Source organism: Choloepus didactylus, chromosome 3 (assembly GCF_015220235.1).
Source record: "Choloepus didactylus isolate mChoDid1 chromosome 3, mChoDid1.pri, whole genome shotgun sequence".
NCBI lineage: Eukaryota > Metazoa > Chordata > Mammalia > Pilosa > Megalonychidae > Choloepus > Choloepus didactylus.
In genome coordinates this window covers 80,830,421-80,893,175 of record NC_051309.1, presented here as the reverse complement: position 1 = coordinate 80,893,175, position 62,755 = coordinate 80,830,421, and the positions used below count along the sequence as shown (strand labels likewise).

At 38.7% G+C, this 62,755-nt stretch overlaps 1 protein-coding gene and 1 pseudogene across 3 annotated transcripts; both read left to right on the top strand.

Moving 5' to 3' along the window:
• The first annotated feature begins 4,452 nt into the window (after positions 1-4,452).
• Positions 4,453-39,994, top strand: NAAA (N-acylethanolamine acid amidase). Of its 3 annotated transcripts, XR_005215888.1 has the most exons (12): positions 4,453-4,723; positions 5,338-5,490; positions 11,222-11,348; positions 14,560-14,650; positions 22,544-22,620; positions 24,843-25,015; positions 25,170-25,232; positions 26,007-26,073; positions 26,231-26,369; positions 35,346-35,374; positions 38,616-38,693; positions 39,322-39,994. XR_005215888.1 is itself a non-coding variant. In XM_037830003.1 (11 exons), the coding sequence occupies exons 1-10, from the start codon at positions 4,500-4,502 to the stop codon at positions 38,689-38,691; spliced, it is 1,080 nt and encodes a 359-aa protein (XP_037685931.1). In that variant the 5' UTR covers positions 4,453-4,499; the 3' UTR covers positions 38,692-38,693; positions 39,322-39,994. The 3 variants fall into 3 exon arrangements, 1 of the variants encoding a protein (XP_037685931.1); XR_005215887.1 differs by having other exon boundaries at positions 26,007-26,369; XM_037830003.1 differs by lacking the exon at positions 26,231-26,369.
• Positions 30,334-32,106, top strand: LOC119529530 (annotated as a pseudogene).
• Positions 39,995-62,755: the final 22,761 nt, after the last annotated feature.

Below are 62,755 nucleotides of genomic sequence, written 5' to 3'. Positions count from 1 at the left end.
TTTGGCTCATACCTACTTCTGAGAGCCCAAAGACAATAGTGCAAAATATGACAAGAGCTGTATTTGGGGCTGTGTTCAGCTGCAGGTTACAGAATGTCTGTGTAAAATTACTCTAACCAATTTGGAGTTGGTCTCACATATGAAGCCTGGAGGTGGGCAGTTACTAGCCTGAGTTCTGATTCTCAGTGGTGGCATCAGTATCTTACACTCTTTTTCTGCTTTGTCATCAGTAGTATGTTGGAACAGACTCTCTTGATTCAAATGTTGGCTCTGACACAGCAGTAGGACCATGGGCAAGTTACTCAACATTTCTGTGCCTTGTTTCCTCATCTGTAAAAATGGAGATAAGTCCAATACTTTACGTTCATTGACATCTCCTCTGTCTTTAAGGCAGAAGAAAGGGGCAAAAATGATATTGCCACATGTATCTCTCTTACTTGGAAAGTAAACTTTCCCAGGATCCTTGCAACAACCTTTAGGTCTCATTAGCCAGAACCAGGTTACATGGCCATCCTACCAACAAAGGAAACAGAATTGTTGACCTGTCAGCCTAGGTGACCCATAGCCATACCAACAGAACTAGGCTCCTATTAGCAAGGAAAAGGGGGGAAATGAATTTTGGGTAGGCATCTAGCACTGTCTACTCCAGCTGTCTGGGGGGAAATATTCATTGCAATATAATTTATAATGACAAAAACAGATGCAAGGAATTTCTAAAATACAGGATTAGTTTTAAGCAATTTAAGATAGTTATTAAGCGGAATATGTAACCATTAATAATTTTGATAAGAAAAATTATTTTAAAAATAAGGTATCAAACACTAGTAATATGAAAATGTTATGCTATCATTTTTAAAAAGCCAAGTATAAAATGGTACATATGTTTCATTGATTTTAAGATGCAGTTTTCAAATCTTTAACATCTGAAATTAGAATGCATCTTAAGATTATTGCAGCCAGATGGCAGTCTTGATATAATTTGGCATTGCCTGCATTTTTATAAACTTGGTCTGAATATCTTCACTTGACATCTTACTAAGATCAAGCAAGGGCCAGCATCAAAATTTGCAAAATGGGAGTCGCTAGCTTGTAAGAAAATTCCAGAAAAAAATATTGGAACATTAAAAAATTTTTAATTTTTATTGACATGTACATAAAAGTGCAAGTGTCATAAGTCTGCTACAGCTTAATGAATTTTTACAAGGTGAATACATCCTTATAACCACCTAGGTCAAGAAACAGACCATTTCCAACACCTCAGAAGCTCCATTCCTTTGTGAATGGAAAACATTTAAGAAGTGCTGCATCAGGCAGAGAGTAATGGTGTGTGGAGAAGTATGAACATCCATGATGCCAAATCAAGAAGTGATTCAGAAGAGTAGCTTTGAATGCAGAGAAGTTTGAGCAATATTTTAACCAATTTATTTCACTTCTTTAAAATGTATGTACAAGAGTAGACAGATGATTTTTTTAAATCTTTGGCAAAAGACAATGCATATACATTTTAAAATTTAAGAGCATAGTTTCACAGTTGAAATGGCATTGTTTTTTTCTTTGAGATACATAAAATAATGGTGCTTATAAGTTAAAATTTTATAACGAAAATGTGTGGAAATGTGTTGGGATGGTGAGAATATAGGTGATCGGGTTTTCTTTTCCTCTAATGTGAAACATTTTGTAATGTTGCTATAAAACATTTATATTAAACATTCTTTAAAAATCTAAAATACCTACAGTTCTATTCTTAGCAACATCTAATTTTGATGTACCTGCTATTCTTAATATCTTAAGTTAATATCAGAACCAGGAGTGTTTTAAAGGATATTTGGCCAAGGGGGGAAGGAAAATTAAGGACAAAATGGGAACTGTGTTTCTGGGAAATGCTGCAAAAGGGGAAGTTTAAAAGATTTAATGGAAACTACACTAAGAATTACTAACACTCTGCTCCAAGTTCTGCCACCCACTGCCCAGTTCCAAAGCCACAACCACATTTTTAGATATTTGTAATGGTGGCACTCCACTCTTGTTAGCCAAATCTGTATTAGTTATCTGTTGCTTCACAACAAATTACCCCAAAACTTAGAGGCTTAATGCAATAAACATTATTTCACAAGTTTTGTGGGAGAAAGTCTGTTTCTCAACACATGGACTTCATAGTCTTCTTGAGTGTCTTCAGGACATGACAGTTGGCTTCCTCCAGAGCAACAATCCAAGACAGCATGGAAGAGGAGACCACAATGTAAAATGTATTCGTTACATGGAGTTTTAGTAAAAAAAAAAAAAAAAAAAAATGTATGGGAGTCACTGCTATACAGCATAGAAGCATACAGAGAAAGGAGAAGAAGTCTCAGAGTTTGGTAATTTCAGATCCCCTTTTAATCTTTATTTTAAATTGTCTTATGTCATACACACACTCTTTAAATAGTGGGGGAATGAATTATATAAAATTATTTAACTAAGTGTAATTGTGAACAATGCCTATTTTGCCATGCTGTAAATTCATTCACTCAATATATTTTATTGAATGGGCTGATTCCACAAAATAGAGGATTGTGGTTAAGAGCCTGAACTGAGCCTTGGCTGGTTCAAGTAAATCCCAGCTAGGCCACTTGTAGCTCCAGCCTTGGGGAAGTTACTCAACCTCACTATGTTTTAGTTTCCTCTTCTGTAAAATGAGGATGATGATGACGGTAGTACCTACTTCATAGTGTCAGTGAGAAATTTAACTATAGCAAGGATTCTTGACATTTAGAGAGGTCCAGACAGCAGTTGGCTATTGTTATTCATTGCATATGCTGCTCTGCTTTATTGCAGGGCTGGGAGGGTGGGGGAGGTGAGAATAATGTTCCTAAAGGTCTTTTCCTTTACAAGGGTTCACTTCCTTACTGCTAATCAAAATCATTACACAAGGAAAAAATTCTCTGCAAATAATGTTATTCTCTCATAGGTCTTTTGAAAATCCTGTATTTTTTAAAGTTCTTTTTGAGATGAAATTCACATAATATAGAATTACCATTTTAAAGTGTACAATTCAGTACACTTTAGTACATTCACGATGTTGGGCAACTACCCCCTATATCAAGTTCCAAAACATTTTCTTCATCCCAAAAGAAAATCCAGTACTCATAAAGAAGTCACTTCCCACACCCCCTTGCCCGCAGCCCGTGGCAACCACCATCTGCTTTACCTATTGTGGATATTTCATATAAGTGGAATCATACAGTGTGACATTTTGTGTCCGTCTCCTTCCACTTAGCACAGTTTTAAAGGTTAATCCATGTTGTAATGTATCTGTATTTGTTTTTAGTTTTTAACTTTACTAGCCATCTTGATGTGACTAAGGATCACTTTATTCCCCCATAAAATGCACTTGCACCTCTTTGAACTCAGCAAATCTGTTTGCTCTCTTGATGGTTCTCTCAATTCACCTTTGACTTAAGAAGGCAACTGCTGTTAGCCAAGTTTTGCAAATGAGTAAATTAAGACCTGAGTCTTGCCTTAGATTTTATGGAAAGACTGGGAAGAAATCAGAACAGAAGCTTGGAACTTCAGCTCAGTGACGTACTGGTCATAAATATGGGAAAAATCAGAGGTGGCATGTTCTATTTAACGGGGAAAAAAAAATCCCCGAAAAAATGAAATTTCCAAGTTTTTTCTCCATATTTTACAAAAGGACGACCATGACAACAAAGCCCCAACCTTACTAAATCAGGTGAATTTCCTAAAACTTACAAGTTTTCTGTTTCCCAGATACTGGGAAAGCAAATAGGAAGTGAGGAAACCTCAGGTTAGTGCTTACGAAGATGAGTTTTAGATTCAGACAGACTGGCTTGAAGCAAGCGAGATGCTCAGCTTTGTGACCTCCGTAAATCACTTAACTTCCCCAGGCCTCACTTTCCTCATCAGTGTAATGGGGATGAATTAATAGAACCTATCTTTGGGGCTGCTTTGATGGCAAAAGGAGATAGCCTCAGCAAAAATACTCGACACGTAAGTGTTAGCTAATTTCTTTTACTGAAACAAGTTGAAGTCTTTGGCCAGAACAAGGTCTCCTGCCCATTATAAAATCTAGGCAAACCTTTGAAGAATTAATAAATGAACGAATGACATGGAGAGAGAAGGATCCAGTTGGATTTTCTCCTGGTCTCTCTCCACCACAGGACTTTCCCGATAAATTTCGCTACTAAAAATAATTTCCGTAATCCCTCCCACCCCACCCCCCGCCCCACCAGGCCTCAGTTTACCCTCACTCGGCCCACGTGGGTATGATGTGAGGGGAACGAACGGCTGGAGACGTTCGCGCGGGACAGAGAAACGGGACTCGACCGGCAGGGATGGGGTTGAGTCTCGCCTCTCGGGGTCGGGGAGTGGCCCCGGCAAGGCGGGCCGCCCGCGGGCTCCACCTCCAGCTTTCCCCTCACCCCCCGGCTCCTCCTCCGCTTCCCCAGGCGCCGGCCACCGCTGCGGCGGATCTAGTTGTGGCCGTCAGAGCCCAAACCATGTGTGTCGCGGGCCGTGAGGGGTGCCCGGCGCTGCTGCTGCTGCTGCTTCTGCTCCTGGCTGGGCCCGCGGTGTCCGCCCCGAACCCCGCCTCGCCTCCTCGGGTACCGGCCCCGCCGCGCTTCAACGTGAGCCTGGACACGGCCCCGGAGCTGCGCTGGCTGCCTGTGTTGCAGCACTACGACCCGGACTTCTTGCGCGCGGCCATGGCGCAAGTCATCGGGTGAGCGCGGGACGGGGTCTGTCGGGACACCCGCGGCCGGGTTCGGGGTGCGGAAAAGCTCGGAAGCACGCTGCCAAATGACCTTTAAACCGTGACTCTCTCCCTTCCCTCTCCTATCTCCCGGCTCCCGGGTCTTGGGATTATGAACGCGCGGCGGGAACCGAAACTGGAATTTGCTGCTCTGGGCAGCGTCGAGGTTGGAGGTGATCCCGCGCGGCTGGTTTGGCTAAATTCGGTGTTGCCAGTGGCTCGCCGGTCCTTGAGCCATTCCGGCGAGTTGTGTCCCGGGCTGCTCAGCTATATCTGCTAGGGGATGCAGCACACCCCCTCCTTACACGCCTCCCGCCCGTCCCCAAAGTCCTCCCCTTTGGGGCGCTCTCGCCCTCCCTCCCACTCTCTTGAGTTTTCTTTTTCCCTCCTGGACACTACCCTGCGGATCAGGTGATGCGGGCCGTGGGCTGTCGCGAAGGGCTTAGCCGTCACCCCTGAGGCTACGAGCTTCAGGCACCCCACCCCACCCCACCCCATACACACCCTCTCGCACCCTTTCCACCCCTAAGCAGGTCTAACACCCTTATCGTTTATCATTTATGATTATGGTTTTTCGTTTCTAGGGAGAGGGTCCCCAAGTGGGTCCAGGCGCTGGTAGGGGAGCTGGAGCACTTCCTGCCTCAGCCCTACACATTCGAGATTCGTGGCATGTGTGAAGCCCTGAACCTCAGCACGGGCGACTGCCTTCTTATCAACCTGGCCTACGAGGCCACCGCGTGAGTGCCCCGTGCTGGTGCGGATTGACCTGGGACTTGCCGGGGAGCACTCCTACCACATATGAGTGGGACAGATGTTTTCAGGGTGATAAGAACAGGGTAGAAACTGGCTGCCCAGAAACCTCCATCGCTTCCTCTTTGCTTGTCTGGGTAAATCTGAACCACAGATGGAAGACTCGGAGAAAGAAAGCAGATTCTCTGACCTTAACACTGGACTTTCCTCTATCTGAAGCCCTCTTTCCTCTCTCCACCAATCCAAGTAGCATCCCACTTTTAAAATTACGCTCAAAATGTATTTTTCCTGGAAGTTTTTGGAACTAACCCCCTTCCCATCTTCTGGTCATCCCAGTGAACCTCCAGCTTTATAACTGCAGTGGTGGCAGCATTCATTTGTCCTCCCACCGTGATGATCCTTGTGTGTTTTTCATGGGTGCTGATCCTGACTGCTCTTTCTAAGCCTGTATTCCTGCAGGGATGGGACCACAGCCGTGTTTAACAGGGCCAACCAATGTTTAGGTAGGGATAGTGAGCTTGATAAAATGTGGCATCCAGAAGTGAAAGCCCTGTGGAATTGAGTGGTTGATCCATAGAGAGTACAGGGAGAGCCTTAAGTGTTTATTGGCTCAGTAACAGGTTTTAGAATTCAGAGGTGTTAAGACTTGGTTTCTGCCTTCAGGGCTAATTGTTTTGCCACCAGACCAGCCTTACGTAGTAACATCTTCTCTAGATACTTATACCTTCTGGCTGCCAAAGGATGATGGAAGAAACAAACAAACGAAAAAAAGGTTATTGGAGTAATGAAACTTTCTGGGCCCTGGCATCTTCCAGAACCCCTAGGCAAATAATGGTTACTGCCTTCCTCTTCAGGGAAATGCTTTAAGACACAGACTTGCTAAATTAAAGCGCTTTTCAGTTGAATTAAGTTAATTTTGCCATCCCCCTCTCTACTGCCAACTTTTTCCTATGCTGATGTGACTTTCTCAATGAAAAAATCACTAATCATTTACACTTTTTCATCTTCTTTTGGTTGGAGTCCTCATATCCAAGCAAATTAAATCAAAAGTTCTAGTAAAAAAAAAAAAATTCCAACTTTTGGGTATTTATTGAGCTGCCTAACAACAAAGAGCACATGAGACTTCACTAGCATTAACAAAGGAAATGTTCTCATACCTGCTGTAAGGCTGTTTGCATCAGAATAATAATAGCTACCCTATTCTTAGCCCACTGGGTGCCAGGCACTTTGTGAACATACAGCCCCATGAAGGAGATGGTATTGCCTGTTTTGTGATGTGGAAACTAGGCCTCAGAGGAGACAGCTGGCTGAATTGTCAGGGACTATGCTGAACTATATGTCTCCACTGTACTGCCTCTCCCAAAGCAGAGCCCATCTCCTCCTTTGTCCCCGATGTGTCTGTGCTACCTCAGACTAAAACATTTGGACCTGATATGGAAGTGTTATCTTGCCAGTTTTAAAAAAAGTCATCTTCAGAGATCCTACAAGCTTTGGTTTAGTCACATTCAATGTTTATCAGACCCTCCCTGACATGAAATCTTTGAAGTTAAGATCAGAAACTTTGGAAGGAATTAAAACCTAATCAAGCGGCCTTCTTTATTTATTTATTTATTTATTTATTTATTTATTGAGATTGTTCACATACCATACAACCATACAATCATTTGCACATAGCACCATCATACAGCTGTGCATCCATCACCACAATTAATTTTTTTTTTAATTTTTAGAACATTTTCATTACTCCAGAAAAGAAATAAAGACAAAAAAAAGGCAACTCAAATCCTCCCATACTCCTAACCAACCCCCCCTCCATTATTGATTCATAGTTTTGGTATAGTACATTTGTTACTGTTGATGAAAGAATGTTAAAATACTACTAACTGTAATATATAGTTTGCAAGAGGTATGTTTTTTTCCTATATGCCCCTCTATTATTAACTTCTAGTTATAGTGTCATGCATTTGTTCTAGTTCATGAGAGAGATTTCTAATATTTGTACAGTTAATCACAGACATTGTCTACCACAAGATTCACTGTTTCATACATTCCCATCTTTTAACCTCCAACTTCCCTTCTGGTGACATACGTGACTGAACTTCGCCTTTCTACCACCTTCATACACCATTCAGCACTTTTAGTTATTCTCACAACGTGCTACCATCACCTCTGTCCACGCCACGTTTAAGTTCACGCTAGTTGAACGTTCTGCTCATAATAAGCAACTGCTCCCCATTCTTTAGCCTCATTCTATATCCTGGTAACTTAGATTTCATGTTTATGAATTTACATATTATTATTAGTTCATATCAGTGAGACCCTGCAGTATTTGTACTTATGTGTCTGTCTTATTTCACTCAATATAGTGCACTCAAGGTTTCTTCATCAACCCATTTTTTTTTAAGATGGTTTTGTTCACACATGACACACCATACATTCCATCCTAAGTAAACAATCAATGGTTCCCTGTATAGTCATGTATTTATGTATTTACCACCCTCACCACTATTTATATAAGGACATCTCCATTTCTCCCACAAATAAGGAGGAAGAGTCAAAGAAGGTAGAGAGACAAAAGAAAAAGAAAAAGAAAGAGAGAGAAAAATAAACAAAACATCACAACTTGGAAGCAACAAAAGGAAAGATATCATTAAACTAAGTAGAATAAAGAGTCAGACAACATCACCAATGCCAAGAGTTCCCCCACCAATGTTTCTGTTAATTATAGTCTCTAGTTTGCATTAATTGTATTTTCCCCCATCCCACCCTATTTTTAACACCTTGCAATGTTGACATTCATTTGTTCTCCCTCATGTAGAAATATATTTGTACCTTTTATTACAATCATTGAGCACCCTAGGTTTCACTGAGTTATACAGTCCCAGCCTTTATCTTTCCTCTTTCCTTCTGGTGTCCTAACCTCCCTCTTTCAACCATACTAACAGTCATCTTTGTTCAGTGTACTTACATTGCTGTCCTACTATCTCCCAAAACCGTCTCCCAAACTTCTCACTCCTGTCTTTTCCTTTCTGTCTGCAGTGCTTCCCTTAGTGTTTCCTGAGGAGCAGGTATCTTGTTCACAAACTCTGTCGTTGTCTGTTTGTCAGAGAATATTTTAAGCTCTCCCTCATATTTGAAGGACAGTTTTGCCGGATATAGGATTCTTGGTTGGTGGTTTTTCTCTTTCAGTATCTTAAATGTATCACACTTTCCTTCTTGCCTCCATGGTTTCTACTGAGAAATCTTCACATAGTCTTACCGAGCTTCCTTTGTATGTGATGGATCGCTTTTCTCTTTCTGCTTTCAGGATTGTCTTTTTATCTTTGACATTTGATAATCTGATTATTAAGTGTCTTGGCATAGGCCTATTCAGATCTATTCTGTTTGGGGTACACTGTGCTTCTTGGATCTGTAATTTTATGTCTTTCATAAGGGATGGGAAATTTTCATTGATTATTTCCTCTATTATTGCTTCTGCCCCTTTTCTCTTCTCTTCTCCTTCTGGGAAACCCATGACATGTGCATTCCAGCGTTTCGTGTTGTCCTTCAATTCCCAGAGAAGTTGCTCACATTTTTCCATTCTTTTCTGTTTTTTTGTGTGTAGGCTTTCAGGTGTCTTGTTCTCTAGTTTCTGAGGGTTTTCTTCTGCTTCTTGAGATCTGCTATTGTATATCTCCATTGTGTCTTTCATCTCTTGTGTTGTGCCTTTCGTTTCCATAGATCTGCCAGTTGTTTTTCTGAACTTTTGATTTCTACCTTATATACACCCAGTGTTTTCATTATACGCTTCATCTCTTGCCATATCTTCCCTAAACTATTTGAATTGATTTAGTATTAGTTGTTTAAATTCCTGTATCTCAGTTGAAGTGTAAGTTTGTTCCTTCGACTGTAGGTTTGGCCGGTAGGTGTAAGTTGTAGTTTTCTGTTGTCTAGGCATCTGGTTTCCTTGGTTACCCCAATCAGGTTTTCCCAGACCAGAATGGACTCAGATCTTGGAAAGAGGCAATGATATCCGGTTTCCCTGAGGGTGTCTTAGAGGCCTCAAGTCATTGTGCTTTTCTGCCCAGCAGGTGGCGCCTCTCAGCCTGTAGCTCCAGACTGGTGTAAGGAATGTGGCCCATGGCTGTTTTTCCCCAGGCTCTGGGGTCTGGTTCTGAATGGAAGGCGGGTAGTAGAGCTGGGCCCCACCTCTTTCCTCTTAGGGAAGATATACCCCCTGGGGAGATATCATTTGCATTTGAATAGTCTCTCTGACTCTGCTATTGCCATCCTTGTCTGGGTCAGAGTGCTGGGAACTTAAAATGGCTGAGGCTATCTCCACTGAGCCAAAAAAGGGACAGAAATCCCCCCTTCAGGGCCAGTCCATGGCCACCTTTATTTTCACTCATTGGCCAGAGATGGCTTCTGGTTCTCTGGGCTCCCCCTCCTTCCCAGGGAGGTCCTCCGGCTCTCCAAGGTCAGTCATCACCAAAAGCCTCTGTCTGTTTGTTGGGGATTCATAGCTTGTATTGAGCATTCCATGTTTGTTATAAAACCTCAGTTGGAGCTGCACTGAGCTATATTTGCTTGTTAAGAGAGTGCTACTCTCTATCACAGTGAGGCTTTGTAGTTTGGGCTGCCATGGGGGAGGGGCTCTCGGCGTGAGTCTGCAGTTTTTACTTACAGGTTTTATGCTGTGATCTCGGGCATTCCTCCCAATTCAGGTTGGTGGATGATGAGTGGACAGTCACATTTGTTCCCCCACAGTTATTCCAGATTATTTACTAGTTGTTCCTGGTTATTTATTAGTTGTTCCAGGGGGACTAACTAGCTTCAACTCCTCTCTATGCTGCCATCTTCTTCTAGGCACCAGGCGGCCTTCTTTAAACAAACAAGAAGTTATGTAACATTTCTTTTTATCCTAATTATAAAAGTAATATATAATCATTTTAGAAAATTAGAAAATATAGAAAAGTATAAAGAAGAAAACAGCCACCATCCTGCCACTCAGAAATGGCTGTCTATCCATCAGGGTCTTTCTTTTCAGCATTGTTTGTGTGGATAAGCATATCTTTCCCTCCAGAATTGGACATACTTACTGTATATAAGTATTTTTAACATAACATTAAATATTCTCAGAGAATGTTTTCCTCAAAATACTTCTCTTCACCCAAGGTTCTTAAAAGACACTGCTCTCTTATCAGCTCTGGGCAGGGAGCTCTAAGGAGGAGAGGAAAAGTATGAACCAATCCCCTAAAAAGCTGACCATTTTCCCAGGGAGACACAATGAAGCATTTGTGGGTCAGAATGGTTTGATGCCGTTTTACTTGCTCTGAGGAAGTCATAGAAGGGAGTGTAACTGAACTTTGAATAACATGTTAAATAGATACTGCCAAGCAGAGGAATGAGCAGAGATCTAGCTGAGCCCAGACTGGGTCAGTTTCACTTTCATTTAGGATTTAGATTTAGTATGAAATTCTTATTCATTGTGTTTGTGATGCCATGTGTGTCAAGGGCAAAGGCTTGATAACACCAAATGAAAACAAATGAGCTCAGTGTTCAGTTCTCTTTTTCATCTTGAATTGTGAATCCATATTCTTTGTCTGGGGATTATGGCATATATGTCAGTTATATGGAAACAAAACTGTTTACAATAAGGACTTATTTTTAAAATGAAAAACTCATTTTCCTTTTTCTTATTTTTTCATTCATTCATGTTGGACTTTTTCCTTTTCTCAGATTCTGCACCAGTATTGTGGCTCAAGATTCCAAAGGTCACATTTACCATGGCCGGAATTTGGATTATCCTTTTGGCAATATCTTACGCAAGTTGACCATGGACGTGCAATTCTTAAAGGATGGGCAGGTATAGTTGGCAATGTAGAAGATACAGAAATCATTTGGATGGTCTGCTACTAAATTGTGCTATCATTATATGATATAAATATTGTCAAAACCCCTGGAAAAACAAAACCAGGAGAAAGGTTTACATCAATTATGCTTATTGGAGGAAGGGTCATTTATTATTGAGCATCTACTTAAAGAGGTCACTCCTTTTTCTTAGGGAAATCTCTTTTGAGGTATGACCAATCTTCTACTTATTGTACTGAGTCACTTCTTTCCTCTGCTCTCCCAAGTTCAGGACCAGGTAGTGCAAAACTAGATCTCAACTGCAGAGTTTGTCAGATCTGACTTTGAATCATACTCCTGTCACTTACTTCCTTTTTGAACCTGGAAAATTACTTATCCCCATTTTGCAGACTACCACTCAGAGAGGTTAGTAAGATTTTTATTGAGATGGTTATAAATGTTAAGTGAAGAAATCTATGTAAAGTGTGTGGTAGGTGCTCGATTAATGGTGGCCAAATAATAAATGGTCCTTAACTCTATAAATGTGATTGACCCACTACCACTCTCTTGTGTCTGATCCTTAAAAAATTATACTTACTTTATATTCATAATGGTCCCTTTAAGAGTATATTCTAACATGAAATGCTGTCACATTACAGTGTAAACTTTGAGAGAGACAACATCAACTAATGCTCATTGAATACACAAAGCATTCAATTGTGAAAAAGAAAAGACCACGCAAAAGCCAGATTTTGACTTTGGGGAGCATCGTTTAAGGACTAGAATTCTGTTTTTTTATTCTTTGAATTTAGGGTTGATTCCCCAATACATACTGAAAATTCATTTACTAACTACTCATTTAGTCATCTGTTTTTATAAACAAAAGTTTTTTCTCATAAAAATCCAAACAATACAAAAATATTTAAAGTGAAAGTTTCCCCTTTCCCAATTCTATGCATTTACTTCACCACTGTTAACAATTTAGTTTATAACTAAGGGTTTAGTTCAAAAAAAATTTTACATTGCAACAATGACAGAATATAAATGTGAATTAAATTCTAGATGAAAAGAAGCTAAAATATCAACAGTTATTATTACTAAATGATGGGATAATAGATTATTTTAATTTATGACTTTATCTTTTTCTCCATATACTACATTGAGCAAATATTCTTACAAACAGACAAAAGAATAGATGCAATAAAAATAAATTATTTTAGCTGCTCTTTCTAAACCTTACTCCAACAGCTGTTGTCTCATTTGTTTGTTTATCCTGGAGCTCCCGTGAGAAATATTGCTTAGATTATTACCTAATCTAGGCAGTTTACACTTAGGTGCTGCTTTCTGCTGAGGGCTCATAGCCAATTAATTGTTTTGCTAAATTAAGAACAGGTTATTCAAAAAAAACTTCCATCTCTTGCTCTTGTATAAGGTTCACAATTTTAAAAGTATCTTCACATGCTGGATCTCAGCAGCCCTGCGAGAAAGGGACAAGTTCACATTTTTATTCACATTTTCCAGATGGAAGGACCTTGGAGAGGCTGACTTGCCCTAGATCACATGACCATAACCTTGGTTTTCAGCCTCTTAATTGCTTTGCTTCCCAAAACTCAGCTTTAGTTAGACTTTAAGTTAGAGTCTCCTGCCGCAGTGAAGGGTTTATGTTAACTGACTTGGCAGAGACAGTGGGGAAGTACAGACATTTAGAAAAAAAGAGAATTTTTCAGAGCTACAAGATTAAATACCTTAGAAATTATAGCTCATAATTATTTATAATTATATATTATAAAATATCTTGGAAAGCTACAATGTGATTTTGATTGTCCTAATTTTCATTCGCTGAGCCCTTGAAGAATGACATGAGAATCAGCCTATCTTGCAAATAAGGTGACCACATAATTACTTTTTGTGAGGTCTTTACTATGGAGGTAGATTTATTCTGTTTTACTGCTGTAAATAGAAACAGGATGTGCCCATGGAAGGCCCTCGGTGAGTCTGGGGGGAAGGTCATTTATAAAACTAAAGCCACTGCATTTCTGCCTTGTAATTTGGCCACCTTAAATTATTTTTACAGCTATATGAGGTAGAAATAAATAATTAAATTACCATAGTTACTGACTTAAGATTCAATTTTCTAAAGGAAAAATATTAACCTAGGCCCTTCTTCATTACTCAAAATATAAAAACCGTAGTTAACCTTTATTGGACATCATGAGCCAGGCTCTGTTCTAAGTATTTCTTTAAAAAATAAAATCTGGTGTCTGGAACAACTAATAGAGTTTGGTTTTTCTCCCTGGGATAATGTAGTGGTGTCTTGCAATCAGCAGAGCTTGTTGCCTTGATTTAAATCCTATAACTCATGGGATAAATGAAATGATGTATGTAAAATAATTTTTTAAAGATGAAGCATGACGCACATTTAAAATATTAGTATTGATTAGCAGTTCTATTTGTTTCCCTTACTTCACAGAGCTTATAAAAGGTGTAATATTTATCTCTTATAATCAAGTCAGCCCAAGTTTAAATTGGAGCCATTTGCTTCTAGGATGAGGCCTTTTCTTTCTTTTTTTTTTTTCTAAATGATCTGTATCGAAAAGGATAAGGCTTCTTAACCTTTTTTGTGCAAGGATTTTTTTGGCAGTCTGGCAAAGCCTGTGGACCCTTTTTCAGAATAATGTTTCATAAATACAAAAAAAAATAACACATGTAGGATTACAAAGGAAACCAGTTATGTTGAAATACAGCCATTTTGATATTATAAAACTTTTTCTTAGCATGTTAAAAGAGTGAGGCCTAGCAGCAGGTCTGGTAACTACCGTCATTTCAGAGTAATGGTGAGCATGAATGGTGTTTGAAGATACCTGCCACCACTGTTATGTCTGCAAAAACACCTGTAATGTCTCCTAGTAACAAATCACGTGCACTGCTATTACTACATGGTTTGTTGCATGCGTTCATAATAGGAGGAGTTAAATTTCGGTTAGAGGTTAGTGAAAATAATGATGTATCTCTTTTCCCATCCAAGGTCACAGGTCCGCTGAATTCTAACCATGGACCCCCAGGTTAAGATCCCCGGTTCTAGAAGGCTGTTTCAGAGTTTTTATTCTATTATGTTGAAATTTAGAAGGAAAAAAATCTATCATGGAATCTGTGGGGCTGAACAGTGATTTCAGTGTATATTTACTTGTTTGGAACAGTAAAATGATAACTTAACCTATTTATTTCAGATTGCATTCACAGGAACCACTTTTATTGGCTATGTAGGATTGTGGACTGGTCAGAATCCACACAAGTTTACAGTTTCCGGCAATGAACGAGGTAATCAAAACAAACTTCCAAGTATTGTTAGCCATATCACTGTTCAGTTCCATGCAAGTACTTTATTCACTCACCCAACAGAACATATAGAAAAACACTGACTGCGTGGCAGGGACTTCCATTCTATTGGGGGTGTGGGGGTGGACAGTATGCTTGTTAACAGTGAAGATGATTTCAGATATTGTTAATTGCTACAAAGAAAGTAAAACAGAAGAGGCTGGGATGGTTACTCAGGTAGAAGGCCAAGGAACGCTGAACCACCTGATCCAGGAGTAGCTCTGCTGAAGCTGGGGTGGAAGGAATAGCAAGGGCAAAAGACCCTAGATAGAAATAAGCTTGATAGATTCCAGAAACAAAAGAAGGTCATGTGTTTATAGCATAGAGTAAGAGGGTAGTGACATCAGAGGTGGAGAGGAAGGCCAAGGCCAGATCCTGCAGGGTCATGGTGGGGAGACTAGAAAAAGACATACACATAAGGAGTATCTTAAAGTTTAGTTTGGCCATCTGATTAACCCCTGATGGACTTCTTCTTGTTGTTTGCTTTTCTTAGGTTTATTCGTATCATTTTACCTAAGGCTTTAACAGAAAGAGGCTGGTATGAGTACATATCAGTGTCAGTTCTTTTCCTAATATATTTTTTTCAACATTTTCTCAAATATCAGCTAGGAGTGACTACTGGTTCTCAAACAGAGATACCCAAATCACAGCATGACCATTAGTAAGGTTTTAAACAGAATGTCTATAAATACATGCATATTTAAAGATAAGCTATTGTTTCCATTATTTTTGGACTCAAATTGTTTGACAGACTGATTAGTAGAACCTAAGGCACAAGCAGTTTAAAAATAACTGAGTTAGTCTGTAACAAACACAATTAAAAGCTGTCAAACTGCTTTTTAGTGACTTTTTAAAAAAGTCTTTAAAACCTTATTTTAATGAAAACTAGTTATATTTTAGTCTGCTAAAATTGCGTTCGAGTGCCTGAACATGCAACACCACTTGATTAATAGAAATAATTATGGAAGTGAAATTATTTAATGAGTAAGAAAGTCCCTGAGATAGGCTGATGAGCATAGAAGGAAAAAGAAACTCCTTAGAGATAATCAGGATGTATGAGTTTTCCACATGACTATTTCACACACCAACATTTACTCTCAGGCACCATATTTGCAAACAAAAAATTTGTTCCAAGACTCCATGGTGGGTGGAGAAGAATCTGTCTACTGAATAACAGATATTTGTAAACAGGGAGTGTGGGCATAGTACTAGGTCTGTTTTTTGAAGTTTCTGCACATTATGGAGGGTGCCAAGGATGTGAGGAGGACCAACAAATGACATAGAACATGGGGAGGAGTAGCAAATTCCCTGGTGTCTGAGATCTCAGACTCTGGAGCCGGGCTGCCTGGGTATATATATTGATGCTGTCACTTGCTAGCTGTGTGACCTTGGCCAAGGTACTTAACCCATCAGTGTTCCAGTTTCCTCCTCTGAAAAGCAGGTATGATAGTAGTCATGAGGATCATATAACTTAATGTAAGTTCTGTACCCAGAGCAGTGCCTGGCATAGAGTGAGGCCCATAGAAATGTTTGTTGTTACTGTCACCCCTCCAGTCCCAACCTCCTTTCTTTTTTTTTTTTAAATTTATTTTATTTTGAAATAAATTCAAAGTTATATGAACAGTTGCAAAAACAATACAAACCACATACACAGAATTTCATCATACCCTGACCCCCCTCCCCTGATACCCCAATCCACCAACTTTAACATGCTGTCACACCAGTATTTCTTTCCCTCTCTCCCTCCCTCCCTCCCTCCCTATCATCCGTCATCTATTGCTCTGTCTTCTGAACACATGAGAGCTAGCTGCACCCATCCTTGAACAACCACTATAATTGACATATACAATTCCAATGAACAAGAACAATCTTTTATGCAATCCCATTAAATGCAGCTAAGAAGTACTAGAGATTCAACATTGATACAAAGCATACATTCTATATTTCCTTTTTTTTTTTCCCCTAAGTCTCAACTGTGTCCCTTTGAGCCTCCTGTCCTCCATCCTCAGATCCCATCCAGGGTCACCCTTGGCATTCAATTGTCATCTATTTAGACTGTCCTTTTTTTTTTTTTCCTCAATTGTGGAAACATATATACAGCCTAAATCCTCCCATTCTACCCCCTCCCTAGCCTTCCATTAGTGGGATTAATTATATTTAGAATGTTGTAATGCTATCTCTTTCCCACCATCTATTACTAGAAATTTCCCTTCACCTCAAACAGCAACCCTACACTCATTTCTTAACTCCCCATTGCCCATTGCCCCTTCTCCCATTTCTCTTAACCCATACTCTACTTTTCATCTCTATGGTCATATTCTCTGATAATTTCTTTGTGTTTACTGTGGGGCTTAAAATTAAACTCTTAAATCCATAACAATCTTGTTTTTCTTTGATACCAACTTGACTTCAATAGGACACATAAACTATGCTCCTATACTCCTCCATTCCCCCACCTTTATATAGTTCTTGTCAAAAATTACATATTTTACATTGAGTTCAAAACCACTGATTTGTCATTAGAGTTTGTGTATTTTATATCATGTAGGAAGTAAATAGTGGAGTTACAATTCACAAATTATTGACTTCTATTTGTATTCCATTGTGGTCAGAGAATGTGCTTTGAGTATATCCAATTTTTTTTTTTTTAATTTATTGAGGCTTGTTTTATGTCCCAGCATATTAGTCCATTCTGGAGAAAGATCCATGATCACTAGAGAAAAATGAGTGTCTTGGTAATTTGGGATGTAAGGTTCTATATATGTCTGTTAAAATTCTCTATATCTCTTTCTCCTTTCTTTGTTTCTCTGTTGGTAGGGCTCCCTTTAGTATCTGAAGTAGGGCAGGTCTTTTATTAGCAAAATCTCTCAGCATTTGTCTGTCTGTGAAAAATTTAAGCTCTCCCTCAAATTTGAAGGAAAGTTTTGCTGGATAAAGTATTCTTGGTTGGAAATTTTTCTTTCTCAGTATTTTAAATATGTCACGCCACTGCCTTCTAACCTCCATGGTGGCCACTGAGTAGTCACAATTTAGTCTTATGTTGTTTCCTTTCTATGTGGTGAATTGCTTTTCTCTTGCTGCTTTCAGAACTTGCTCCTTCTCTTCAGTATTTGAGAGTCTGATCAGAATATGTCTTGGAGTGGGTTTATTTGGATTTATTCTATTTGGAGTTTGCTGGGCTTTTTTGCTTTGTTTATTTATATTGTGTAGAAGGTTTGGGAAGTTTTCCCCAACAATTTCTTTGAATACTCTTTCTAGACCTTTACCCTTCTCTTCCCCTTCTGGGACACCAATGAGTCTTAAGTTTGGACGTTTTATTTTATATGTCGTATCCCTGAGATTCATTTAGATTTTTTCAATTTTTTTCTCCACTCTTTCTTTTGTTCTTTCATTTTCTGTTTTGTGGACTTCTAGGACACTGAGTCATTGTTCAGCTTCCTCTAATCTTGTATTATGAGTATCCAGAATCTTTTTAATTTGGCCAACAGTTTCTTTTATTTCCATAAGATCGTCTATTTTTTTATTTACTCTTGTAATGTCTTCTTTATGCTCTTCTAGGGTCTTCTTTATGTTCCTTATATCCTGTTCCATGGTCGTCTTCATGTCCTTTATATCCTTTGCCATGTTTTCGTTCTTCGATTGTAGTTCTTTGATTAATTGTGCCAAATACTGTGTCTCTTCTGATATTTTGATTTGGGTATTTGGGATCAGGTTCTCCATATCATCTGGTTTTATCATATGCATTAAGATTTTCTGTTGTTTTTGGCCTCTCGGCATTTGCTTTGCTTGATAAGGTTCTTTCAAGTTGTAAAAAAAAATACCAATCTAATTTTTCAGAGATACAAGTTGGTAGCGTACACTTTCTCTAACTAACCAGCAGATAGTGTCTGCAAGTCACCTATACCCCTCAAGTCAGTTCTCAGCTTTGTTCTTGTGGTGTGTGGGGAAATGATTCTTGTGGGGTTCAGTTGGTAAACTCAGTTTGGGTGTGTTGCTGGAGCCATCCGCCCTGAACGTGGGGCGTGTGTCCCGGTGGCTAGAGAGGCAGGGCAGCTTTAATAGTCAGACCTCCCAGGTGTTCCTGGAGAGTCAAGGCTGTTGCAAGAGTCTAAGCCTTCATTTCAGTTCTGCCGCCGATCCTCTCTGATGCTGACACACAAACCACTGGCATTGACGTAGCGTCCCTGGGTTTTCTGAGCGGGCCTCCCTTCTCAGCTGTGATCTTCCAGAACCTCTGCTGAGGGAAGGCTATACTACGTCACAAGTGCACGCCGTCCCTCAAAGGAAGCCTCGGGCTGCCGGGACATGCAGGGTCACTCTCAGCCTGATGCAAAGATGGCTGAACGGGGCATCTCCACCCCTCCCCTCTCCTTGCTCAGTTCCTCCTTCCCAGCTCAGGGACAACTGGCGCTGCTCTGGGCTGTGGGCACAGCCCCGGGCAGGAGTGTCCCCAGCCCGCCGGGGAGCGGCTGCAAGCAGCGGGGTTTCTTTCTCCTTCCGGCTCTCCCCTCTGCTCCCCTGGCCTTGAGGGAATCTGCAGTGGGCTATCCTCCATGCCAGACACCGAGAGGCTGGCTCAGACTGCTTCTGTTGTGCTTCCACTGTGCGGTTTTCACCGTCGCAAATGCAGCCGCTCCTGGGTTTTCCCTTTTTTTTTTTTTTTTTTTTAAAGAAGCAGTCTGTCTCCAAACACCAACCTCCGGCTTCCCCACACCGCAGCACAGCTGCAGGTCTTTCAGCTGGCTTACTCGCTCGTTTCAGAATGCATACTCCCGTTTTCACCAAGTGTACGGCCCCTGTGGTTCTAGCAGGCCTTGTCCAGCTGGTGCATCGCTGAAACTGGTATTCTGGGTCACCTTCTGGTTTTTATCTAGGATTTTTCACAGAAGTGTTATTTTGCCCTGTCTCAACTAGCTGCCATCTTAGGTTCTCGTCCCAACCTCCTTTCGCGCTCCCAGCTTGAGTATTAACTGCCTTCTCCACATCTCCACCTTGATGTCTCATGGGTGTCTCAAACTTAACATACTTAAGCAAGTCTCTTACCTTTTTTTTTTTTTTTTTTTTGCCTTCCCTGCACCAATCTCCACCTCCACCCAAACCTCTTCTTCTCCTGGTTTTCCTTGTCTTGAGAAATGGCACCAACCAGTTGCTCACAACAAAACCTAGGAGTCATCTCGGATGCCTCACTCTCCAGGTCCTATCAGCTCTATTGCCATCATCACACCTGTACTGCTGCAGTAGCAGCCTCATTCTTGGCTGCCTGTGAAGCTTTTTTTTTTACATACATTTTTGTTAAATTAAAGAAGTTGTAAGTTTACAGAAAAATCATGCATATTCCCATATACCATCCTGTTATTAGCATCTTGCATTAGTGTGGAACAGTTGTTACAATTCATAAAAGAACGTTTTTATAATTGTACTATTAACTATATTCCAATGTTTACAATAGGGTTCATGGTTTGTGTTCTACAGTCCTATTGTTTGTTTTGTTCTTTAATTTTTATTCTAGTAACATATATACAACTTAAAAGTTCCCCTTTTAACCACATTCACATATATAATTCAGCATTGTTAATTATGTTCACAGTATTGTGCTACCATCACCACCATCCGTTACTAAAACTTTATGATCAACCCAAATAGACACTCTGTACAATTTAAGCATTAACTCCTCAGTTCCTAGCCCCACCCCATCCCCTGGTAACCTACATTCTAGATTCAGACTTTATGAATTTGCTTATTCTAATTATTTCAGATCAGTGAGGTCATATAATATTTATCCTTTTGTGTCTGGTTTATTTCATTCAACATGAAGGCTTCAAGGTTCATCCATTTTGTTGCTTGTGTCAGAACTTCATTTCTTTTTATGGCTAATAATATTCCATTGTGTGTATATACCACATTATGTTTATCCATTCATCTGTTGATGGACTTGTGGGTTGCCTCCATCTTTTGGCAATTGTGAATAATGCCACTATAAACATTGGTGTGTAAATATCTGTTTGAGTCCCTGCATTCAAATCTTTGGGGTATATACCTAGAAATGGGATTGCCAGGTCATATGGTAATTCTATACTTAGCTTTCTGAGGGACCTCCAAACCATCTTCCACAGTGGCTACACCATTTTACATTCCCACCAGTAGTGAAGGAGTGGTTCTATTTCTCTGCATCTTCTCCAACACACTATTTTCTGTCTTTATTATTATTATTATTATTATTATTGAGATATATTCACATACCAGATAATCACCAAAGTGTGCAATTAGTGGTTCACGGTATCATCATATAGTTGTGCATTCATCACCACAATCAATTTTTGAACATTTTCATTACTCAAAAAAATAAAATAAAAAAGAACACCCAAAACTTCCCATATCCCTTATTCCCCCCTATTATTTATTTATTTTTTTGTCTTTATTTTCTTACTCATCTGTCCATATCCTGGATAAAGGGAGTGTCAGTCGCAAGGTTTTCACAGTCACACCACATAAGCTATGTAGTTATATGATCATCTTCAAGAATCAAGGCTACTGGGCTACTGTTCAACAGTTTCAGGTATTTCTTTCTAGCTATCCTAATACACTAAAAACTAAAAAGAGATATCTATATAATGCATAAGAATAACCTCCAGATTGACCTCTCAACTCCATTTGAAATCTCTTAGCCACTGAAACTTTTATTTTGTTTTATTTCTCTTCCCCCTTTTGGTCCAAGAAGGCTTTCTCAAGCCCAAGATGCCAATTTTCTGTCTTTTTAATAGTAGCAATTCTAGTGGGCATGAAATGGTATCTCATTATGGTTTTAATTTGCATTCTCCCCTCCTGTAATTCTTTCTCCACCTAGCAGCTAGAATGAGCATGTTTAAAACCTCTAGTGGCTTTCCATTTCACTCATAATAAATCCAAAGGCCTTACTCTGGCCTCAAATCGCTATGTGGTCACCAGCTCCAGCCCACCTTACACCTCTCTCCTCCCTCATTCCACCTGCATCTCAACAGCATTCTTTCTTTTCCCCACATCTGCCAAGCTTTCGCTGCCTTTGGGCCCTGACACATGCCTTCTGCCTACAATGGTGTTGCCATCTTAGCTCAAATGTGGACAACCCAGAGGCTCTCCTTAATTCTCCTTGCAACAAGAGTCCTCGCTCATCCCTCATGGTTACACTACTGGGTTTTATTTTCTTTGTTATAGTTATCAAAATCCTGTTTAATGGTACACTAGTTACTTTTGTTCACTATTAAATTCCAAGTTGGGATATGGCACAAAATTGATACTCAATGCTTATTTCTTGAATGAAAATTTCTTCTTTGGAAATAAATTCCCTAGAGAGACTTTTAAAGATGTAAAAAAGTAATTTGGGGGAATGACTGTAAATTTGTGTTTTTTTTTTAATGTGAGCCCAAATCAAACTTAGATTTCTGAAAGATATAAGTTCTTTACATCCTTCCTAATACGTATTATTGGGCCATGGCTTTCTGGCATCTACATGATTTAATTTTACCTGAGCTAATCAATAGAATGATTTCCTCTAAGATAATTATCATCGTGTCCTGGGACAAAAGAGGCTGCTTTCAAAACTTTGAATATCTGCATATTTTTTCTGGAAGATCATTTATATATATAAAATGGAGATACATTTAGAGTTGCCATGAAATTCCAGCTTAATCTTTGAAAACTGGATGCTGATAAAAATCATTCTTCGTTCAACTAAACTTCCTCCATCAGCTTTCTGGCAGCTTATAATATGGGAAAGAAATAAAATTTAAGGAATTTTTTAAAATGGTATTTGGGCAGCAAAATGTGTATTTACTTATTGTTCCTTCCCCAACTCTGCAGATAAAGGCTGGTGGTGGGAGAATGCAATCGCTGCTCTTTTTCAGAGACATTCTCCAGTCAGCTGGCTTCTACGCACTGTGAGTATATTTGCTCTCCAGCCCACCTCATCCTAACTTCATGTGTATTCATGTTGTGAGGCATTGTCATATTTAACAATATTGTTTTAATGTAAGAAGCTCTTAATAAGAATAAGCATCTCAGAGATGCTTGATGTTTGCAAAATGCTTATAAACCTTTTGATAATAGGCTGGAGTTTTCCACAGGAGCTCACTGAGATAAAAGGTAATAATAGGCTCGTCTTTAAAAATAGATGACTCCCTTTTTAGAATCTCCTTTTGCAAATACCTGAATTAGCAAAGCAAATGCATTTGGAGGTAGCTCTAAACACAACGAAAGAAACAGGTGCTTTACATGAACCTATTAAATGAACAGGGTCGTATAAATGAAATCATAGAGTTCAGACTCATTTTCTTTCACTCAGTATAAAGTTTTTCAGATTCATCCATTTTGCATGTCTCAGTGGTTTATTCCTTTTATTACTTAGGAATATTCAATTGTATGACCATGCCACAATTTGTTTATCCATTTTCCTATTGGTGGGCATTTGGGTTGTTTCCAGTTTTTGGCAATTATGAATCAGGCTGCTGTGGAAATTCTTGTACACATCTTTTTTTGTGAACATATGTGTCAGTTTCCCTTGGATAAGTACCTTTGAGTGGAATTGCTGGGTCATAAGATTGATGGATATTTAATTTTTGAGAAATAGCAGCTTTATTGAGGTATAATTCACATCATACCATTCACCTATTTAAAGTATACAATTCACTGGTTTTTGGTATATTCACCGAGTTGTGGGAATCATCACTGCAATCAATTTTAGAATGCTCATTCCTCCCAGAAGAAACCTCATACTCATTAGCAGTGATTCCCCATTTCTTCTAATTCCTGAGATAGGTAGGTAGATAAGACACATGCCTTCCCACTGGGTTTGTCACCAGGGTGAAATAAGTCACCTCTGCCTTCAGTATGTCCTACTGATGTTCTTTTGCCTTGTTCTCATAGAACTCTCTGTTAGGGGCAATGAATTATTTGAAAGTAGTTTGAAGATGGTATAGGTGATGGAATCAAACAAATATTCCGTCATCTGTACTGCCTCACTTAATAATTCTGCTAAGTTCAGAACAAACTAACCCAAGCCAAAATACCTCATCCTAACAGCAATATGTATAAGGCAGGGTGAAACATACATAATCCTGCCATGGGTTGACGGTTTATGGTGCCTTGCAGGATGGAGCCTTTGCAGACACCGGTATTTAGAATCATTTTTTTATTTGACCCAAATCCCATCCCCTTGACCCTCGTTTCCTTAACAATTTGCCTTGGCAATATTCAGGATGATCAAGCATAAAATGTCCTTTCAAAAAATGGTAGAAGAATGATTGTGAAAGTGAGGTGGGAAGAGCAGGCCTTCTACTACACAGTGTTCTTGAGCAGATCACTTTTGGAAAAGAGCACATATGGAATTTGAATATTGGGAACATGATCTTAACTATTCATGCCACAGACCCTTTGGAAAGTCTTCATGAACCCCCAGAGTAATTCAATGGAATAGACTGGCAAAGGCTTGTAGATGAAGAGAGCATGCTACGTGAGAGCAATGAGCTTAAATTGAACTCTGTTCCGCACTCCCAATCCCAATCCCCCATCCACCAGACTGACTTCTTTTGGTCCTTTGGCCTCAGCTCATGTGATACTTCAAAAGGATACCTCCTCTGATGCCCTAGAAGCATGGTGAGGATAGATCCCCTGCTATGACTTCCATAACATGTCTTTCTTCTTTGCTAACACTCATTATACTGCCTCACCCTTGCCTGTGGACTTTCCTGTACTCCTTGTAACTTCTGATAGAACAAGGACCAGCTCACTTCTCTATCCCCGTACTAGCACAGTGCCTAGCACATAGTTAGTGTTCAAGAAATACCTGTTGAAAGAACAAACAATTGAGGAAATGTGGGGAGTCTGTCAGGATGATCAGCCTAGAAAGCACACAGTCCATGTTTGGTGAGACAGACAGAATTTGTCAACTTTCAGTTCTCTTCCTTTTGTGAAAAAATTCCTAGTGCTCTGGAAGACCCCTAAAGCTGAGGCTTCTTCCATTTCAGGAGCTCTTATACAAAAGGATGAGGTCAGAGTAGTTCAAGGTTATGGTCATGGCATAATATATAAGTAGGGTATGCTTGGGATCATTGGTGGGTTGATTGGTGTGGATGACTACTAATGCATTTGTTCTTTTGTTCAGACCCTGAGTGAGTCAGAAAACTTTGAAGCAGCTGTTTTCAAATTGGCCAAGACTCCTATTATTGCTGATGTTTATTATATCATTGGTGGCACGTCCCCCCAGGAGGGAGTGGTCATCACAAGGAACAGAGGTGGCCCGGCAGACATTTGGCCTCTAGACCCTTTGAATGGAGCGTGAGTAGAATTGAGGGCTCTGGTCATTTTGTATCAAATGATCTTTACTCGTTTTCATTGATAAAACTGGAGGTCTTTTTTGTTTTTACATATGTTTTCTTTAGCTATGTCCTAAATAACCTTGCATAAGAGAAGACGATATGCTCTGTTGTAGGTGGTTCCGAGTGGAGACTAATTATGACCACTGGAGGCCAGCGCCCAAGACCGATGACCGAAGGTAGATCTCTGTAACCTTTCTGGTCTGCAGTGCTTTCCTGCAGTCAGGAGAAAGTGTCCTTCCTATTCCAGGGTCTGGTGAGGACTATAGGTGCTGTCCCCTCCCAGAAAATTACCTGGGCTCCCTCACTGGTGCCTTAACCAGGATGGGAGAGTCTAGTGTATGGTGGAGAGCACTGGGAAGAGTCTCTTTGGCAGTTGGTTGAGTGTCAGGCGGGGGAGGTCATCCTGGGTTTCAGAGTCAGGGGGCTTAGATTATTCCAGCAGCCCTGGAGGAATCACTGGGGCCTCTTTTTCACCCCACTGTAAAAAGAAGGGATAGGAGTAGATTCATGGTCTCCTCTCTAAGACTGTTTGGAAGGAAAATATTTCCCTTACTTCAATAAATAAACAATCCAATTCAGGTTTTTTCACTGTCCCTTCTAATTTTGAAAATTCTATAATTATGTCAGTATATCCCCAAATAGCAGGTAGTTATATTCCTCATTTTGGCTTTACTGTCCCAAATATGTGGTGGCAACTATTCAATTCTGCAGCAACAGATTTTCATCCTCCCAGCTTCCCTGAGCAGATGGTGTCAACTCTCCCAGCTGTTGAATTAATACCACCATGGCAGACTGGACCTAGCAGGAAACATGTTTAGGGACAGAATCTGTTTTGGGGAAAGAAAGATAATGAGGCTAGGCCTTATGTTGTGCCTCCCAAAAGGAGAGCTGATGGGATTCAGGGTTTTTCTGAAATGCTGATAAATGACCTTTGACCATTGTCTTTACAGAACAACTGCCATTAAAGCCCTTAATTCCACAGGCCAGGCAAACCTTAGTCTGGAGACACTTTTCAAGGTAATTTGTGTTGTGACGTCCAGCTTCCACCCAAGATGCTTGATGTCTTTGTTAATAGTGATTGGACTATATCACCCAGCAGCATCCACCTGAAAGTAAAGAGCTAGTATGGTTTTGTTTCCTTCCTTCTGTGTTTGGGCATTTCCTGGTCTGGAAGATCCCTGAGGGCACAGCATAGACTCTGGCCTTGGTTTAGCCCTCTCGGTGGCAACAGAGACCCCACACCAGCATCTACAAGGACTTAACCCTACACCAGCATCTACAAGGACTTAAAGACCCAGGACACTTTTTCATTGGTGGGTTTCTTCTTTCTCTTTCTTGTGTTATTTAGTCCGATGGATCCCTGAGGGCCCAGTACAATTGCTAGCTTCAGTTTCTCTCTGAGCAGCATCTTCTGGCCTTACACCAGCACTACTGGGACACGAAGAGCCAGTGTACCTCTTTCTCTCTCTGTTTGTTTGTTTGTTTGCTTGCTTGCTTTTGTTACTGTTGTTTTATTTTTGGATGGGGTGAATTCCTGATGAACAAAAGGGATGCTGGCCTAGGTTTTGGCCTAGAAAGCAGCAGCGTCTGGCTTCCCACTGCACGTAACCAGAGACTCGGGAAGGCAGTGTGCACTTTTTTATTTGGGGGAGACAATATTTTGTCTGATTGTTAAAAGTTTTTTTCTTTTCTTTTCCCCCCCTCTTTCCCTCTCTCTCTCTCTTTCCTTCCTTTTTTTTCTTCTTCTTGCTCTTAGTCTGGCAGACTGAAAAGTGGGGGAACTAGATTTCCAGAGTGAGCTCCACATAATACTCAGAATGTCCATAACTTAACACAAAATTATGAAATATACAAGGAGACAAGAAAGTATTGCCAAGTCATAGGTTAAAAAAAAAGTCTGACGGAAAATATTCCGGAGGAAGCACAGAATCTTGAAGTACTAATCGAAGATCTTAGCACTCTCATAAATGGGACCAGTGAACTAAAAGGAAAACATGGACAAAGCACTAAATGAAATCAGGAAAGCATATGAACAAAATGAGAATTTCAGTAATGAGGGAGAAATTATAAAGAAGAACCAAATAGAAATTCAGAAACTCAAAAGTACAGTAACTGAAGTGGAAAACTCAATAGAGTGGTTCAAGAGCAGATAGGAACAGGCAAAAGAAAGGATCAGCAAACTTGAAGATTAAACAATTGAAATTCTCTAGGTAAAGGAACAGAAAGGAAAAAGAATGAAAAAGAAAGTGAACAGAGCCTGAGGAACATGTAGGACACCATGAAGTGTACCAATATATGCATCATAGGAGTCCCAAAAGGAGAAAAAAGAGATAAAGAGCATATATATATATATATGAAGAAATATTGACAGAGAACTTCCCAAATCTGATGAACGATATAAATATGCAAACCAAACTATCCCAATCAAGTCACTGAGACACGCTATGATCAAACTGTCCACTGGAGGCCAGACAGAGACAAAGACGAATATAAAAATAGCAACAGAGAACGACATGCCACATATAAGGATTCTTAAAAACATCCAATTCCTCAATAGAAACCATGAAGCCATGCTGAAAAAAAATTTTTTTTTTACCTGAGAATAGTATATCTTTCAAAGTTGTCCTTCAAAAATGAGGGAGAAATGATGATATTTCCAGACAAACAAAAACTGAAGGAGTTCATTATCACTAGGCCTATCTTACAGGAAATGCCAAAGGGAATCCGCCATGTTGAAAAGAAGGATCAATAAAGAGTATCTTGGTACTAGATGAAGAAATAAATATCTCAAATATACTTAATAATATGAGTGTTTCGGTTTGCTAAAGCTTCTGGAATGCAATATACCAGAAATGGGTTGGCTTTTATAATGGGGATTTTTTAGTTTACAAATTTACAGTTCTAAAGCCATGTCAATGTCCCATTTAAGGCATCAATAGGATGATACCTGGTCTCTGAAGACAGGCTGCCAGGGTTCCTCTGTCAGATTATAGGGCACGTGGCTGGTGTCTGCTGTTCCTTCACTCCTGGCTCTCATTGCTTTCAGCATCTGGTTCCGGTGACCTCCTCTCTGAGATTCTCTGGGGCCTCTCTTGGCATCTCTAGGGCTTTTCTCTCTCTGTGCTCTCTGGGCTTTTTCTGTCTTTTATCCTCTCATAAAGGACCCCAGTAAAGGGATTAAGACCCACCTTGAATGGGCCTTCAATTGAAATAGCCTAACCAAAGTTCCCACCCATAATAGGTCTGCACCCACAAGAGTGGATTATTAAAAGAATGTGGTCTTTTCTGGGGTACATAACAGCTTCAAACTGGCACAGTGGGTAAATACATATGTCAGTATTATTTCATCTTTCATTTGTAATGTTGTCTTTCACTTCTTTTGAGGCTGAAAATTCAAATGCATATAACATAAGTGTAAATCTTTGTTACTGGACATGCAATGCATAAAAATATATTTTTTTTATGACATGAACAACATAAAAGAGGAATGGAAGGATATAAGTACTGTGTATGTGTAGATTATTGAAGTCAAGTTGGAATCAACACAAACTAAACTGTAAGAGATTTGGTATACTAAATCCCTATTGTAACTGTAAAGAAAATATCTTTTTAAAAAATCAACATAAAAGGAAAGGATTCAAAATGGCTCATTATAAAAGATCAAATAAACAAAAAGGACAGCAGTAATGGAGAAAAGGAGGGACAAAAAGGTGTAAGACTTAGAAAAAACAGCAAAATGGCAGAAAGAAATCTTGCCTTATTTGTGATTCCCTTACATGTAAATGGATTAAACTCTCCAATCAAAAGGCAGAAATTGGCAGAATGGATAAAGAAACATGACCCGACTATATGCTATTTACAAGAGACCCATCTTGGATCCATAGATAAAATTAGGTTGAAAGTGAAAGAAGGGAAAAAATGTTTCATACAAATAGTAATCAAAAGAGAGTGGAGGTGGCTGTATTAAAATTAGACAAAATAGACTTTAAGACAAAACTGTTACAAGAGACACAAAAGGACATTATATATTGATAAGTGGGTCAATTCAACAAGATTTAACAACTACAAACATATGCACCTAACAATAGAGGACCAAATTATATAAAGCAAACAGAATCAAAGGGAAAAATAAGACAGTTCTACAATAATATATACTACTTTCGCTACTGGATAGAACATCTAAACATAATCAGTAAGGAAATGAAGGACCTGAATAACACTGTACACCAGTTAGATCTAATTGACATATGTAGAACATTTCACCCAGCAATGGCAAACTACCCATTCTTTTCAGTTGCACATGGATCATTCTCTAGGATACTCCATATGTTAGGGCAAAAGAAAAGTCTAAATAAATGTTAAAATATTAAAATCATAAAAAGTAACCTCTCTGACTACAATGGAATGAAGCTAGAAATCAATAACAGTAGGAAAACTGGAAAATTTACAAATCTATGGAATTAAACATCACATTCTTAAACAACCAATTAGTAAAAGAAGAAAATTATGAGGCAAATTAGAAAATACTCAAAGACAAATGTGAACAAATACACAACATATCAAAACTTATGGGATTCAGTGAAGACAGTGTTCATAGGGAAATTTGTAGCTATGAATGCATATATTAAAAAAGAAGAAAGATATCAAATTAATAACCAAACTTTACATCTTAAGGAAATAGAAAAACAAAAACTAAGTAAGCCAAAATTTGGTAGAAGAAAGGAAATAAGATTAGAGTAGAGATAAATGAAAAAAGAGAATAGAAAAATAATTGAGAGAATAAACAAAACAAAAAGTTGGTTCTTTGAAAAAATCAACAAAATAGACAAACTTTTAGCTAGACTGAAAAAGGAAAGAGAAAAGATGCAAATAACTAAAATCAGAAAGGGAACTGGTGATATTACTACTGACTTAACAGAAATAAAATGGATTATAAGAGAATATTGTGAACAATTGTATGCCAACAAACTAATCTAGAAGAAATGAAAAAAAAAATCATAGAAGTATATTAACTACCCAAATTGACTCAATAAGAAATAGAAAACTTCAACAAACCTATAAAAAGAGCAGAGATTGGATCAATAATCTGTAACATTCCATCAAAGAAATTTCCAGGACTAGATGGCTTCACTAGTGAATTCCACCAGACATTTAAAGAATTAATACCAATCCTTAAACTCTTCCAAAGAATTCAAGAGGAAGGGACACCTCTTATTTTATTCTATGAGGCCAGCATTACTCTGATACCAAAACCCAGTAAAAACATCACAAAAAAAGAAAATTATAGACCAGCTTCCCTTATGAATATAGATGCATGAATCTTTAACAAAATATGAGCCAGTCAAACCCAATGGCATATTAAAAAGATTATACAGTGTGGAACCAAGTGGAATTCATCCTACAGATGCAAGGGTGGTCAACAGGAAAATGAATCATTGTAATATACTACATAAATAGCATGAAGAAAAAAAAACATGATCTCAGATGCAGAAACGGCATTTGACAAAATCCAGCACCCTTTCTTCATAAAAATACTCAGAAAAATGGGAATAGGAGGGAACTTTCTCAACATAATAAAGGCCATTTTTGAAAAACAGATAGCAAATATCTTACTTAGTGATGACAGACTTAAATCTTTCCTCTTAAGATTAGGAACAAGACAAGGATGCCTGCTTTCACCACTGCTGTTCAGTATTATACTGGCAGTTCTTGCCACAGCAATTCAGCAAGAAAAGAAAGGTATCCAAACTGGAAAGGAAGAAGCAAAACTCTCTATTGTCAGATGACATGATCTTTTATATAGAAAACCCAAATGAACCCACAAGAAAACTACCAGACCAAATAAATGAATCTGCAAAGTGGCAAGGTACAGTATCAATATACAAAAAAACAATTGTGTTAATTACACTAGCAATGAACAATGCAAGGAGGAAATTAAGAAAACAATTCCATTTACAATAGCATTTAGAAGAATAAAATATGTAGTAATAAATTTAACTAAGGATACAAAAGACTTGTATATTGAAAACCACAGAACACTGCTGAAAAGAAATTAAAAAAGACCTAAATAAATGGCAAGACATCCCATATTCACAGATTTGGAAGAGTTAACATTGTTAATCTATAAATATTATCCAAAGCCATATACAAATTCAATGCAATCCTTAATAAAACTCCCGCAGCATTTTTTTTGCAGAAATGGAAAAACTGACACTCAAATTCACATGTAGCTTTTTGCCACATCTACTGCGAGAATGAAGACCATTCTCAGCAACCAGACGGTCGATGTTCCAGAAAATGTCGACATCATGCTGAAGGGACACACAGCTATTGTGAAGGACCCCAGAGGAACTCTGCAGAGAGACATCAGTCACATAGTGTAGAATTCAGTCTTCTTGGAAAGAAAAAGAAGAGGTGTTGGGTTGACAAATATTGGGGAGGTAGAAAGGAACTGACTACGTTCGCATTATCTGTAGTCATGTACAGAACCTGGTCAAGGTTGTTACACTAGGCTTACATTACAAGACGAGGTCTGTGTATGCTCACGTCCCCATCAGCATTGAGTCTGGTTGAAATCCAAAATTTCTTGGGTAAAAAAATACATCTGCAGGATTGGTATGAGGCCAAGTGTTACTATTCAAGATCTCAAGCCCAGAAAAATGAATGAATTCCTGAAGGAAATGACATTGAACTTGTATCAAATTCAGCTGCTTTGATTCAGCAAACCACAACAGTTAACAACAAGAATATAAGAAAATTTGTGGATGGTTATGTCTCTGAGAAAGGAACAGTTCACCAGGCTGATGAATACAGTCTAAGAGTTGTACATCAATGGAAACAACAAGACACGAGACCTATTTGTAATATTTTGAAGATGAAATGAAATCCGTCTGTTAATTTGAGCCTTTTTTAATTTTAAAAACACTCTCTGTCCCAGCACTGGTAGACTTAATGAGGGAAGTGGCTTGATTCAGTTCTTATGGGTGATATTTCAGGCAAGAAATATATAGTACCAGTGACAGGTGACACAGAAATAGCTGTTCATCATCAGATGTGAATTTGGGGGGGAGATGCTTAAGGTGTCTGTAATTTTGCTGGCCATGAATTTTAATGCCCTGAGTCACTTGTTCTGTATATCAGTAACTTTTTGTGTAAAAACACCTATGAAGTTGGAACGTTGATGCACTGTTTTAGTGAGAGAGACACAGTTAGTGTTACATAATAAACCAGGTTGCTCTTGTATAAGGTTTCAACAATATTTCTAAAAGCTGATAACCCTTCCATATCTTAGTCTGTCCCCCTTTACATCACCATATGATGCTACCATACCTGCCTAGTTGTTAACCAATTTCTACTTCTAGCTTAAGATACCTTACTCTTAGTGTCTGAACTTTGTTGAACTATTTGTTCTCCGGCACGGGTATATGAACTACATTTGGGGGTAGCACTGGTTTAATTAGACCAGCTCAACTCATTAGGCTGCCTCAACACCTCTTCCTGTCTTGCCCTTCTCATTTGATGACAGCTTCAACCTTCCAATTTCTCAGGCAAAACTTAGGTTCGACCTTGAGTACTCTTACAAACCCCATATTCAAAGGATCTGCCTTCACAAAAATAAAGCAAGGAAAAATAGGGGGACCATAGATTCAATAAAAATGTTAGCTAAGAAAGCAACCAGTTACAATGTATAGATTTTACTTAAATCTTCATTCAAGTCAGCCAACTGGATATTTGATATTAAGAGTCATGGTATAGTTAGGTTTTTAAAAAGAAATATGGATGAAATCTAGGGTTTGCTTAAAAATATTTCAAGATGGGCTTCAGATGGGGTTTCTAGATAAACAGGATTGCCTGTGAGTTGATAATTGTTGAAGTTGGATGATAGAGGTTTATTATTGTATCCCACATTCATAAGGTTTTGAAACTTCCCATAATGTAGAAAGTAAAAAGAAAATTTTGTGTATTTTGCCTGAATTATTACAGTAGCCTCTTAATTGGTCACCTTTCCTCTGCCCTCCCTGTTTTTCTTATTTTCTCAGTACCAGCCAGGGTACTTTTTAAAACATGATGCACACCATTAGCACTCTCCTCCAAATCCTGCAACAGTTTTTTTTTTTAAAACCCTCACTCCCCTCTGTGTTCTCCTACATGAAGATGGGCATCTTTGTTTTGTGCACTGGTTTGTAAGTACTACAATGATGTCTACCACATAGCTATTTGCTGAATGAAGGATGCCCATATTGCCAGGAAGTTTCACATCGTAATAGCAATGGGGCTGGATAGATGTTGATGTAATGACAAATTCAAAACAATTTGAGGCTCAAGGAGAAATCTCAAAGTGACCAATATTAGATGGGGCAGAGACTAGTATTGGGAGTGTCAATATAAGGTGGTAGTAACAGCTGTGGGAGTAAATGAGATTTCTTTGAAGTGGATGTTATGCTGGATATGATCATCACAAAGGTAACTTTTGGAGGTTGGTTGCAGCTAAGAAGTGGTTTCCATTTAGTAACAGTCTAGACAACCCCCTGAAAAGAAGTTTTGTCTCCCACGTCTTCTGTGTCTAGTATGGATAAGCACTTCTGTGTTATTTTTACAATGCTGAGGTGTAGATGTCCACATTTTATTAATGAAAAAAAACAAGTAACTTTTTTTAAAAAATCACATGGAACTGCAAGGGGCCCCAAATAGCCAAAATAATTGAAAAAAGGACAGGGTTGGAATACTCAAGCTTTCTGGTTTCAAATTGTATTATGAAGCAACAGTAATCAAAACAGTGGGTACTAGCACAAAGATAGACAAATAGATCAGTGGAACAGAATTGAAAGTCCAGAAATAGACCCACACATCTGTGGTCCATTGATTTTTGACAAGGATGCTAAGAACATGCAGTGGAGAAAATATGGGCTCTTCGATAAATGGTGTTGGGGAAACTGGATAACCACATGCAGAAAAATGAAGTTAGACCCCTACCTCACATCAACTCAAAATGGATCAAGGATATCAATGTAACAGCTAAAGCTATAAAACTCTTAGAAGATAATGTAGAGGCAATCTTCATGACCAGGATTTAGCCAATGGATTTTTAGCTATGACACCAAATGCATGAGCAAAAAAAGGAAACAATAGATACATTTAATTTCATCAAAATTTAAAACCTTTATGCATTGTAGGAAATTATCAAGAACCTGAAAAGGCAAACCTACAAAATGGGAGAAATAGTTTTTCAAACCATGTATTGCATAAGGGCTTAATATTCAGAACAGAAAAAGAGCTCCTACAACTCAACAACTATAAGACAAGCAACCCAATTAAAAATGGGCAAAGGACTTGAATAGACAGTTTTCCAAAGAAGATATACAAGTTGCGAATAAACACATAAAAAATGCTCAACATCATTAGCCACAATGAGATTCCACTTCACACTCATAAGGATGGCTATTATTTTTAAAATGGAAAATAAACGTTGGAGAGGATGCAGAGAAATTGGGAACCCTAGGGCACTCTTGGTGGCAATGTAAAATGATGCAGCTAATGTGAGAATCAATATGACAGCTCCTTAAAAAGTTAATTACAGAACTACCATTTGACCAAGCAATCTCACTTCTAGGTATATACCCAAAGAGAGTGAAAACAGGGTCATGATCAGATACTTATACACCAATATTTACAGCAGCATTATTCACAATAGCCCAAAGCTGGAAACAACCTAAATGTCCCCCAACAAACGAATGGATAAACAAAATTTGGTACATACACAAAATGGAATATTATTTGGCCATAACAAAAAATGAAGTTATGAGAAATGCTGCAACATGGAACAATCTTGAAAACATTATGCTTATTGAAACAAGCAAGACATAAGGGCAAAAATTGTATGATTTTTATACAAGTAAAAATTATTTTTAAGAGATAGAAATAGCAAATTTGCATATATAGAAAGCAGATTAGAGGTTCCTGGGGATGAAGGAAGGGAGAAAGGGGGAATGTTTGTAAAAATAAAACAATAAATAAATAAGGAAACCATTTTAACTTTATCTAATTCAGCATTTCCTAAACTAATAGACAAGCTGCATATTATTTTCCATAATATAGCTATCAGAAGAATGTAAAAAAAATTGAAGTTGTAATATATGTTCATTGTTTAAAAGGGGAAAAAATAGAAAAAAAATTTTAAATCTGCCACCCAGAGATACACCAAAGTGTTAAGTGATTATAGTCTCTATAGATATTCCACTTACATTTCTTCTAGTTTTTAATACTTTGTAATATGATTTGTTTCTATGCAGGTTTTGTCAGTGGTTCCAGTTTATAACAAGTAAGTGACCTGTTAAACATATCTGTTCATGAGTCACCACAGAACATGAACTCATTTCACATCATCCTGTGCTCAGCAACGAGCTGAGGGCTCCTGTGGACCAGGTTTTTTGGTGCTGTGGATACAGCAGTGAGCAAAACAAAGTCCTTGCTCTCCTGAGACTAACAGATAAATATATCGTAAGTCAGGTGAGAAGTCCTATGAAGAAAACCAGTGGAAACTAGGAAGGCAGAGATGCTTTCATCCTAACTCAGTCCGGTAGCTGTAGACTCTGCCTTCACTGGTTATGAGCGCCTTAAATGTCACTCTATTTTTAAACTAAACTTTAGACACCTTTGGCTTTCTTTTATCTTCCTGGCAAGTTTATTTCTGCTGCTCCCAGACACATGCCTCACTCACAGACACTTCACGAAGATCATTTTTATCTCTCTAGCCTGTACCTTTGATAGGAGAATTCTATGAGCCGTAGCTTCTCTGGTCTACAGCCAGAGATTTCACCCACGGGCTTTTCTGACGTCAAGTTCTGGGCCATTGCTACAACTGCAACAGGAAGTTCTTAGTTAAACTTGAGAGGCAATCACCACCAAACTTCTGCAGGAAACTCTGCGGGCCTGCTGCCACCATCCCAGCAATGCTGAATAGTGCCAATGGCCTCCCTTCACAGTCCGCACTAGGTGTTGCCTCAGACGGGGGACTCACTGCTAGTTGCCTCATCCACATCTAAGCCTAGCTGATAGGAAGGTAGGCACCTCCTTTTGCTTAAGGAGGTAGGGTTTAATTTACTAAAATGAAAGAGGAAGCATCTGCCAGTGAGTTAAGTGTTTTACCTTCCTTTATTTTAATGAATTCCAAAACCAGGAAGTCTCTACTTTTTCTTCATCCTCACTTCTGCTTTCTGCAAGGCAAGAATATTAAAATGATATTCTTTAAGACAGATAAAACTATAGAGTGACTTGTACTTTCAAATATCGAATTGGTTTTTTTCTTTGAAATGATCTATTTTACCAAAATACAAAACAGTAGTTTTCCTTATGACCTCTAGAATAACTTGTAAATGGCTGTGCTGAGATACCTTAGGTATCATGACATTTTCAAAACTGACATTGTTCTTTTGACTTTGTACCATAATAGGAATGTTAACATAATACAGAAAAAGGGAATCTCCAGAATATCTCTTTGAAAGTTTTTTCTTCAAGTATGGCCTGATACGAAAATTCATGCTTAAAAATGTATTCCAGAAACAACATTCCAATAGTCAAATACAGAAAAACAAATGTCACTATCCTACTACTATAACAGATCAGCTGTGTTCGGTGTACCCAGTGGTGTGCCAATAAACAAAAACCCTGATTTATAGCATTTTCTGTTTTCTGTAGTGTAAATATTTCCATCATGGCTGATGTAAAGCTTGTAGGATTTTATGTAGGATAAAAATATGACATAGTTAACGGTTGGTTCTTGCCAGCCCCTGGGAGCCAGATCCAGCACATACTGACAGGGCCCCTCAGGCTGAGGACAGACTCTCAGTAGCACAGTGTAGGTACAATTTTGCCCTTTCAGTATTCATTTTTAAAATAGGGATTAAGAACCTATTTTTTTATTTCTTATAGTTTTTTATGATTATATAAATGATGGGTGTATCTTTTAGAAATTAGTATCATAAAGTAATAATTATATTTATTTTAATAAAGCATTTTTCACAGTAGTATATAGCCTTTACAATTATAATTTTAAATATCTGTGTAATGACTTATAGGATGTGCTGTAATTGAGTTAACTGTTCTCCAATTGCTAGTTTTTCCTCTATTAAAACTCTGAAATACATATATTTGTACATTTCCCCTCTGCTTTTGGATTATTTCCCTGGGCTGAATTCATGGAAGTAGAATTACTGAGTTAAAGGGTATCAATGTTTAAATGGCTTCTGGAATATTTTTTTAAAAGCAAGCCTAAAATCTTTGTAACATTACAAACAGTTTACCAAGAAGCATTTTTCTCTATTTTATAATTAAAAACCCAAGAGTAGATGCATTTAAACGACAGTCACCATTAAGCCAGGATTAACAGAACCTTTGCTTGTAATGATTAACACCAACTGAGGCTGTTCAAAATGTGAGGTTAATAGAAGTTAGTCTGAACATATGTGATTAGTTCTATACTGCCCCTTGCGCTGTGCTACAAAATTACACTCACCTGCAATAGAACTCCGTCCTCTATTCTGGCTATAGCAGAGAAAACATTAAAATAGAGAATAGAATAAAGTAAACCAAGCAACTGAGTTTCTGTTCCAGGAACCTGCGTTATCCTTGGATATGAGCTCTGCACGTGCTCATAATGCTGTCTTCGGCTTGGTCTATTATCTGTGGAGTTCAGAACCACTAATCCCGCCTACTTCTGAAAACCCAGATCCAAATACTTTGAGCAAAAATTATCATGCATCCCAGCTGATTTCCAAGACAACTGGTAGAAGAAGGAGTAAAGAAGTGGGTCCTAGTCTTTGTGCCTGCCCATGTACCCATGAGCTCAAGGTTTAGGGCTCTTGCTATGCAGAATGTTAAATAAATGAAATTTTATTTTCAGCAGCATCCTTAGAGCAGGGCTAGAGTGGCCCTGGCTTGATCCCTGAGCTTTACGGGGTCTGCTCTGGCCCTTCCCTAGCTGTGGCCCTGCCCTTGAGATAAGTCCACTGGGCCAAGGGCGTGTGTCCACCCAGAGTCTGGCCCCAGTTCCCAGGACCCTGAAGCCCTTTTCCAGGACTTGTGCAGTCCTCTTCCCTGGGTGGGGTTCTCCTGAGACTGGTACGCACCATTGTGGGCATCCTGTGCCTGTTGGGTGGCCCAGGGCTGGCTGTTTGCTTGGAGTTGTGGATGAAGCTTAAACAGGCAGGCTGAGATGTCCATAGACATGCATATAAGTCCCCTTGTGGGGTGGGAAAGAACCAAGGATGGGAACCGAAGGGGGCAGGCCATGGGTGAGGGCCAAGGCTGGCTCTCTCTCACTGCTACAGTGAGAGGCGTCTGAGAATTTTCTATTTGAACTTGACCTTCCACACTGTTGTGAGAGTAGGAAGAAAGAGTACTTTGTTCACTTGACTTATAAATTTTTAATATTCTGACATATGTGGGCCTCCATTTGTACTCTTAAGTCCCAAGTGTTAAGAAAGGGCTTAGTATTTTTCTCCCTCATTTGGAATATTAGGGAAGAATGATGTATATATAAACATTCATCTTCTTATTTTCAGCCTTACAATTTATACTACGGTAATGAGCGCTGCCAACCCAGACAAGTACACGACTAAGATCAGAAACTTGGGTTAAAAGTAAGTAAGCATCAATGAAATCATCTGTGTGAAGTTTTACCAATGTTTAGTGGGGTGTTTGTGTTTTGGGAGGGGATGCTAGTTTTCTCACAGAAGATGGTAGCATCCTTGAAATTTATACATGCATAATATTCTCTGACAGGCATCTGGCATATGGCTATAATTTGTGTCAGACTGTCATCATTAGATATTTTTAATTGTTTGTATGAAAACGAATCTTCTAGTGCTCTTTTCCCCTTATTTAAACCTGTTCTCGGGGCAGGATGTTATCTTTTCACTTCTGTTAAGGGGTAAATATCTGGTATGACTTATGTATCCCCAGAGCAATAGAGAGGGTCAGAACCTTTGCAGCATAAGATTGATTCTTATGGCAAAGAACATTACAGAATTTCTATCAGGCACCATTGAGCCCAGAGGTAAGGGAAAGCACATGAGGATAAAGCAGGAGGACTTTATGCTGTCCCTGAAATCAAACCTTGTAAGGCAGCCACTTACTGCTCGGCCACCCATCCCATTGCAAGTATCTTCTGGAGTTTGTAAACCTGACCTGATGTTTTGGTTATTTACTTTTCATGGGAATGTTAATATCAGTGTTTTAATTAAATGCATTTATTTTTAACTCTTACAGGTGATTTTTTAAAAATGAAATTCTTGAAGAACTGCACTTTATGAAGTAAAACAAAATACAAGTATTATAGTATTTTATGAACCAAAGACTCCTTCCACTTTAAACTTTTCAACCTTGTGAAGTGGGGGGTGGGGGAGTGGAGAGGATCACTTTGGAGTTTATTTTTGTAAGTAGTAGATGTTTTGCTTTCTCATTTCTTCTTGGTTTGCTTGACCCTCCCTATTCTTCTATCCTGTCTTGAACAACTCAAAGATAAATGGTCACAGACGTCTTTATCCCCAGCTTCTGATGATAAAATAGAGCCATGCTATTAGATCTCAGCTTATCCACTGAAGAAATGAGCTGGCAAGACCTCTTGTTCTCTGCAAAGTGCTTATGAAAGAGCCTAAGAAAAGAGGGTCCCTTCTAAAAGAAACGGAGAACTCTTGTTTGAATAGAGACTTGTTTGAATGTTAGTCTGACCTTTGATCATGGATTTCCATGTGAAGAGATTCTCATTTTTTAAATGTTCCTAATGTTTTAAAAACCGGGTGGACCTCGTTTTTAATAAATAGCTACTTACTGCTTTCTGAAAACAATGTGAAACCAAATTCTTTCTGATTGTCACTTATCATTGGTTAATAAAATGTTGAAAGAGATGCTGGCAAAGAGAATAAAAACATTTTTCAAGATATTCAGTGATGTGTTCTCCCTCCTTCCTTACGCCTGAATCCATGTGGTTCTTACAGCTGTCCTGAGAAAGCAGCTCTCTTTGATGTTACTCAAGTGTCAGGATTCAAGTGACTGTACAGCGGCTTTGTAGATTTTAATTTTCTTCACATGTGCATGAAAGAAATTTCATTGAGGAGGAAGTCAGAAAAGGTTAAGAGCATGAACAAGGGAGTTTTGATTGGCTGTTCTTGTTTAGTGTGCCAACAGAACGAAGGGAGATCGAACATGTAGTGGGAGCTGTTATCCAGGTGCAGGTCTTCCCTGCCGCACCAGACTGCATCCCTGTCCAGTGGCCCAGAATATTCATCTTCCTTCTTGAACCATCTTGGATAAACATTGCTAAATTCCTATCATCCAATGTCCTTTTCAAAATCAAATTTCGAAAGTCATTTACAGATGCCCAGACGCATTGCGCTACAATTGAGATCAGAAAATTCTACTCTTCATCACATTCCATTCTTGTTTTCTTGAAAATGTACCAGAATCTTTGGATGCAAGTTAGGGAAATACCCTAATTTTTTAATTTTAATCATATTTTTTATTGTGGAATATAACATACACACATAGAAGCGATAACTTCCCACGTGCAATTTAGCAAGTAGTTAGCAAATTTCAAAGGATGTTATGGGTTACAGTTCCACAGTTTCAGTTATTTCCTTATTGTGAAATATATATGCAAAAAGGTAATAACTTTCAAAGTATGATTTAACAAGTAGTTATAAAGCAAATTTCAAAGAATGCTATGAGTGACAGTTTTGCCATTTCAGTCCTTTCCTTTTAGCTGTTCTAATACCCTAGCAACTAAGAAAAATAAAATTATATAGAGATTCAGTATTCATAATCCTTTGTTAAATTCCATCTTGTCTGTTGCTACCCCTTCCTCTAGTTTAATCACTTTCCCAATCTTCAGGGATGTCTAGGCAGTGACCACCCTAACTTGTTCATGTTGAAAAGGAGTGTCGACATTATGAGAAAAGGGGATGCAACTGGTTGATGTTCTTGAAAAGGCTATTGTCTCCAGGTTTTGGGACTTAGCTGGCATAGGAGTTCTCTGGAGAATTTAAGTTTCTAAGAATAAACTCAGTGAGTGAAACTTTTATAGGGTCTCAAATAGGGATCCAGTTATTCTTAGGATTTTCGGAACTACTGTTGACTTGGGCTTATCATTCTGTGGCCATTTGGCATATGTAGCTGAAGCTTGTATAGGAGTAACCTCCAGGACAGCCTCTTGACTCTATTTGAAATCTCTTAGCCACTGAAACCTTATTTTATTGCCTTTTTTACCCCACTTTTGGTCAAAAAGGAATTCTCAACCCCTTGATGCCAGGGTCAGGCTCATTCCCAGGATCCATGTCCCACATCACCAGGGAGACTCATTCACCTGGGGATGGGGGGTGTTCTCTCCCACATCGAGGGGAGGGAAATAACCTAATTTTAATGAGGCAAAGCAAAGCCAAAGGCTTTTAAGAAAGTGATTCAAGTAACCTAAATCTCTGATTGCTTTTAAGATCTTTGTTCATTGTGTCATGTTGTTTGACTACATTGTAGTTAGATGTAGATTTCTTTTTTACTTAGTCTGCTTGGGATTTGTTGTGTTCCCCAAATCTCAAATTTGTCTTTTATTCAGTTCTGGAAAATTCTCAGTTATCATATAAAAGTTGCTCTCCTACATTCTCTTGTGTGTTTTCTCCTGAACTCCAAGTATGTGTATTTCACACCTTCTTATTCTATCCTCTGTGTCTCTTAACCCACCTGGTATTTGGGGTAGAGGCAGGTGGCGGGGAAGGTCAGGGGAGGACTGAGAGAGAGAGGTGGATTTCTCTTTCAATGCTGCTTGCTGAAATCTGGGTAATACCTTCAGTGTTTTCTCTACATTCAAAATTCTTTGTTCATGGATTTATTGAGTTTTTAATATCCAAGTGATATTTTTATTTTAGATATTTTATTTGGTACTTCTTCAAATCTGCCAGGATCTTTTGTGAGAGCATCTTATTCCATTCATTGATTTCCTCTTTTGTTTCTCTAAGCCTTTTAAACATACTTACATTACAATCTGCTTCTAATTCCATTATCATGTGCTAGGGTGTCCAGTTTTGGTGTTTAGTTTTGCTTATTCTCCCTCCTGGTTTTCATGGGTGTTTTGTAATTCTGGGTTGTGAATTCTTCCTCCAAGGGGCTTTATCTCTGGAAATCCTAAACCTAGGTTGGCTGATGTGTCCTCCAAAGAAGAGGCATGTTTGTTCATTTCTTAGCCTGTGATTTCTTAGACCACACAAGTAGTAAATTGAAACCTCATGCCTGTAAGAGGGGAACAAGTTCTCAGAAAAGGCCCCCAACACCCACCCCTGCACAGGCTGAAACACACAAATTTTATCTTGTTTCTATTCTTTTGCTGTCAAGCGGATTTTTTTCTTAGTCTATCTGTTGAAGTCCCAGCTTTATAAATATTTTAATGCAATTTTATTGAGCTATAGTCACACCCCACACAAACCATCCAAAGTATACAATCAGTGGCTCACAGTATCATCATATAGTTGTGCATTCATCACCACAGTCAATTTTAGAACATTTTCATTACTCCAAAATATAGGAAATAATAAAAAAGAATGCCCTTATCCCCCCTATTATTTATATATTTGTGTCTTTATTTTATTACTCATCTGCCCATGCACTGGATAAAGGGAGTATCAGTCATAAGATTTTCACAATCACACGGTCACATGATGAAAGCTATCTAGTTATACAATCATCATCAAAAATCAAGTCTACTGCATTACGATATTTGTCCTTTTGTTTCTGGCTTATTTCATGCAACATAATGTCTTCAAGTTTCATTCACCTATTTCTATGCCTCATAATTTCATTCCTTCTTGCAGCCACTCAATATTCTGTTGTACGTATACACCACAGTTCACCATTCCATTCACCCACTGATGAACCCTTAGGCCACCTCCATCCATTGTGAATCATGAATACTGCCACCATAAACACCAGTGTGCAAATGCCGATTCATGTCCCTGTTTTCAGGTCTTCCATGTATATACCTAATAACGGGGTTGCAGGTAGCCTCCTGTGGAACCACCACACTGCCCTCCAGAGAGGCTGTACAGTTCTACTTACCTACCAACAGTGAATAGTGTATCTCTCTCTCCACAATTTCTCTAGCACTTGTATCTTTCTGTTTATTTTTCTATTCAATTTTACTGAGATGTTCACATACCATATAATCATCCAAAGTGTACAATCAGTTGTTCACAGTACCATCATATAGTTGCGCATTCATCACTAAAATCAATTTTTGAACATTTTTATTACTCCAAAAAAATTAGAATAAAAATAAAAATAAAAGTTAAAAAGAACACCCCAACCTGACTCCCAGGGGTGTAAATCTCCCTGGCAACACAAGATATGACTCCTGGGGATGAAACTGGACCCAGCATCGTGGGATTAAGAACATCTTCTTGACCAAAAGGGGGATGTGAAATGAAACAAAATAAAGTTTCGTTGGCTGAGAGATTTCAAATGGAGTTGAAAGGTCACTCTGGTGGGCACTCTTACGCACTATATAGATATCCCTTTTTAGGTTTTAATGTATTGGAATAGCTAGAAGTAAATACCTAAAACTATCAAATGCCAACCTAGTAGCCTTGACTCTTGAAGACGATTGTATAACTATGTAGCTTACAAGGGGTGAATGTGAAAACCTTGTGGATCACACTCCCTTTATCCAGTGTATGGATGGATGAGTAGAAAAATGGGGACAAAAACTAAATGAAAAATAGGGTGGGATGGGGGGGATGATTTGGGTGTTCTCTTTTATTTTTATTTTTTATTTTTATTCTTTCTGGTATAAGGAAAATGTTCAAAAACAGATTGGGGTGATGAATGCACAACTATATGATGGCACTGTGAACAGCTGATTGTACACCATGGATGATTATATGGTATGTGAATATATCTCAATAAAACCAAATTTAAAATAAAAATTATAAAAATTAAATTTAAAAAAGAACACCCAAAATATCCCATCTCCGCCTCCCCCCATTATTCATTTAAACTTTTTCCCCATTTTTCTACTCATCTGTCCATACACTGGATAAAGGAGTGTGAGCCACAAGGCTTTCACAATCACAAAGTCACACTGCATAAGCTATATAGTCATACAACCCTCTTCAAGAATCAAGACTACTGGGTTGAGCAGAAATTTCCCTCAATCTTATCAAAGAAGGTGCTTTTTCCTAAGGAGAGAGCTGGTGAGGGGTAGAGGCCTGAGCCTCTCACTTGTTTGCCCCTCCCAGACTGAACATTCCCCACTAACCAGCCTGTGAAAAAAAAAGACTAGAATGTACTGGAAGTTGATTTGAAAAACTAGACCTTCTCCTTCGAGGTGGTAGCAGTTTGCAACCCTCCTGATGTGGGAACTTAAGTCTGCTGGGGATCTCTCAGTTGCAAAGTCCCATTGCTCTTTCTCCCAGTGACCACGGTGGAGTGTTCCCTTAGGTTTCTGCAGTTGCCCAGCCCTTGCCTGCCGTTCAGTTCTCTGATCCTTCGTGCTTACCCTGCCCTCCCAGCATTTACCTTCTGATAAGCGCATTTGCACATCAGCCTCCACATCAACCCCTGTCACTGCCATCTCAAATATCAATGTGCCTTAAGTGGCACTTCCATTCCACACTCTCCTGGCAACTGGAGCCCTTACAGCTACTGGATCAGTGACCTTAACCTGGGAGAGAGTCAGTGTGCTCAGGGTGAGAGAAGTATATCATGGACACATGATTCACTTACTAATGTAATGACTTCATTTTTATGATCCCAGAGGAATGCAGCAGGGATATTGACATTTTGTCCACTGGCACCAAAAACAGTGTATTGCTATACTAACATGCCCCAGCTGAATTCTGATAGGTTACAGTACTGAGAAATTTAAGTAGACAGAGGAACTAATCAGGCCTTTGTTGGGTTTAATACAAGTACATGCCCCTCTTATAAAACAAGTTGGCTTTAAGTAGCTCCCTCTGCCCATAACCTGAACTCCAGTAGATAAAGGTCAACCAGGTAGCAGTCTGGCTTTCCTGGAACAAGTTTGTAATCTTTCTTATTTGGTTGATGTATTATGAAAGAAGCCAAATCTTTGATACCTCTTCTGTGTTCTGCACTGACATTTTTTTTTTTTTTAATCATCATTTTATTGAGATATATTCACATACCACGCAGTCATACAAAACAAATTGTACTTTCGATTGTTTACAGTACCATTACATAGTTGTACATTCATCACCTAAATCAATCCCTGACACCTTCATTAGCACACACACAAAAATAACAAGAATAATAATTAGAGTGAAAAAGAGCAATTGAAGTAAAAAAGAACACTGGGTACCTTTGTCTGTTTGTTTGCTTCCCCTACTTTTCTACACATCCATCCATAAACTAGACAAAGTGGAGTTTGGTCCTTATGGCATTCCCAATCCCACTGTCACCCCTCATAAGCTACATTTTTATACAACTGTCTTCGAGATTCATGGGTTCTGGGTTGTAGTTTAATAGTTTCAGGTATCCACCACCAGCTACCCCAATTCTTTAGAACCTAAAAAAGGTTGTCTAAAGTGTGCGTAAGAGTGCCCACCAGAGTGATCTCTCGGCTCGTTTTGGAATCTCTCTGCCACTGAAGCTTATTTCATTTCCTTTCACATCCCCCTTTTGGTCAAGAAGATGTTCTCCATCCCACGATGCCGGGTCTACATTCCTCCCCGGGAGTCATATTCCACGTTGCCAGGGAGATTCACTTCCCTGGGTGTCTGATCCCACGTAGGGGGGAGGGCAGTGATTTCACCTTTCAAGTTGGCTTAGCCAGAGAGAGAGGGCCACATCTGAGCAACAAAGAGGCATTCAGGAGGAGACTCTTAGGCACAAATACAGGGAGGCCTAGCCTCTCCTTTGCAGCAACCGTCTTCCCAAGGGTAAAACTTATGGTAGAGGGCTCAACCCATCAAACCACCAGTCCCCTATGTCTGTGGTCATGTTAGCAACCATGGAGGTGGGGTAGGCGAATACCCCTGCATTCTCCACAGGCTCCTCAAGGGGGCACTACATCTTTTTTTTTTTTTTTCCTTGTTTGTCTTTTTTCTTTCTTTTTTTTTTTTTTTTTAACTTTCCCTTCTTTTTTAAATCAACTGTATGAAAAAAAAAGTTAAAAAGAAAACAAACATACAATAAAAGAACATTTCAAAGAGACCATAACAAGGGAGTAAGAAAAAGACAACTAACCTAAGATAACTGCTTAACTTCCAACATGTTCCTACTTTACCCCAAGAAAGTTACATAATATAGCAACATTTCAGTGAACTTGTTCCTACTACACCCATCAGAAATTAACAGACCATAGTCATTTCTGGGCATCCCCAGAACGTTAAATAGCTTATCTGTTCTTCTTGGATTATTGTTCCCCCTTCCTTAATTGCTCTCTACTGCTAGTTCCCCTACATTCTACATTATAAACCATTTGTTTTACATTTTTCAAAGTTCACATTAGTGGTAGCATATAATATTTCTCTTTTTGTGCCTGGCTTATTTCGCTCAGCATTATGTCTTCAAGGTTCATCCATGTTGTCATATGTTTCACCAGATCGTTCCTTCTTACTGCCGCGTAGTATTCCATCGTGTGTATATACCACATTTTATTTATCCACTCATCTGTTGAAGGACATTTGGGTTGTTTCCATCTCTTGGCAATTGTGAATAATGCTGCTATGAACATTGGCGTGCAGATATCTGTTCGTGTCACTGCCTTCCGATCTTCCGGGTATATACCGAGAAGTGCAATCGCTGGATCGAATGGTAGCTCTATATCTAGTTTTCTAAGGAACTGCCAGACTGACTTCCAGAGTGGCTGAACCATTATACAGTCCCACCAACAATGAATAAGAGTTCCAATTTCTCCACATCCCCTCCAGCATTTGTAGTTTCCTGTTTGTTTAATGGCAGCCATTCTAACCGGTGTTAGATGGTATCTCATTGTGGTCTTAATTTGCATCTCTCTAATAGCTAGTGAAGCTGAACATTTTTTCATGTGTTTCTTGGCCATTTGTATTTCCTCTTCAGAGAACTGTCTTTTCATATCTTTTGCCCATTTTATAATTGGGCTGTCTGTACTATTGTCATTGAGTTGTAGGATTTCTTTGTATATGCAAGATATCAGTCTTTTGTCAGATACATGGTTTCCAAAAATTTTTTCCCATTGAGTTGGCTGCCTCTTTACCTTTTTGAGAAATTCCTTTGAGGTGCAGAAACTTCTAAGCTTGAGGAGTTCCCATTTATCTATTTTCTCTTTTGTTGCTTGTGCTTTGGGTGTAAAGTCTAGGAAGTGGCCTCCTAATACAAGGTCTTGAAGATGTTTTCCTACATTATCTTCTAGGAGTTTTATGGTACTTTCTTTTATATTGAGATCTTTGGTCCATTTTGAGTTAATTTTTGTGTAGGGGGTGAGGTAGGGGTCCTCTTTCATTCTTTTGGATATGGATATCCAACTCTCCCAGCCCCATTTGTTGAAAAGACCATTATGGCTCAGTTCGGTGACTTTGGGGGCCTTATCAAAGATCAGTCGGCCATAGATCTGAGGGTCTATCTCTGAATTCTCAATTCGATTCCATTGATCTATATGTCTATCTTTGTGCCAGTACCATGCTGTTTTGGCAACTGTGGCTTTATAATAAGCTTCAAAGTCAGGGAGTGTAAGTCCTCCCACTTTGTTTTTCTTTTTTAGAGTGTCTTTAGCAATTCGAGGCATCTTCCCTTTCCAAATAAATTTGATAACTAGCTTTTCCAAGTCTGCAAAGTAGGTTGTTGGAATTTTGATTGGGATTGCATTGAATCTGTAGATGAGTTTGGGTAGAATTGACATCTTAATGACATTTAGCCTTCCTATCCATGAACATGGAATATTTTTCCATCTTTTAAGGTCCCCTTCTATTTCTTTTAGTAGAGTTATGTAGTTTTCTTTGTATAGGTCTTTTACATCTTTGGTTAAGTTGATTCCTAGGTACTTGATTTTTTTAGTTGCTATTGAAAATGGTATCTTTTTCTTGAGTGTCTCTTCAGTTTGTTCATTTCTAGCATATAGAAACATTACTGACTTATGTGCATTAATCTTGTATCCCGCTACTTTGCTAAATTTGTTTATTAGCTCTAGTAGGTGTATCGTTGATTTCTCAGGGTTTTCTAGATATAAGATCATATCATCTGCAAACAATGACAGTTTTACTTCTTCTTTTCCAATTTGGATGCCTTTTATTTCTTTGTCTTGCCGGATTGCCCTGGCTAGCACTTCCAGCACAATGTTGAATAACAGTGGTGACAGCGGGCATCCTTGTCTTGTTCCTGATCTTAGAGGGAAGGCTTTCAGTCTCTCACCATTGAGTACTATGCTGGCTGTGGGTTTTTCATATATGCTCTTTATCATGTTGAGGAAGTTTCCTTCAATTCCTACCTTTTGAAGTGTTTTTATCAAAAAGGGATGTTGGATTTTGTCAAATGCTTTTTCAGCATCTATTGAGATGATCAATTGATTTTTCCCTTTCGAGTTTTTAATGTGTTGTAATACATTGATTGTTTTTCTTATGTTGAACCATCCTTGCATGCCTGGAATGAACCCCACTTGGTCATGGTGTATGATTTTTTTAATGTGTCTTTGGATTCGATTTGCAAGTATTTTGTTGAGGATTTTTGCATCTATATTCATTAGGGAGATTGGCCGGTAGTTTTCCTTTTTTGTAGCATCTTTGCCTGGTTTTGGTATTAGATTGATGTTAGCTTCATAAAATGAGTTAGGTAGTGTTCCATTTTTTTCAATGTTTTGAAAGAGTTTGAGTAAGATTGGTGTCAGTTCTTTCTGGAAAGTTTGGTAGAATTCCCCTGTGAAGCCATCTGGCCCTGGGCATTTATTTGTGGGAAGATTTTTGATGACTGATTGGATCTCTTTGCTTGTGATGGGTTGGTTGAGTTCTTCTATTTCTTCTCTGGTCAGTCTAGGTTGTTCATATGTTTCCAGGAAATTGTCCATTTCTTCTACATTATCCAGTTTGTTGCCATACAGTTGTTCATAATATCCTCTTATAATTTTTTTAATTTCTTCAGGATCTGCAGTTATGTCACCTTTTTCATTCATTATTTTGTTTATATGGGTTTTCTCTCTTTTTGATTTTGTCAGTCTAGCTAGGGGCTTGTCAATCTTGTTGATCTTCTCAAAGAACCAACTTTTGGTGATATTTATCCTTTCTATTGTTTTTTTGTTCTCTATGTCATTTATTTCTGCTTTAATCCTTGTTATTTCTTTTCTTGTACTTGGTTTAGGATTGGTTTGCTGTTCATTTTCTAGCTTCTTCAGTTGATCCATTAGTTCTTTGATTTTGGCTCTTTCTTCCTTTTTAATATATGCGTTTAGTGCTATAAATTTCCCCCTTAGCACTGCTTTTGCTGCATCCCATAGGTTTTGGTATGTTGTGTTCTCATTTTCATTCGCCTCTATATATTTAGCAATTTCTCTTGCTATTTCTTCTTTAACCCACTGATTGTTTAGGAGTGTGTTGTTTAACCTCCAGGTATTTGTGAATTTTCTAAGTCTCTGATGGTTATTGACTTCTAATTGTATTCCATTGTGGTCAGAGAATGTGCTTTGAATAATTTCAATCTTTTTAAATTTATTGAGGCTTGTTTTATGTCCCAGCATATGATCTATTCTGGAGAAAGTTCCGTGAGCACTAGAAAAGTATGTGTATCCTGGTGATTTGGGATGTAATGTCCTGTATATGTCTGTTAAATCTAATTCATTTATCAGATTGTTCAGGTTTTCAATTTCCTTATTGGTCTTCTGTCTGGTTGATCTATCTATAGGAGAGAGTGATGTGTTGAAGTCTCCCACTATTATTGTGGAAACATCAATTGCTTCCTTTAGTTTTGCCAATGTTTCTCTCATGTATTTTGTGGCACCTTGATTGGGTGCATAGACATTTACGATTGTTATTTCTTCTTGCTGAATTGCCCCTTTTATTAGTACGTAGTGGCCTTCTTTGTCTCTCAAAACATCCCTGCATTTGAAGTCTGTTTTATCTGAGATTAATATTGCTACACCTGCTTTCTTTTGGCTGTAGCTTGCATGAAATATTTTTTTCCATCCTTTCACTTTCAGTTTCTTTGTGTCCCTGTGTCTAAGATGAGTCTCTTGTATGCAACATATTGATGGTTCATTTTTTTTGATCCATTCTGCGAATCTATATCTTTTAATTGGGGAGTTTAATCCATTTACATTCAACGTTAAAACCGTGAAGGCATTTCTTGAATCGGCCATCTTATCCTTTGGATTATGTTTGCCATATTTTTCCCTCTCTCTATTAATATCCTTTATTGTACCCATACCGAATCTCTTTAGTACTGAACCTTTCTCCAGGTCTCTCTGTCCTGTCTTTGTTTCTCTGTCTGTAGGGCTCCCTTTAGTATCTCCAGTAGGGCAGGTCTCTTGTTAGCAAATTCTCTCAGCATTTGTTTGTCTGTGAAAAATTTAAGCTCTCCCTTGAATTTGAAGGAGAGCTTTGCTGGATAAAGTATTCTTGGCTGGAAATTTTTCTCACTCAGAATTTTAAATATATCGTGCCACTGCCTTCTCGCCTCCATGGTGGCTGCTGAGTAGTCACTACTTAGTCTTATGCTGTTTCCTTTGTATGTGGTGAATTGCTTTTCTCTTGCTGCTTTCAGAACTTGCTCCTTTTCTTCTGTGTTTGATAGTGTGATCAGTATATGTCTCGGAGTGGGTTTATTTGGATTTATTCTATTTGGAGTTCGCTGAGCATTTATGATTTGTGTATTTATGTTGTTTAGAAGATTTGGGAAGTTTTCCCCAACAATTTCTTTGAATACTCTTCCTAGACCTTTACCCTTTTCTTCCCCTTCTGGGACACCAATGAGTCTTATATTGGGACGTTTCATATTATCTATCATATCCCTGAGGTCCATTTCGAGTTTTTCAATTTTTTTCCCCATTCTTTCTTTTATGCTTTCATTTTCCATTCTGTCATCTTCCAGGTCACTGATTCGTTGTTCAACTTCCTCTAGTCTTGTACTATGAGTGTCCAGAATCTTTTTAATTTGGTCAACAGTTTCTTTAATTTCCATAAGATCATCCATTTTTTTATTTAGTCTTGCAATGTCTTCTTTATGCTCTTCTAGGGTCTTCTTGATTTCCTTCATATCCCGTACTAGGGTCTCATTGTTCGTCTTTAGTTCTTTGAGTAGCTGCTCTAGGTGCTGTGACTCTTCTGGTCTTTTGATTTGGGTGCTTGGGCTTGGGTTATCCATATCGTCTGGTTTTTTCATATGCTTTATAATTTTCTGTTGTTTTTGGCCTCGTGGCATTTGCTGAACTTGATAGGGTTCTTTTAGGGTTTGTAGACCAGTTGAAGTCCTTATCTCTAATTTATCAGATCTACAGCTTCGTGGAGTACACTTTCTCTAACTAGCCAGCAGGTGGCGTCCACGAGCCACCTGTTCTCCACAAGCCAGATCTCCCCTGCTTAGCCTTTTTGGTGAGTAGGGGAGTGAGTCTTGTGGGGCCCAATTGGTGTATCAAGCTTGCGTGTGTAGCTGGTGTTGCCTGCCCTGTATGTGGGGCGTGTTTCTGGGCAGTCGGGGAGGGGGGGTGGCCCTAACAATCAAATCTCCCTGATGATCCTAGAGTTTTAAAGCTGCTGCAATAGTCTAATCCTTCAGTTCAGTCCTGCCACAGTTTGTCTCTGCCACTGACCCACAAGTCTTTGGTATTGGCGTATGGCTCCTGAGACTTGCAAGTGGGCCCCTCTTCCAGGCTGTGCACCCCGGATCCTCTGTTGAGGGATGACTGTGCTATGTCACAGGTGAGTGCCGTCCCCCCAGGGCAGTTCTGGGCTGCTGGGCTGTGTTGGGAGGCTCCCAGTCTGCTCAAATGATGGCTGAATGGGGCTCTGTTAATTCACACTGCTCCCCCTTCCCAGCTCTGGGACATTCAGCTGAGGTTGCAGGGAAGGCTAATGTCCACGCCCAGTTTTGTGGTGTGTGCCTGTTATTTGAAGCACTTCCGTCACACTGGGTTGTCTGGGGCAGCTCTGGGCTATGGGGCTGGCGATGGGCAGGAGTGTTTCCTGTCCACCAGGATGGTGGCTGTGAGCGGACACCCCCCTTTTCTTGGGAAGTTGTGTTGTTTAGTGAATTTTCTCAGCCACTGGATTATTGCCTTTTGTCTCAGAGCCCTCTTAGTTCTGCTCTTGACTTGACGTGCCCAAATTTCAATTCTTTGAAGCTTTTTGTATTGAGCTTCTTAGAGTAATTGTTTTAGAAAAAGCAAATAGGATTTAAAAAAAAAAAAAAAAAAAAAAAAAAACGGGCCCTCCTCAGAGATCTAATGGGTTATTGAAATGCTAATAGACAAAGCAACCAGGGCCATTAAGGAAAGGTGCACAGGGCAGAGAGATCAGCTTTGCTTCGGGATTTGCATATGCGCCTCAAGGCCTGATCTCCGCCCTTCCCCTTTCTGTGTTCACCAGAACTCCAAAAATCCTCTGCTTTTATTTTGGAGTTTTTCGTGTTGTTTTTTTTCTATGCCTGTCTCCTCTCTGCTGGGCTGGCTGCTCTCAGAGTCTCTGGTGTGTGGTCTCAGTCTATCTATGGTTGGAGTTTGAATCAGTAGAATGAGTTTCCGATAAGAGCAGCCACTGCAATTCTCCCTTCTCCTTCCCGGAGCTGACAGCCCCTCCTCCCCCGGGACTGAGCCTGGCAGGGAGGGGCGCGGGTCCCCTGGCCGCAAAAACTTACAGATTTCGCTGATCTCAGCAGTTCCACGTTTTCATGAGTGTTGTATGAAGTATGCCCAAAGACAGATTGCTCTGTGGTGTCCAGTCCACGCAGTTCCTGGCTTTTTACCTACTTTCCTGGAGGAGTAACTAAAACATACAGCTCACCAGTCTGCCATCTTGCCCCGCCCTGCACTGACATTTTAAAAAGGCATTTACTTTTATGAGTGGTTGTATATAATTTACCCATATCTTAATCCTCCCAAGCCTCTCATTTAGCCTAGGTATTAGAACATTGACTGTAATTTAACAATGAGGTGTGTGAAGAAAATCCCACCAAGCATCCACTCCCTAATTAAAAAGCACTTAGATCTGTTATCCATGGCCTCACTTGTCATGTTTTCTGCCTCAGACTTCTGCCATGTTCCTGCTGGGATTTGGAGAGATTTGCCCAGGATCTTCCATCCATCCAGTTGGACCTCTGGAAGAAGGAAAGATGAAAGGAAGGGAGGGCAGGAGAAAAAGAGATGCTTCATATGGTTGCTTAGACCACCATATGTAGCTTATCTACTAAAGAATTAGTGCCATAAAAATAAGAAAACAGAAGGATTGAGCTTCATGAATTAGAGGGTCTGTCTTCATTTAGATAAGTCATCATTAAGCTACTCCTATTCACACACACACACTCCTTCCCCAACTAAGGTGGAATTAGGAAAGGAAATGCAAAGTTGGGTCACATTCCCATATGGCTTCAGAAAAACTTGCCTGACCAGGAGGACCCCAAAAGAGGAAACACACCATAAAGGCTTGGCAGATGGAGTCTGAGAAAATTCTCTCTTGCCACCTTATCCCAGCTGGAAATTCACTGCCTCCTAATTGTGTTCTTGCTGAACAAAACAGAGGATACTAGCCTCTGGCTGAGATTTTATAATTGAGGCTGAGACAGAGTGGACCATGTGCATGTTTAGAACAGTGATTACATTGTGAATGACAACAGAAGTCCCACTTGTCAGTCACACAACTGTTAAAGACCAGGGAAAGGGATCTGATTTGGGACAGGGATGGCAAAAATGGATCTTTTGGTTTCCCCCACTTTGCCCTGAATATAAAGGGGCTGATGACTGCCTTGTTCTGGGATGAAGTCTTACATTCCTTTTAGGACCTACCCAACAATTAAAGACAAGAGAAAATTCCAGTCTGGAATTACTCCTACCACTCTCTGAAAGAAGTAACCTTTTAGTCCTCAACCCATGGGGATAGAAAGCAACACAAATGATTATCAAGCTGAGAAATTTTGCCTTGCTTTGCAAATCATCACGTTTCTCCATTAATCTTTAGTAAATGCCTCAATATTGTGCTAAACAATATTAAGAAAAATGGTTCTAATTTGACAATATCTATGAACATCTAAAACACTTCTACCCTTTGAATCAGAAATTACACTTTTAAGAATTTAAAAGATGGAAAATAACATACTTACAAGGATAATCCTGGCAGCATTGTTTGTAATGTTCAAAGAGTAAAAACAACGTAAATATTCATCAATAGGGGATCAATTAAAAAATTACTCTACATTTACGCAATGGAATACTAAATAATCATTTACTAAAATATGGCAGATATCTAAATACTGGTAAAGAAGGTGCAGAACAATGTGTATAGAATGCTACTATTTGTATGTATGGAAAGGATATATTCTTGTATATGTGGTATATGTGTAGGATGTCTCCTGGAAGATTATACAAGAAACTGGTAGTAGCAGTAGCTGCCTCTGGGAAGGGGAACTGGGTACCCAAGAGAAAAGGGTGGGAAGGAGGCTTACTTTTCACCATCTACATTTTTCATACCTTTTGAACTGTGTAATGTGTGCATGTATTACCTCATCAAAAATGTAAATAATTACATGAATAAGGAATATAAAAAAATAAAGCTCATAGGTCCGATAAAAAAAAAACTGGGTTGCAGTTTCAGGTATTTCCTTCTAGCTATTTCAATACACTAAAAACTAAAAAGGGATATGTTTTAAGAATAACCTCCAGAATGACCTCTCAACTCCATTTGAAATCTCTCAGCCACTGAAACTTTATTTTGTTTTCATTTCTCTTCCCCCTTTTGGTCAGGAAGGCTTTCTCAGTCCTGCAATGCCAGGTCCAAACTCATCCCCAGGAGTCATGTCCCACATTGCCAGGGAGATTTACACCCCTGGGAGTCATGTCTCATGTAGAGGGGAGGGCAGTGAGTTTACCTGAAGAGTGGGCTTAGTTGCTCATGGTTTTGAGGAGAAAAGAAGGTCCAAATAAAGCCTTCATCAAGGTAGTGCTTTCAAAAATCAGTTGACCATAGATCTGGGGTTCTATTTCCGAAATCTCAATTCAATTCCATTGATCAATATGTGTATCTTTGTGCCGGCATCATACTGTTTTGACTACTGTGGCTTTATAGCAGGCTTCAAAATAAGGAAGTGTAAGTCCTCCCACTTCATTCTTCTGTTTTTTTAGAAGGTTTTTAGCAACTCAAGTCTCCTTTCCCTTTCAAATAAATTTGATAACTAGCTTTTCCAAGTCTGCAAAGTATGTTGTTGGAATTTTTATTGGAATTGCATTGAAGCTGTAGATTAGTTTAGGTAGGATTGACATCTTAACAATGTTTAGCCTTCCTTCCCATGAATGTGGAATATCTTTCCACCTATTAAGGTTCCCTTTTATTTCTTTTAGTAAAGTTATGTAATTTTCTGTGTAGAGGTCTTTTATGTCCTTGGTTAAGCTTATTCCTAAGTACTTGATTTTTTTAGTTGCTGTTGTGAATGGAATTTTTTTCTTGAGAGTCACTTCAGCTAGGTCATTTCTAGTGCATAGGAACATTACTGACTTTTGTGCATTAATTTTGTATCCCACAACTTTGCTGAATTTGTTTATTAGCTCTAGTAGCTGTGTTGTCAATTTTTCAGGATTTTCCAAATATAAGATCATATCATCTGCAAATAATGACAGTTTTACTTCTTTCTTTCCAATATGGATGCCTTTTATTTCTTTGTCTTGCCAGATCGCTCTGGCTAGAACTTCTAGCACAATGTTGAAAGTATGGTGAGAGCAGGCATCTTGTCTCATTTCCAAACTTAGGGGAAAGGCTTTCAGTCTCTCTCTGTTGAGAACTATGCTGGTATGGGTTTTTTCATATATATCCTTTATCATACTGAGGAAGATTCCTTCAATTTCTACCTTTTGAAGAGATTTTATCAAAAAAGGATGCTAAATTTGGTTGAATGCTTTTTTTTTCTTTACATCTGTTGAGATATCATTTGATTCTTCCCTTTTGATTTGATAATGTGTTGTATTAGACTGATATATTTTCTTATGTTGAACCACCCTTGCATGCCTGGAAGGAACTCCACTATTTCATGGTTTATGATTCTTTCAATGTATCTTTGGATTCAATTTGCAAGTATTTCGTTGAGAATTTTTGCATCTATACTCATTAGGGAGATTGGCCTGTAGTTTTCCTTTCTTGTAGCATCTTTTTGGTTTTGTAGAGTGATGTTATCTTCATAAAATGAGTTAGGTAGTGTTCTCTTTTCTTCAGTTGTTTAAAATAATTTGAGCAGGAATGGCGTCAGTTCTTTTTGGAAAGTTTGGTAAAATCCCCTGTGAAGCCATCTGGCCCTGGGCTTTTACTTGTAGAAAGCTTTTTGGTGGCTGGATCTCTTGTGATTTGTTTGTTGAAATCTTCTGTTTCCGGTTGGGTCAGTCTAGGCTGTTCATGTGTTTCCAGGAAATTATCCATTTCCTCTAAATTGTCTCATTTGTTGGCATACAGTTGTTCATCGAATCCTCTTATGATTTTTTTAAATTTCTTCAGTAGCCACAATAATATCCCCCCTCTCATTAATGATTTTGTTTACTTCGGTATTTTCTCTTTCCGACTTTGTCAATCCAGCTAAGGTTTGTCAATCTTGTTGATCTTCTCAAAGAACCAACTTTTGGTTTTATTGATTCTCTCTGTTTTTTTTTTTTTTTTTTTTTTTTTTTTTTTTTTTTTTTTTGGTCTCCATGTCATTTATTTCTGCTTTAATCCCTGTTACTTCTTTTCTTCTACTTGCTTTAGGTTAGTTTCCTGATCATTCTCTAGCTTCTTTAGTTGTTCCATTAGTTCCTTAATTTTAGCTCTTTTCTTCTTTTGCCATGTATGCATTTAGAGCTATAAATTCCACCCTCAGCACCACCTTTGCTGCATCCCATAGGCTTTGATATGTTGTGTTCTCATTCTCATTTGTCTCTAGATATTTAGCAATTTCTCTTGCCTTTTCTTCTTTGACTCGCTGTTTGTTTAGGAGTATGTTGTTTAACCTCCACATATGTGTGAATGTTCTGGTTCTTCTATGGTTACTGACTTCTAGTTGCATTCCAATATAGTCAAAGAATGTGGTTTGAATAATATCAAACTTTTAAAATTTATTGAGGCTTGTTTTAAGCCCCAGCATATGATCTATCCTGGGAAATGTTCTATAAGTGCTAGAGAATAATGTATATCCTGGTAATTTGGAATGTAATGCTCTATATATGTCTATTAAGTCTAATTCATTTATCATATTGTTTAGGTTCTCAGTTTCCTTATTGGTACTCTGTCTAGTTGTTCTATCTATAGAAAAGAATGGTGTATTGAAATCTTCCACTATTATTGTAGAAACGTCTATTGCTTCCTTCAGTTTTGCCAATGTTTGTCTCATGTACTGTGGAGCACCTTGATTTGATGCATAAACATTTATGATTGTTATATCTCCTTGGTGAATCATCCCTTTTTAAATATATAGTGTCTTTCTTTGTCTCTTATGACATCTTTGCATTTAAAGACTATTTTGTCTGATATTAGTATTGCTACCCTTTTGGCTGTAGCTTGCATGGAATATTTTTTTCATCTTTTCACTTTCAATCTCTTTGTGTTGCTGAATGTAAGATGAGTGTCTTGTAAACAGCATATTGATGGTTCATACTTTTTAATACATTCCATATATATATATATATATATATATATATATATATATATATATATTTTAATTGGGGAGTTTAATCCATTCACATTGAATGTTATTACTGTGAAGACACTTCTTGAATCAACCATCTTATCATTTGTTTGATTTTTTTTTTTTTGTCAGATCTGTTCCTTCCTCTTTTTTCTATCCCCCTTTAAGTTTCCCTTACTAATACTCTCTAGTTCTGTGCCCTTCTCCAGACCTCTCTCTCTCCTTTCTTTTTGTCTCAGCCAGTGGAACTCCCTTTAGTATTTCTTGCGAGCAGGTCTCATGTTAACAAATTCTCTCAGCATTTGTTTGTCTATGAAAATTTTAAACTCTCCCTCAATTTTGAAGGACAGCTTTGCTGGATAGAGTATTCTCAGCTGGCAATTTTTCTCTTTCTCTAAATATGTTATATCACTGCCTTCTTGTCTCAGTGGTGCCTGCTGAGTAGTCAGTACTTAGTCTTATGTGGTTTCTCTTGTATATGGTGAGTCACTTCTCTCTTGCCGCCTTCAGGAGTTTCTCCTCTTCAGCATTTGACAGTCTGATTAGTATATGTCTCAAAATGGGTTATTTGGATTTATTCTATTTGGAGTTCATTGGGTTTCTTTGATTTGCATATTTATGTTGTTTAGAAGCATTGGGAAGTTTTTCCCAGCTATGTCTTCAAATACTCTTCCTAGTCCCTTACTCTTTACCTTTTGGGAGACCAATGACTCTTATATTTTGTGTGCTTCATGTTGTCCATCATTTCTCTGAGATCCATTTCAATTTTTTTCATATTTTCCACCATTTGTTCTTTTGTGCGTTCACATTTTATTGTCTGTCCTCAAGTTCATGTATTCTTTCTTCTGCCTCTTCAAATCTGTTGTTTTGTGTCTCTAGTAAATTTTTTAATTTGATTAACAGTATCTTTTATTTCCATAAGTGCTGCTATTTTCTTATTTACTCTTTCAAATTCTTATTTATGCCTTCTAGAGACTTCTTGATGTTCTTTTTGTCCTTAGCCAACTCAAGGAAGTTGTTTTGGAAATTTGTGTATACTTCTTTGATTAATTGCTCCAAGATTTTTGTCTCCTCTGGCTTTTTAATTTGGTCATTTGGGTTGTCCGTATCTTCTAGTGTATTCATGTGCTTTATGATTTTCTGTTTTTGGCCTCATGGCATTTGCTTATCTTGATAAGATTCTTTTGGGATATGCATGATTATTTGAACATTTATCTATAATTTGACAGAGCAAAGTTTGGTGGAGTGCAATTTGTGGGACTATGAGTGGAACACTCTGGGGCTGTGGAGCTGCACATCTCACTTTCCAGCTCAAATGCACCTAAGTCCCTGTCTGCCATGCGCCTGCGAGTCCCTGGTGTTGGGGAGGGGCTCCTGGTGCTTCCATGCAGTGCCCTTGCCTCTTGGCTGTGCTTGCCATGGGCTTCCTTGGAGGAAGAGTGAATGCGGTCACCACAAGTCCACCAAATCCTGAGTTCCATCATGGAAACTTCCAACCACAGGGCTGTGCAGGATTATCTCCCCAGCCAACTGCTGAGATGTGTGCACAGTATGTAGAAAGTTGCTCCCTTCCACACTTGTTGGCCAGCTTCAACTACCAGTCCCCTGCATGGGAGATCTTGGCCACAGGGCTGTGTAGGGTTATCTCCCCAGCCAACTGCTGAGGGTGCATGGGGCTTGGAAACCTGCTTGCTCCAATGCTCCTCAGCACAGGAGCTCTCATCCATGTCTCCCTCAATTTTGAAGGACTGTTTTGCTGGATATGGAATTCTTGGTGGCAATTTTTCTCTTTCAGTATCTTAAATATATCATACCACTGCCTTCTCACCTCAATGGTTTCTGTGGAGAAATCCATACCTAGTCTTATTAAGCTTCCCTTGTATGCGATGGATCACTTTTCTCTTGCTGCTTTCAGAATTCTCTCTTTGCCTTTGACAATTGACAATCTGATTAGTGTCTTGGAGTAAGTCTATCAGATCTATGCTGCATTTCTTGGATTTGTAATTTTATGTATTTCATGAGTTGGGAAATTTTCAGTGATTATTTCCTCTATTATTCCTTCTGCTCCTTTTCCCTTTTCTTCTTCTGGGACATCCATAACACATATCTTTATGTGTTTCGTGTTGTCATTCAATTCTCTGAAACCTTGTTCATATTTTTCCATTCTTTTCCCTACCTGTTCTTTTGTGTGTAGGATTTCAGATGTCATGTTCTCTAGGTCACTAATGGTTTCTTCTGCCTCTTCAAATCTGCTGTCTCCATTGTGTTTTCATCTCTTTTATTATGGCTTTCATTCCCATAAGTTGTGCCATTTGTCTTTTCAAGCCTTTGGGTTTTTCTGTATGGTCACACAGTGTCTTCTTTATAGCTTTCATTTCTTTTGCTGCATTTTCCTTCTACTCATTGATTTGATTTAGATTTGTTTGAACATCTTTAATTAGTTGTTTCAACTCCTGTATCTCATTTGAGGTGTTAGTTTGTTCATTTTACTGAGCCATCTCTTCATGCTTCCTGGTATGACTTGTGATTTTTTCTGGTGTCTAAGCATCTGATTTCCTTGATTTGTGTATTCTGGAGGTAGTTTTCTCTCTTCTACCTGGGGTTTTCTTGTTTGCTGGCTTTGTTCTCTATCTGTTGTGGTTTTTAAAAAAATTTTTCTTTGAAATAAATTCAGACTTACAGGAACAGTTGCAAAAACAATACAAACTCCATACACAGAACTCCAGCATACCCCTCCCCCCTCCCCCGATACCCTGATCCACCAAATTTAACGTCCTGTCACACCATCATTTCTTTCTTTCCCTCCCTATCATCCATCATCTATTGCTCTGTCTTCTGAACATATGAGAGCAAGCTGCACACATCCTTGAAAAAACAATATAATTCACATATACATTTCCCATGAACAAGAACATTCTTTTACGCAATCCCATTAAGCGCAGCTAAGAAGTTCAAGAAATTCAACATTGATACAAAGCTTACATTCTATATTTCCTTTTTTTTTCTTATGCCCCAACTGTGTCCCTTTGAGCCTCCTCTTCTCCATCCTCAGATCCCATCCAGGATCATTCTTGGCATTTAATTGTCATTGTCTATTTAGACTGTCTTTTTTTTTTTCAATTGTGGAAACATATATACAGCCTAAATCTTCCCATTCCAACCCCTCCCTAGCATTCCATTAGTGGGATTAATCACATTTAGACTGTTGCAATGCTATCACCTTCCCACAATCCATTACCAGAAATTTCCCTTCACCCCAAACAGAAACCCTATACTCCTTTCTTAACACCCAATTGCCCCTTCCCCCACTTCTCATAACCCATACTCCACTTTTCATCTCTATGGTCATATTCTCTGATACTTTCTTTGTGTTTACTGTGGGGCTTAAATTTAACCTCTTAAGTCTATAACAATCTTATTTTTCTTTGATACCAACTTAACTTCAATAGGACACATAAACTATGTTCCTTTACTCCTCCATTCCTCCACCTTTATGTAGTTCTTGTCAAAAATTACATATTTTACATTGAGTCCAAAACCACTGATTTATCATTACAGTTTATGTATTTTAGATCCTGTAGGAAGTAAATAGTGGAGTTACAAATCAGAAATACAGTAGTATTGGTATTTATATTTACCATGTGATCTTTACTGGAAATCTTTATTTCTTCATGTGGTTTCAGTCCATTGTTTAGTGTCCCTTCCTTTCAGCCTGCTCAATTCCCTTTAGCATTTCTTGTAGGACTGATCTACTGGTGATGAAGTCCCTCAGCTTTTGATTATCTGGGAATGTTTTCATCTCCCCCTCATTTTTAACCTCCAGGTGTTTGTGAATTTTCTAAGTCTCTGAAGGTTATAGACTTCTATTTGTATTCCACTGTGGTCAGAGAATGTGCTTTGAATAAATTCATTTTTTTTTTTAATTTATTGAGGCTTGTTTTATGTCCCAGCTTACGGTCTATTCTGGAGAAAGATCCATAATCACTAGAGAAGAATGTGTGTCCCGGTGATTTGGGATGGAATGTTCCATATGTCTGTTAAATTTCTATATACCTCTTTCTCCTTTCTTTGTTTCTCTGTCGGTAGGGCTCCCTTTAATATCTCAAATAGGGCAGGTCTTTTATTAGCAAAATCTCTCAGCATTTGTTTGTCTGTGAAAAATTTAAGCTCTCCCTCAAATTTGAAGGAGAGCTGTGCTGGTTAAAGTATTCTTGGTTGGAAATTTTTCTCTCTCAGAATTTTAAATATGTCATGCCACTGCCTTCTCTTCCATGGTGGCCACTGAGTGGTCACTACTTAGTCTTATGTTGTTTCCTTAGTATGTGGTGAATTGCTTTTCTCTTGCTGCTTTCAGAACTTGCTCCTTCTCTTCAGTATTTGACAGTCCAATCAGAATATGTCTTGGAGTGGATTTATTTGGATTTATTCTATTTGGAGTTCGCTGGGCATTTATGCTTTGTGTAATTATATTGTGTAGAAGGTTTGGGAAGTTTTCCCAAAAAATTTCTTTGAATATTCTTTCTAGACCTTTACCCTTCTCTTCCCCTTTTGGGACACTAATGAGTCTTAAATTTGGACGTTTTATTTTGTCTATCGTATCCCTGAGATCCATTTCGATTTTTTCAATTTTTTTTCCCATTCTTTCTTTTGTTCTTTCATTTTCCATTCTGTGGTCCTCGAGGACACTGAGTTGTTGTTCAGCTTCCTCTAATCTTGTATTATGAGTTTCCAATGTCTTTTTAATTTGGTCAACAGTTTGTTTTATTTCCATAAGATCTTCTATTTTTTATTTACTCTTGCAATTTCTTCTTTATGCTCTTTTAGGGTCTTCTATATCTCTTTTATATCCTGTGCCATGCTCTCGTTGTTTGACTTTAGTTCTTTGATTAATTGT

Excerpts from the sequence above, each read along its gene's own strand:
- NAAA (XM_037830003.1), top strand. The coding sequence starts at position 4,500 with ATGTGTGTCGCGGGCCGTGAGGGGTGCCCGGCGCTGCTGCTGCTGCTG. Across the intron at positions 14,651-22,543 it reads AGTTTCCGGCAATGAACGAG|ATAAAGGCTGGTGGTGGGAG; the intron begins GTAATCAAAACA and ends CCAACTCTGCAG. Across the intron at positions 26,074-35,345 it reads GTCTGGAGACACTTTTCAAG|GTTTTGTCAGTGGTTCCAGT; the intron begins GTAATTTGTGTT and ends GTTTCTATGCAG.